The following is a 71,202-nucleotide window of genomic DNA, read 5'->3' on the forward strand; positions in this document are numbered from 1 at the left end:
GTGCCTTCGGTAAACCGGATTCAATGCTCGACCAATTTTTGTCCACCACATTTATGTCCGTCGGTCTCTTTAGTGGACCAGATCTGCTTGGTTGTCAACTCATGTTCGTCAATAGCTTAAAACATGTCCACCCCTGCACGCACATACAAAATTGTTCCACCGACCAACGGACGACCAGTGAAGTCCACTGATAGACAAATGCGGTAGAAGAGATCCGAATCTGGTCCATCAAGTAATAGCTAGTTTGACTTCCAATTATAGCTTCTTGGATTTCAACACTTTTGTTTAGGTCCAACAACTAATCTACATATCTGAGTAATAGACAGCAAAAAGATAAGCAGGTCTGAAAATTAATGTCCTCACAGAGAAAATCGACATGTCTCTTACCGTGACTAGTCTAAAGATGATGTCGTAGAAGAAACAGATGGGAAGATTTGCTTGGAATGTGAAAGGACGATGGGTTGCAGACAAGATGAAGGTTTCATGAAAAGATGAGAGATTGTGGAGAGAGACGAAGATCAATAAAAAGTGATTTTGGAGAGAAAAAAAGAAATATTTAAAAGAATAATAAACTTAGAAGGATAAACTCGTTTTTTTGTTTTGCTCTTGTGGTAGTGGGGAGAAGGAATAAACAAAAGTGACATTTCCCGAAAAAGTTGTGACTATACATGGCATACAAAATAAATTTCTCAAAAAAGAATATTTCTTGCTTAAAGTGAGTCAACTCGCGTTATATATTTCAAACATAAACAACTAAGTGCACTTATCATTGACATTAATAGTGACTAGGATTGGCTATGGAGTTTAATATTTGGTACACCAAACAAGAATATGATGAGATTGGTTCAATAGTCCAAAAAGTTTATTGTTATGGGTCGTGGGTCGTGGCATCCGTTGGATGGTATGATTTGATAGCGCCGAACAAATACAACATTTCAGCTGAATATAAATTTATTGTTTAGCTTCGGTGAAAAATGAAATATTCTATATATATAGTAGAATTGACTGCAGGAGAATTTAGAGAAATGGAAAATTCAGATGGCAGTTTAATACTGAAGAAGAAGAAGATGAAAAGTCGATAAAAAGAGAAAAAATCGAAAGTTATGAGGAGAGAGACCTTTGTTCCTTTATGTCTGAGAAACAAATAAGAAAATAATAATAATTTTGAATAAAACAAGATAAAAGGTATAATGGTCATTTGATAATAGCTTTGTGGCAGGCAAAAAAATAGGAAAGAGAAAATGACATTGGTGATAATGTTTGTCACTGTACATGGCAGACATGATAATAATCTCAAATAAAATATACTATTTATATTAAAAAAGTAAGGTAAGCAATTATGATTAGTTTTTTCTTTTTAGGAATGTTTTTAAAACCGGATGGGAATGTGAAATGGAAGGTGAACCGGAAATCTTTCGGGTCAATAGGTTGAAAAACATTGCTTTAGTCTTACGTTACATATTTAAACATTTATGACTCTTTCATACGTTAAAGTTTATTGGTAGGTAAATGAAGTAAAAAAATCGTATGTGGTAATTGTAACTCCAACCGGAAAATAAGAGAATTGTAATTAAGGAAGGATATATTGAAGAAAATACTAGTGGAGTTACAAATTTATGAAAAAAAAATTGAAGAAACTTAAATTTGACAGAAATCAGAGATATATTTAAATTGTCAATAATTAGCAAATTTTAACGTATGAGAATAAATAAGAGTAATCAAATTATGAAAAATGGATAAAACAACAAATAAATAGGGAAATTGGCATAAGTAACCTACAAAAAAATTATAATTCATTCACTAACTACTCTAACCAATGAAAGGTAATATACTCTATATTACCTATATTATATACCATTTTAACCTTCCCATAACCATCACCATTACCACCTTGCCACCGCAACTTTACCTCCTACCACCACCACCACCAGCACCTCTTTACCACCATCACCACTAGCGTTCTCAATGTACTAACCTCTAGGGTTTAGATTTCCTCCAGCCACCATCACCGGCCTCCACAACCTCCAGTCACCGGTCACCGCCACCTCCGACCTCCAGCCACCGCCACCTCCGGCGACCTTCTCCGGCCACCATCTCCGACAACATTCTCCGGCCACCATCTCCGGCGACCTTCTCCGACGACCAATTCCGGCGAACGTCTTCGGTGACTTTTTCCGGCCACCATCTCCGGCGATCTTCTCCGACGACCAACTCTGGCGACCAATTCCGACAAACTTCTCCGGTGACTTTTTCCAGCGACTATCGTCGGCGACCAACTCCGGTGACTATCGCCGACGACCAACTCCGGCAACTACCTCCGTCGGCCATCCCTGCCGGCCACCTCCACTGGCTACCTCCGTCAGCCACCTCCGCCGGCTACTTTCGCCGGCCGGCCACTATCACCACCATCAACTAACACTACATTGGTAATTTACTCTGCCCCTGATCCTAAATTCCTAATTTTTTCAAATAGTTGGTTATTTTCTTCTACACTTTTTTTGTTTTGGTCAATGGGCTAATTCACCCAAATAAATATCAAGAGTCAAATTATAAAAAAATTATGAAATATTTAGTATGTAAATTTGTTTGTAATATGTTCTTCAAGAATTAATGACAAAAACTTTTGTTCTTCTAGAATTAATGACAAAAACTTTTAATATATATTTTAGAAAAAACAAAGTTGAAGTAATCAAATAAAAGATGACAAGTGTAATGAAAAGAGGATGCCAAATTTAGAAATGTTAACAAAAGTTAAAGAAAAATCTTCTTTATTATATAAGATACTAGGATAAACCTGCCATATTCTGCGGGATATAATTAATACGAAAGAGTCATGTTAAACCCATGTTTCTTTAGAGTGATCTACTTCAGCTAATACGAAAAGGATAAAAAATATTCGCTAGAAACTAAATTATTTGCAGAAGAAGCAAATTTTCGAGAAACAACTGCATAACATTCCTTCTAGAATGCTATGAAATTTTTTTAAGCTATGATATTCTTCATTCACCAAGTCCCCTTGTCTCGAATGAATTTCTCCTAATCAAGAACACACATTTGCACAAAGTCTCAATGCTCATGAGAAGTTACTTAAGAATATCAATGCCACTAAGCACATTTCAAAATATGATTTGCTTTGTTCAGCATGTAAAAAGCTGCTCGTGTGACTCTTTTTCAAAATCATTTCTTTCATTCTACATCAATGAGAATGAAAGAAAACCATCAACCAACAATCTTTCTTAAAAGAGAGAGACTGAATATAAGAAAATCTTTCTTAGAAATTGTGCGTTTGCATGAGGAAGAACATGTATAGAACCTGGAGAACAAAGTAGCATCACTGGAGGAATGATGGTGACGACCAAATCCAGGGAGAATCCCCCGAGCTCCAGCCTCTGCTTCGTGTGGTATATCTATTCAGAAACTTCTTTCTTTTGTTCTGTGCTTTGCATGATTACAAGAGAACAAACCCATTAGCTCACATTTATAATATCCTATTCAAACTGACCCATATAGTTTAAAATCTTCACAAATCAGCATACTTTTAAAAAATCAAGACACAAGAGGGGACAACACATTGGAAATCTCAAATCATGTGTTAAAACTTTACATGCAAGCAAGAAAGATTGATCCACGGAAGAAGAAAAAAAAACCTTAAATCAACAGAAAAAAACTGGTCAATACAAGATTATGTAAACAATCCAAACTCTAAAAAGAAGTCAAAAGTTTGATCACACTTAAAACGTGAAGAAATTGAACAACTTTAAATCCGAAATCAATCTTTTTTTAGTCTTTGCTGTTGAAGAGAGAGGAGTAATTTGACAATCACAATACCAATACTAATACTAAAAGTCGCAAATTTGATGAAATCAGAAACAAAACTAATCCCAAATCATAATTTGGTCAATGGTGTATAATTTGGTCATGTTGTTTATCTAGCTTCTTAATTATAACAAACGTTCCCAAATCAAACTATAATTCAATCAGTGTATACACAAACATATGTAGTAATTAAAGGTTTCAGTTGTGAATCTAAGCTAAGATGCTCCTACGTCTCTTCTTTTTCTTTATTGGTTGGCGCTTTGGCTAAAACAGAAAGCATTTTTCCTATGACGTAGACACATAATGAAGCTCTTGTGGTGCATAAAATGCAGATAAAAAAAAAAACTACTTTTCTTGAGTTATTTGGAAGATAAAAGGGAAACCATTACAAATATCCCCAAAATCAGAAAATACGCACACAACACAAAGGAGAAACACATTGAATCACCTTCGCTGCTTCAAAAGTGACTTTTTAGAACAATTCATTAATATCATCTTTTTCGATTTCTCTAATACTTACTCGTATTTGATTTCTTAGTCTCCGACCTTTGGTATGGGTTAGTTTTGTCTAACAGAAGAGAACATTTGATTTAGAATTAAGAAATATTAAACAACCCAAAGCTAGCTCGTTTTCTCTTTTATCCATCGGTGAGAAGTTGAAAGCTAGAGAAAATATTGACAAACCTGATGGGTTAGCTTTTGTCTGCGCCACTTAATCTAGTCTTCGTTATCACGATTTGGTCCAAACGCCTATTCTTCTTCACGGATCGAGACGACACGACAAAACCTTCACTTACCAACAACGACAACAATGGCAAGCTCATAGAAGAGAAAATTTGATTTAGAAGCTCTGATGACGTGAAATATTAGAAAGAGATGGAGTGGAAGAGAGAAAACCAAATAAGTTTTGGCTTGTTTTTTGTGTCTGTCGAGAATCGAGAGATGTTAGCTGTATTTATTCAAAATTTTTGTTTGGATATATTAATTTTAATGATGCCTCAGGATGAGAAGAAACTGAAAACCCGGAGAGAACTGAAACTTACTGTACAAGTTTTATTGTATTGATCATTAAGCTGAAAATCTGATGTGTCATCTTCTGGGTAGATATTGCTATATATTACCCTTTCCGAAATTGTTTTGCATGCAAAATATTAGATGTGCGGTCGAAATAGTTTCTTATGAATCTGTGTGGTTGGTGTGTAATTTTAGAGCAAATCAATCCTTGAGGACCAAAAAAAAGCCATTCTTTCAGGAAAATAATGTAATCAAACACACGTCTACAGATTTTACAGTTTCTTGAAACGTATAGAGAGAGGTCTTCTGGCGATCCAAAAAAACCAAGGAACGAGAAAATCTTGGTCCATGAGCCTTACTTTTCATACAATATCTACATAACCAGCAAATCTTCAAAGCTTAGTGTTTGTGGTGCATAACCAACAAATCGTATACAAAACAAAACATAGAGGATTTGCATAATATATTTTATCAAAAACATCTTTAAAGTTTAGAGTTTGGTGCAATCACTGAACTCGAACTGGGACGAGCTTCAGAGGCACTTTCTTGACGACTGTAAGACTACCAGCTTCTTCCGTATCGATGTCTTCATGTGTCATCCCATCAGGTGCTCTCCAATCGAAGAAGTAAAGTAAGTTCAAGAGTCCCAATTCCACAGTAGCTATCGCCATTGCTATACCGGGACATATCCTTCTACCAGACCCAAACGGTAAGAGCTCGAAATGTTTCCCTTTATAATCAACAGGGCTATCGATAAACCTCTCCGGGTTAAACTCTTCCGGGTTTGTCCAGTATTTTGGATCTCTTCCTATCGCCCAAGCGTTCACCAAGATCCGTCTCTTTGGAGGAATATCATATCCCTGAATCTTGATGTGAGTCATTGTTTCCCTTGGGAGCAGAAGAGGTGCTGCTGGGTGTAATCTGAATGTTTCCTTGATAACCATGTTCAAGAAAGGAACTTTGTCGACATCTTCGTTGGTGATTCTCTCCTTATCGTTGCCAAGACGGTCTCGGATCTCGCCTTGAACTTTCTTCATCACTTCCGGGTTTCTAGCGAGCTCCGTCATTGCCCATATCATGGTAATAGCACCTGTGTCTATCCCTGCCATAAATATATTCTACCAACACCCGGAGACTAAGTTACTTCTTTCCAGATTCAGTTTCAATACCAATAAATAAGTTTTTTTTTTGTTTATTTCGTCTTACCGTGAGAATCCCCTTAATATGATCTATTGTGAGCTTCAAAGAATCATCTTCACCTTGTTTATGCATCACATCCAACATTAGATCGACGATATCTCTGTTATCTTTCGATCGGCCAGGTTTCAAATGATCATCAATCACATGTTGAAACAAGGCATCGATCTTGAAGAAGACATCTTTTAACCTCTTGTGTTGCCCCGAAATCCAATCACCAAGCCATCCAAGTCCGGCAATAGGAAACGAATCAGAGAAAGTGAAACTAGCCTGAGCTTCTTCCCCTTCGAAGATGAGCTCTTCGATCTTTTCTTGATCGATGAACTCGCTCTCGTGGAAGCTCTGTCCAAAAGCAACTCTAAACAGGATACTTGATGTTAGCCAGAAAAGGGCTTTACTCAAATCGACCGGAGATTGATCCACAGCTGATTCCGACACTTTCTTGACCAGAAAGTTACATTCTTCCTCTCTGATATACCCAAAAGACTGAACCTTTTTAAAACTGAAAAACTCGCTCACCGTAAACTTTCGCCGCTCTCTCCACTCTCGGCCGTATGGCGTAGAGCCGATATCTTTAAAACCACGAGAGATTAGCCTCCACCCGAAAAGCTTAGGCCTGCTGCAACAGTCTAGGTCATGAGTTCTAAGCACTTCTTCAGCTCCTTCTTTCGATGAGATAACAATTACAGGGACAAACCCTAAGTGGAGAAGCATAACATGTCCGGTTCTTTTGGCGAGACGTTGAAGTGATCTGTGAGGCTGTTCCCCAAGTTGATGTAAGTTTCCGATGACCGGTAACTTAGGAGGGCTTGGAGGAAGATTCCATTTAGAGCCTTTGATCTTCTTGCCGATAAGGAATAAAGAAACGAAGGTGATGAGAAAAAGACAGAGCAAAGAGATTGCCATTTTCTTCTTTTTTGGTTTAGTTTGATAATGCTCTGTTTTGGTAATATCTTTATTAATAATAACTCAAATCTTATCCCATGGTCGTCACTGAAGAAGGATAAGACATCACTCATAGTGCGTACATTTTAATCATGGTGAAAAGTCTACTAGTCCTACATCTAGAAGACAAATTTGACTTGTGCAAATATGAATGGTTAGAATAAGAGACTACAAAGCTGATAAAAACAAAAACAGAACGTCATATTTGGTAAGCGTTTAAACACTTTTCTATTTTTAACAAAAAAAAATCGTTTAGGTTTACTGGTTAACCTAATTTAAATCATATTTAATTTTTTAATTAAAATTCAAAAGGTGATCCACACTTTTACCACACAACTAATTATCACATATTTGTTGATGTCCTGATCGGTTCACAACTAAAGAGTTGTTTTGAATGAATAATATCGAAGATTCTCTTTATTAATACGAGTCGGAGCTTGGTCAAAGACTGGTGTACAGAGTGAGCTCGTCGAGCTTTCAAAATTATAAGCTAAATTTTAAAAAGGTTGGACGACCTCGAGTGGTTGGTCCATTTTCGAGTCAGCCGTCAATCTGTAGCTCAACTGTCTCTTATAACTGGTTTTTCTTTTTTTTTTGGATCAAAAGTCATTTTTTCCGAATGTCATACGTTCTTAGGGCATGTTTATAGGGAGATCAGTTTAGAGTGTTCTTAGAGTATAAATATTGTAAAAATAATGTAAGATCAGTTGTTAAGAACTTTTGTTGAGAAGTTAGTTATTGGGAGAACATGTGTAAGATCTTAAGATTTAATAATATAATATTCTTATAGAAATTTAAGAATGTTTAATAAATACATAGATTAATGTTTAATAAATAATTTAAGAATATTTAATACTATTTAATAATATAATGTTTATTTATATTCTTAAACATATTACAATTAGAAAAATTTATAAACATATCATTTTAATTGCAAACTTATAAAACTTTTACTAAAATTCATAAAAATATATGGATTAATAAATACATAGATTAATGTTTAATAAATAATTTAAGAATATTTAATACTATTTAATAATATAATGTTTATTAATATTCTTAAACATATTACAATTATAAAAATTTATAAAACTTTTACTAAAATTCATAAAAAACAAACATATTACTTAATTAATTAAATAAGAATTACATTTTATTTAATTAATTAGACAAGACAAATATTTCGAAAGAAAATTATGTTCGAAAGAAATGAATAATAAAACGCAAGTTTCTTTCCGAGAGTGACACGTGTCCTTTAGATCAGATGAAAAACTGATCTTATTTAAGATCAATTGGGCTGATCTTATGGGTATTGTTTAATTAATTTCAATTTAAAAAGACCCAAGATCACCCTAAGTGATCCACCGATAAATATGGCCTTATTTACGGAGAACTGTGGCGGTTCGTTTGCCAAAATAACTGAAATACCCTTATTTAATATTATCTTCTTTACTCAAGTGTCTGTTAGGCTTTGAATCAGTAATGGGCCGGACTTTATCTGGAGGTGCAAACCGACCCCCAACAAGATTGATTGTGGATATCGACTAACTCATTCACCAGTATAGACAAAATACGACTTCGTGCAAATTATCTTTGTTAGTTTTGGTTTCACGTGAATTTTAAGGGGAAGAAAATAGAAGACAATTTCTACTAAAACTCTCCATACCAAACAAAATCTGAATGGATTCCTAAAACCACAATAGCGATAATTTGATTAAATTAATAGAACCCGGTTTATGAGAGTCCGACCAGTTGAGTGGTCTTGGCATTTGGTATCAAATAAATTTTTCATTTTATAGTACGATACTATTTATTGCATGTTAAATTTTTGATTCTTTAGAAGGACTTGAAAATATTGAATGTCTTCTCATTCTGTTTTTTTTTCCCATTCTCTAAGAGTTAGGGTTTAGGTCCACAGAATTGAGAAGTCTCTCGTTTCCTCTTGAAAGACTCGGATGTATGGTAACCGTTGAATCAGCGGGTCAGGCAAATAGCTAAGGTCCTAAAGGATAACATATGTTAAACACACATCCCAATTAACATTCTACCGTTCTATCTATTCAGAACTAACAAATGGCATATGGAATTTTTAACATGGTATTTTACTGAAAAATATACTCTCATACATCAGAGAAGCTTACATTTAGTGCAATCACTGAACTCGAACTGGGACAAGCTTGAGCGGTACTTTTTTGACAATTGTAAGAGTACCAGCTTCTTCTATACTGATGTCTTTGTGTTTCATCCCGTCAGGCAACTTCCAATCGAAGAAGTAAAGTAAGTTCAAGAGTCCCAATTCAACAGTAGCAATCCCCATTGACATCCCGGGACATATCCTTCGACCAGACCCAAATGGCAAGAGCTCATAGTGTTGTCCCCTATAATCCACAGAACTATCCATAAACCTCACAGGGCTAAACTCTTCCGGGTTTTTCCAGAGTCTTGGGTCTCTTCCTATCGCCCCAACGTTAACCAAGATCCGCCTCTCGGGAGGAATATCATAGCCTTGAACTTTGATGTGAGCCATTGTTTCCCTTGGGAGTATAAGAGGAGCTGCTGGGTGTAATCTAAATGTTTCTTTGATTACCATCTTCAAGTAAGGAACCTTATCGATATCTTCTTCAGTGATTCTCTCCTTGTTGTTGCCAAGTTGGTCTCGGATATCGCCTTGAACTTTCTTTAACAGTCTCGGGTTTCTAACTAGCTCTGTCATTGCCCATATCATGGTGATGGCCCCAGTGTCTATCCCTGCAAGAAATATATTCTATTTACAAACAAGAAAGTTAAGTTAAAAACGTAGATCCATTTTTTATATGATGATGTGTTTTAAAAGAACTCTAGATTTACCGCGAGAAACCCCTTGATATGATCTATTGTGAGTTTTAAGGAATCATCTTTGCCTTGTTTATGAATCACATCCAACATTGAATCGATGATATCTTCATGATCCTTTGATCTTCCAGGATTCAGATGATCATCTATCACATGTTGGAACAGAGCATCGAGCTTGTAAAAAACATCGTTGAGTCTTTTGTGTTGTCCGGAAAACAAGTCCACGAGCCATCCAAGTCCGGCAACAGGGAAGAAATCAGAACAAGTGAAACTTGCTAGGGCAGTCTCAGCTTCGAACACAAGTTCTTCAATCTTGTCTTTATCGATAAACTCACTCTCGTGGAACCTTTGTCCAAAAGCAACTCTAAACAAGATACTTGCGGTTAGCCAGAAAAGGGATTTGCTCAAATCAACCGGAGATCGATCTACCGCGGATTCAGATAGTTGCTTGACCAGAAAGTTACATTCTTCCTCTCTGATGTGCCTATAGGACTGAACCTTTTTCAAACAGAAAAGCTCACGTACCGCAAACTTACGCCGCTCTTTCCACTCGTCACCGTATGGTGTAAAACCAATATCTTTAAAATCACGTGAGATTAACCTTGTCCCTACAAGCTTAGGCCTGCTGCAACAGTCTAGGTCATGAGTTCTAAGCACTTTTTCAGCTCCTTCTCTCGATGAGATCACAGTTACAGGGACAAAGCCAAAGTGAAGAAGCATCACAGGTCCGTATCTTTCGGCTAGATGTTGAAGTGACCTGTGAGGCAATTCTCCAATCTGGTGTAAGTTTCCGATGACCGGAAACTTGGGAGGGCTTGGAGGAAGATTCCATTTAAAGTGTTTAAGCTTTTTGACGAAAAAGATTAAAGAAACGAGGGTAATGAGGCAGAAACAGAGGAAAGAGATCGCCATTTTTTTTTTTTGGTAATCGAAGTGAAAAATGATATTGCTCTGTTTGTGTTCTATTAATAGTTCCACACGGCAACTTGACCTAGCAAACTATCCATTCAATTTTCTTCATTAAAATACTGCAATTATTAGATGGAGCCAATTGTCTAAAAGGATAATATTTTAGTGTGGATAAGAATAACTAGAAAATGTAAACATTTTAATTGTTTCTAGTGTATATATATATATATATATATATATATTTTTTTTTTGACAACATAGTGTATATATGTATCTTGAATAAATTAGAAAAAGTCATTTATGGTATTTGTGGATTTTGCTATTTTACTTCAAATCTTTTAGATTTTCCATTTTCAAAGATCTAAAAAGCTAATTATACACATTATGTTGGATCTGTGTTTGTTATTAAGTATGTATTTATAAAAACAAAATCACAAATATATAGTTTCTTGAGTGGTCAAAAATGGCAAACCTACAAAGCCATTAAGCAAATGGCAAATCCAATTTTTCTGGGGCCAAATGCCAAACATAAATGCAATTAGATGGTCTAATGGTGTGTGAGTGTTTTCAAAGCCACAAGTTTAACTCTATTTGGGAAGACCGTACGAATGATTTACGCTTAATTGATGTGGTCTAGCCACATAAACACTCAACTTTTGTTAACTTTCGAATATAATAACAAACTTTTTATTAACAGGAAATTTAAACGTCATTAGCAACACATTTATTGTTGGGGTTAAATACGATTTAAACTCGGGTTATTGGAATGCATAAGAGAGGATTTTACTACTGAACCAGTGGCAACTTTCAAACATTAATGTAATATACTAGCTTTTATTATAAAATCAAATAAAATATAGTATGATTTTTTTCTTTTTTTAATTCCATGCATGCATATAGTAAAACCAAGTATATTACACTAATGTTGTTATTGACGTTTAAATTTTCTGTTAACTTTATAAACGGTATGTTGATTTGGCAAGTTAATAAAAAATTTGTTATTATATTGGAAAATCAACAAAAATTGAGTGTTTATTTGGCTAGAGTGCTAAACTAATTAAACTGGCAAGAATGAGATTCAAACATTCCAAAAAAAGACTTTTTTTTTTGTCAAAAAGCCAAAAAAAAAGGCTTCATTTTTTTATTTTATCAATTCTTTAAGCAATTATGGACGTTCTGCCAACAATATTTTTAAATCCAGAAGCAACATCGACAAGATATGTGAAGACGTAAATTATATTCTTTTCCATGCACATCACACATTCAAACCATGATCCAAAATTTTGAATATATAGAAATTTGATTTTTTAGCTATGCATGCAGGGAGAATATTTTTGAATATTTTTCTTCGAGCCAAAGCCGAACATAAAAAGAAATAACCAATGATTGCTAATTGAGATACAAACTAAACCTCTATTTGCATGATCTTTATTTTCGATTGCTAATTGTGAATTGTGTCTTTGAAATCAGTGATTTAACGATCACACATATATTCCAAATCCTGAAAAAGAGTTTCTGACTCTTTTTGGTTGTTTAATATCATTATTGGCTTAGAATGCTTTATTTGGACTACGACAAAATCTTGAATTGACCATTCTGTACTCAGCAGACGACAAAGAGGGAAGAAGAAGCATGCATTGTGTTTAATGTTAACTTTTGTTTTAGCGAATGATTAAGTTTCTCTATTTCTACTTTTCTAGCAATAAATCTTCTTTTGTTGTGGAATATATTTTTACATTTCTTTTTGTTAAAAGATTTTTAATTTATAAACATATATGCCTAATAAACTATATTAGAATATACATTTTATATTTACTAAAAACATGATTCTATCACAATAGGCTATTTCTATGTGTATAAATACTTCTTCAACTCAATAAAAGAAACAATTTCGGCATTCTATTCTATTTTATTTCATGGTATCAGATCATAAAAATTCTATGACCTAATTTTTTTTTCTTCTCGCCGCCATTGTCTATCTTTGAGTCACGGTCGTGTTTCAACTTCTATTTTCCATATTTCTATACTTCTGTTTTTTTTGTTTTATCATCAATGTCAGACGGCACAACCTCCCTTCCTCCTACACCAGTAGTCACCAACGCTGGAAACCAACTCGTCGTCGGCACGTCAAACCCATACTCGCTTAGCTCCTCTGATAATCCTGGATCCTTGATTTCTTCAGTTCTGCTGAAAGAGACAATTATCCAGAGTGGACACGTAACTCCTTTCAAACCAAGCAAAAACTAGGGTTGACAACACGTCAACACCCAAACCCTCGGCTGATCCAGAGCTTGCTCAGTGGCTATCTGCGAACTCCATGATTATCGGTTGGATTCGTACCTCGATTGATCCTCAAATCAGATCTACTGTCTCATTTATCTCTGAAGCTTCCACGCTGTGGGAGAGTCTTCGTACTCGTTTTTCTGTGGGCAATGGTGTTAGGAAACAAGTCATTAAAGATGAGATTGCCTTATGCAAACAAGATGGTTAATCCGTTCTTCAATACTACAAGCGGTTATCTAAGTTATGGGAGGAACTTCGTAACTACATGTCTCGTTGTGTCTGTCGATGTGAAGCTGCTCCTTACATGGCCAAGGAGCGTGAAGACGACCAGATTCACCAGTTCCTCTTCGGTCTTGATTTGCCACGTTTCGCTAATATCCATTCTAAACTTACCGATGAAGATCCTTTGCCTTCTCTCAATCAAGTTTACTCTCGAGTCATTCGGGAAGAACAGAGTCTCGATAACATACGCTCCAAGGAAACAACCAAGTCCGACGCCATTGGATTCTCCTTTTATTCCGAATCATCTTCACAGGTTGCGGCTGTCTCTAATTCTAAACCTCGCGATCGTACTTTTACACACAGTCGTCGACAAGGTCATAACATGACCGAATGTTTCTTGCTCCATGGCTTTCCCGATTGGTACTATGAGCAAAAAGGAGGCAGTCAGGGTTCTTCTGATGAAAGGGACGACATGCCTTGGTTTGAGTCCAGACAAGTTCAAAGAGGAGGCAGGTCTAACAAAGGCATCGATCGTGGTCGTGGTAGAGTTCACAGTGCTCATGCTGCGTCTTCCTCATCTGTTCCTACTACTGATCAGATCTCTCATCTGATCTTTCTTCTTCAAGCACAACGTCCTAATACTTCGTCCGAGCGGTTATCGGTTAAAACTAATCTTACTGATGTCATTATTTATACTGGTGCGTCTCACCATATGACAGGAAATAGTTCTATTCTGCAAGACGTTTTTGATATTATACTATCACGGGTTACCAAGTCGGATGGAACGGCTTCCCGCGCTACTAAATGTGGCACCCTACAGCTGAATAACACATAAGCTTCGCTATGTGTTGTTTGTTCCTGATTTTGATTGCACATTGATCTCTGTCTCCAAGCTGCTTAAACAAACCGGATCCATTGTGTTTCTTACAGGACCGTTTTTCGAGGACTTTGATATGGGCGGGGGAAGAACGTGAGAGAGTCTACTATTTTACGGGTGTCTTGACTGCTCGTGCTCACATGGCTACAACAGCGTCTGCGTCTTCAAGAGCTTTGTGGCATCGTAGATTAGGACATCCTTCTCCTAGTGTGTTGTTATCTTTTCCTGAATGTCATCACTCTTCCCAAGACTTACACAAGATTGAGAGTTGTGATATTTGTTTTTGTTCTAAGCAAACAAGAGAGGTTTTTCCTATTAGCATTAATAAAACAATGGAATGTTTTTCTTTGATTCATTGCGATGTTTGGGGACCATATCGAACTTCTTCTACTACTGGTGCTGGTTATTTCTGTTAAGAAAGTGACACAAACTTAGGAAGGTTTGCGCTTTTGTTGTTTCAGACCTCTCTCTCTTTTGATTTGTATAACTCTCGTGTGAACGTTTAGAGAAAGAAAATAAATAAAAGAGACACAGAGAATTTAACGAGTTCGGATCCTTTGGGATAGGATCCTACGTCTCACCGGAGAAGGCTCCGAAAAATCAACTAAGAAACTTTGGCTCAAAACAGAGCTCTTAATCCTTTACAACTTTTTCTCTCTTTATCTTGTTTCTCACCACACGCTTACCCACAATATACAGGTTCACCTCTAATATATATAGAGAATTTGAGATAGCTATGAAGAACTAGACCAGAGTTGACTTATCTTTTATCTGACACTAGGCTTCGATTGAACTTGAAGTTCCAACATGTTCTGATGACGGCGGCGTAATTGCAGGCCTGCACACTTTGCCTTCAACAGAACAAACATCTCAATTGTGTGTGCTTCCCAAACAGTGTTACACGCCTCTGAACCTTGTACTACTCTGAACTTGTGTGATTTTGCAGAGAGAAGACTCGGGAGTCGAGAAGCTTCATCTTTATCCTTAAAACCTTCTGTCTCAGGATGAGACTTCTGATTTTTCCTTTTATGTTGAAACCCTCTTCTTGATAATAAGTCTTTCACTTTGTCATTTTGCTTTTGACTTTGTCTCGACTCCCTCCTCTGTATCGAAAGAATTTGGAATTCAAACTAAACTTCACAAAACTCCACCTTAGTTTGAATACCACCCCAACTTGATTCCTTTTTTTTCTTAGTATACTTGGATTCTCCCTTTCTCCGGATTCTTCACATCTTCTTTAGTGACTTGAAATTCTGAGCAGCTCCAAAGCCTTTTGAAGCTTGCTCACAAGAACTATCTTGGTGAAAATATCTGCAGGATTCCACAAAGTTAACACCTTACTTACTGTAATCTCTCCATCATCAATCTTGTCTCTGATGAAGTGTAGCCGCACGTCAATGTGCTTTGTCCTTTCGTGATGCACAGAGTTTTTGGACAATGAGATAACACTCTGTGAATCACATAAAACTTCAACTTGATCTTGAGTAAAACCCAGTTCTGCTGTTAAACCCTTCAGCCATATAGCTTCCTTTGTAGCATCAGCCAGTGCCATATATTCCGCTTCAGTGGTGGACAATGCTACTACCTTTTGAAATCCTGATTTCCAACTTATAGCATTTCCACCTGCTGTAAACACGAAACCAGTTATAGATCTTCTCCTGTCCAGATCAGCTGCATAGTCTGAATCACAGAATCCTTTGATTTCAACATTGTCTTGCTTCTTGTAGAACAACCTGAGGTTCTGTGTTGCCTTGATGTACCATAAGACCCACTTAACAGCCATCCAGTGGTCTTTTATTGGCTTGCTCATGAACCTGCTCACAACACATAATGGACATGCGAGGTCAGGCCTTGTCCCAATCATGGAGTACATGATGCTCCCCGCAGCATTTGCGTAAGGAACATTCTTCATATATGCAGCTTGAGCAGTCACTTCTTCTTCTTCTGCAGCTTTTAGTTTGAAATGAGCTCCCAGTGGTGTGAGTACACCTTTACACTGATCCATTTCGTACGTATGCAAGACCTTCTTGAGGTAATCATTTTGAGATAACTCAAGTGTTCCCTTTTCTCTATCTCTCTTAATCTCCATACCCAGAATCTTTTTAGCTTCTCCCAAATCCTTCATTTCAAATTCTTTACTCACTAGATCTTGCAGTTCTTGGATCTTGTCTTTGTTCTTTGCTGCAATCAACATATCATCGACATATAAAAGCAAATAGATGTATGAGTCATCATCAAGTTTTTGATAATAAACACAACTATCAAAACTACTTCTTTCATAACCTGATTCTTTCATGAAGGTGTTGAATCTCTGATTCCATTGTCTTGGTGCTTGTTTCAACCCATACAGAGATTTTCTTAGATGACATACTTTATCTCCTGTTTCGCTCTTGACTTCATAACCCTCTGGTTGCTCCATAAGAATGTACTCATCCAGATTTCCATGTAGAAATGCAGTCTTGACGTCTAGTTGCTCCAGCTCTAAATCAAGATTCACCACATATGAGAGGATAAGTCAAATAGACACATGCTTCACAACTGGTGAGAAAATCTCTTGGTAATCTATCCCTTCCTTCTGTAGATACCCTTTTGCAACAAGTCTGGCTTTAAACCTAGGTTTCTCAACCCCTGAGATCTCTGGTTTTCTCTTGAATATCTACTTACAACCGATTACTTTGCAATTTTTTGGTCTCTCAATCAAAGTTCAGGTTTGATTCTTGTGTAGTGAGTGCATTTCTTCATTCATGGCTTCCCTCCAAGATTTCCAGTCTTTGTCTCTCATTGCTTCATCAAAGCAGCATGGTTCAGGGTAATCTCCATCTTCTGTAACCATGAGTGCAAAACTGGCTAAATTTGATTCTTCATATCTGGTGGGTTTCTTTGTCACTCTCCTTTCTCTGTCCCTTGCTAGTTGATAATTTTTAAGAGGATCATTACCTTGATACTCCTCATCTCCTGAGGCTTCTGCTTCTTCTGTATTTTGATTCTCCTCTTGATCTCTTTCTAGATCATTATCAGCTTCACCTAAATCACTGAAACCACCATGATTGATTTCATAGATAAGAGGTGCCTCCATTCTTTGTTGTTGAAGTCCTTGTTCTTCTGGCTGATTTAAATGTTTGTACATTTTTTCTTCATGGAAGATTGCATCTCTGGTGGTGACACACTTCTTTTCTTCCACTAGCCAGAACTTGTATCCTTTGACACCCATAGGATATCCAATGAAGACTGCTTTCTTTGCTCTAGGATCCAACTTCCCTTGATCACTATGAATGTAAGCAACTGATCCAAACACTCTCAGCTCTTCATATTTAGGTCTTGTTCTTGTCCAAATCTCCTCAGGAATCTCAAAATCAATTGCAGAAGATGGCGATCTGTTTATTTGATAAACAGCAGTGGACGCAGCTTCTGCCCAGAAACTCTTCGGCAGACCAGATTCACTCAAAATACTTCTTACCTTGTCAAGAATTGTTCGATTCATTCTTTCTGCAACCCCATTCTGTTGATGAGTGTAAGCACAAGTTTTGTGTCTTACAATACCTTCTTCTCTGCATAAGTCATTGAATTCTTTGTTACAGAATTCAAGACCATTGTCTGTTCGAAGTATCTTGATTTTTCTTCCAAGTTGATTCTCAACCATCTTCTTCCAATCAACAAAGCTCCCATAAGCTTCATCTTTTCTTTTCAGAAAATAAACCCAAGTCTTCCTTGAATGATCATCTATGAAGGAGATGAAATACTGACATTTTCCAATTGAAAGAGGGACATTGGGCGATCCCCATAAGTCAGAGTGGATGTAGTCCAGTATGCCTTCTGTAACATGCTTCCCAACTCCAAAACTTACTCGATGTGCTTTTCCGTAAACACGGTCTACGCAGAAATCCAGATCTGTAACTTTTGATCCATCTAGATATCCTCTTTTAAGCAGAGCTTTCATTCCTTTCTGACTCATGTGCCCAAGTCTCCTATGCCACAATCTTGTTTCATCCTTCACACTTGTTGATGCATTTGCTTCTCCTGGTAAAACAGATCCTTTGAGAACATACAGTGTGTTAATCTTTTTCCCTTTTATAAGAGTTGTGCAGCCTTTGTTGATCTTCATAACTCCATCTCTAAACTGAAACCATCAGCCTTGATCCTCCATTGTACCCAGCGAGATTAGGTTCTTAGTCATCTCAGGAACATATCTCACATTCTTCAACAAAACAGTCGAGTTATCTTCATTCTTGATTCTTATGCTGCCAACTCCTTTGACTTTTGAGTAAGTGTCATTGGCCATTCTGACTTTCCCAGTACATGAATCGTTTAGACTAATGAACCACTCCTTCCTTGGTGTCATGTGGAATGAGCACCCTGTATCCATGATCCATACCTCATTAAAGTCTTCACCCAGAGACAATAGTGCTTCAGAAACCATTAGAGCAGCAGCATCTGCAACTTGTCCTGTCACATTTGAGGATTCTCCTTTGTCTGTAGAACTGCTATGTTGCTTGTTTCTTTCTTTCCATAAAAAACACTGCTTCTTGTAGTGGCCATCTTTACCACATATCCAACAAGTCTTTTTTCCTCTAGACTTAGACCTGTTTTTTTGTTTTCCTTTGTCACCTCCTTTGTCTCTCTTTTCAGGTCTCCCTCTTTCTTGGACAAATAGTGCATCAGAACTTTGCTTTGGCAGCCTTCCATTTGCTCCTAGCTCTAGTTCTTTAGACCTAATAGCACCTGTAATTTCATCTAGAGACAAAGACGTTTTCCCATACTTCAAGGTATCTTTGAGCTGATCAAACTGCTTTGGCAAAGCCATTAGCAGAATGATAGCTTGATCCTCATCAGAGACTACCACCTTAACATGCTCTAGATCTACTATCAGCCTCAGAAAATCATTTATATTCTCATTTATGCTCATGCTATCACTCATCCTATAGCTATAGAGCCTTTACTTGAGATAAATCCGGTTTGGTAACGACTTAGCCATAAACAGGTGGTCTAGAACATTGAGCATACCTGCAGCCGTTTTTTCTTTGATGATTTTTCGGAGAACATTATCTCCCACGCTGAGGATGATAGTAGATCTAGCTTTTCCCCTCTTTTCCTTTAGAGACTTGTCTGGAACTGTTGTTGTTTGTGCTGCAGCTTCTGGTATGGTATCTTCTCATGTTTCAGCCGTTGAATCTTCAATTTCAGGAGCTGGAACTTCTTCTAGTCCTTCCAGTAAACCCATCATCTCCATATGAGCTAACAACTTCTCCTTCCATAGCATGTAGTCACATTTTCCATCGAACTTTTCCATCTCAACCCTTGGGTATACATGGCTTCAGATTTTGAGATGAAAACACTCCGAACCTGGAGCTCTGATACCAATCTGTTAAGAAAGTGACACAAACTTAGGAAGGTTTGCGCTTTTGTTGTTTCAGACCTCTCTCTCTTTTGATTTGTATAACTCTTGTGTGAATGTTTAGAGAAAGAAAATAAATAAAAGAGACACAGAGAATTTAACGAGTTCAGCTCCCTTGGGATAGGATCCTACGTCTCGCCGGAGAAGGCTCCGGAAAATCCACTAAGAAACTTTAGCTCAAAACAGAGCTCTTAATCCTTTACAACTTTTTCTCTCTTTATCTTGTTTCTCACCACACGCTTACCCACAATATACAGGTTCACCTCTAATATATATATAGAGAATTTGAGATAGCTAAGAAGAACTAGGCCAAAGTTGACTTATCTTTTATCTGACACTAGGATTCGATTGAACTTGAAGTTCCAACATGTTCTGATGACGGCGGCGTAATTGCAGGCCTGCACACTTTGCCTTCAACAGAACAAGCATCTTAATTGCGGGTGCTTCCTAAACAGTGTTACACGCCTCTGAACCTTGTACTACTCTGAACTTGTTTGATTTTGCAGAGAGAAGACTCGGGAGTCGAGAAGCTTCATCTTTATCCTTAAAACCTTCTGTCTCAGGCTGAGACTTCTGATTTTTCCTTTTATGTTGAAACCCTCTTCTTGATAATAAGTCTTTCACTTTGTCATTTTTCTTTTGACTTTGTCTCGACTTCCTCCTCTGTATTGAACAAAATTTGGAATTCAAACTAAACTTCACAATTTCCTTACTATTGTTGACGATTTCTCTCGTTCTGTTTGGACATATCTCATGTCGGCCAAATCTGAAGTTTCTCATTTTCTCTGCAATTTTTGTGCCATGACCGAACGTCAATTCAGTTAACAGGTCAAGACGATCCGTAGTGATAATGGTACAGAATTTATGTGCCTTACTTCGTATTTTCAGGAACATGGTATTCTACATCAAACCTCATGCGTTGATACTCTGCAACAAAATGGAGGTGTCGAAAGAAAACATCGTCACATGCTTAATGTGGCTCGCGCATGCCTTTTCAAGGGAATCTTCCTGTAAAGTTTTGGGGTGGGAGTATTTTGACAGCTACATTTCTCATAAACCGCACTCCATCTACCGTGTTACTAGGTAAAACACCATACAAAGTTCTCTTTGGCCAGTGTCTTTCTTATGCTATGCTTCGCACATTTGGGTGTTTGTGTTATGCTCACATTCGTCCTCGCGTTAAAGACAAGTTTGCATCACGTAGTTGCAAATATGTGTTTCTTGGTTATCCATATGGCAAGAAGGCTTGACGCGTATATGATCTTTAATCAGGAAAGATCTTAATGAGTCAGGCTGTTGCTCCTACTCCAATTATTCCTCCTCTGGAACAGGTTCTCTCCACCGAACCTGCATCTCCGGGACTACCTAAATTGTTAGGAAAAGGTCATCGAAAGAAACTACCTTCTATTTTGCTCAAAGACTATGTTGTTCCTACACCATACCCCTCCTCTCACGTTCTTACCTCTGATCTCCCCTCAACAACTTCCTCGTCTTCAGTTTCTGGTAAGGTACTATATCCTATCTCTGATTATCTACCCGATGTGGGTTTTTCAGCCAACCACATTGCTTTTCCTACCGCCATACTTGATAGTTCAGAACCAACACACTTCAAAGATGCAGTTCGTATTAAAGAATGGTGTGAAGCCATGCAAAAATAAATTGCTGCTCTCGAAGCAAACCATACGTGGGACCTCACCGACTTGCCTCATGGTAAGAAGGCTATCAATAGTAAGTGGGTATACAAACTCAAATTTAACTCTGATGGTACTCTTGAACGTCACAAAGCTCGTCTGGTTGCTAAGATGACCACGACTCGTTCTCTCGTAGCGGTTGTTGCGGCCAAAGACTAGGACGTTCATCAAATGGATGTCCACAACGCTTTCCTCCATGGTGATCTCGAAGAAGAGGTTTACATGAAGTTGCCGCCTGGATTTAAATGTTCTGACCCCACAAAGGTATGTCGTCTTCGCAAGTCGTTGTATGGCCTTAAACATGCTCCTCACTATTAGTTTGCTAAGTTGTCTTCTGCGCTGTGACGGCTTGGTTTTACTCAAAGCTATGAAGATTATTCTTTGTTCTCTCTCAAGCGCGGCTCTTCCATTATTCATGTTCTCGTCTACATGGATGATTTAATTGTTGCCGGCAATGATCTCGCTGCCATCAACAGTTTCAAGAGTCAACTCCACACCATTTTTCATATGAAAGATCTTGGCAAATTGAAGTACTTTCTAGGCCTCGAAATTTCACGTGGACCCGATGGATTTTGTCTCTCTCAACGAAAATACGCATTAGATATTATTCGTGAAGCAGGTATGCTCGCCTGCAAACCATCATGAGTTCCCATGGAGTTTAATCAGCATCTCAGTTCACTGAAAAGTCTGGAATATGATAATCTGGTGCAATATCACAGGCTTGTTGATCGTTTCATTTATCTCACGAGTACACGTCCATATCTGTCTTATGTTGTTCACATCCTATCTTAGTTTATGCAGACTCCACTCATTTCTCACTGGGAAGCTGCTCTGATAGTAGGATTTTCACCCAGGGTATCAATTCCCTATGCAGTTGTAGTACAAAGGGTTATCGATCCAAATGGTTGTTATGCTTGAAGATAAGATATGATCAGAACTTTGCAAGTCAAGCCAAGCAATAATTGGGTTTGATCTAACAATCCTAAAATAAACAAAAGAAAGCAAAAGAACAAGAACCACACGACCTAAGCACTCGATGCAAGCATTCGAGTACAGGATCGGGTGGGGTGATCGAGTAAACAAGATAAACAAGAACAACTCGAAGGTATACTCGAAGCAGGTGATCGTGTACTTGTTCGGGTAAGAGATCGAGTGATGAATAAAAATGCAAACAATCTAAATACGAAAGCTCCTAAGGATGGGGTAATCGACTCCTAAGTGTTCTTGTCGATACGACTTTGGCCCTGAGATGTGAACGTGAGGACCTAGGCCGTTACGGTCAGACATACGGGCATCAGAGTAGGTTTTACTCTTTTGTTGTGCTTCTTCAGTGTCCCAATAATCCTCCATCGTAATCCAGAGAGTATTTCCAATCCAGTTTGGTAGAACTCGACTAGTCCTCACAGTGCTAACCATGTCTTTGATCCGCTTTTGACAGATTTGCTCAAAATAACCTTGAACAGTCCCGGTTATCAAAGGATCCCAGGTATGGGTTTTCTGGAAAAAAAAAAGAGCTATTGTGAGTGAAAAGAAGACATGTAAAGCTATGTATGAAAGCTATGTGACATACATCCTTACCGCGAACTCAAGGAAGCATCTCTCTTGTTTTTCCCGCGGCACACATGTCCAGCTGTAGAAGGGACCATCGAATTTGTTTAGAAGAATTTTAGTAATCTTCCGAACAAGTTTCGATCCTTTGTCTCGAGCAAACCTCCATACACATTAACCAATAACACAAGTAAGTAGGTTAAAAAGCAAATAATAGACAAACCAAAAGAAATGAGATCAATAGAAGAGGCATCAGTTTCTATTGGATTACAAAACACATTCATAAAACACCATTACAAAACCCACCAAACTCTCTTATAACAATCATAAAACACAATTGTTATTCGTATAAGCCAACACCACAATCATAAAACACCATTTCTATTCGTATAAGCCAACAACACAATCATAAAACACCATTACAAAACCCACCAAACTCTCTTATAACAATCAAAAAACACCATTACAAAACCCACCAAACTCTCTTATAACAATCGTAAAACACTATTACTATTCGTATAAGCCAACACCACAATCATAAACACCATTAAAAAACCCACCAAACTCTTTTGTAAAAATCACAAAACACCATTACAAAACATATGAAGAGGAAAAATCATACCATTGGGTGTTCGGTATGGGTGTGGGAGAGAGCACGGTGGTGAACTTATCCCTGTCTGGAACCATGAGCAGTGCATTTAGAGCACGCAACACGTCCTCCTGGAGTTCCGGCAACACCGGAGAAGAATCTTCATCAAAGTTGTTCCCTTGAGACGATGGATGCGATGGATGCGATTGAGTTGGAGAGGGTCGAACTGGAGAAGGCAGAGGGACATCCGGAAGATTGGCCTGAGTCTGTGGATTGAAGTGGACTTCTTCTGAAGGACTCTGGTGTAGTTCGGGTGGAGGTGGGTGTGTAAATAAGTTCTGAAAAAGTTGTTGCAGCGGAGGATAGCTCCGGATCTGGGCTGCTGATGACTGTCGTTGCGAACCGGCGACTTGTACTTCAGGCGTCTTTAGAGGAGGAGGATCTTGGACTGCCGGCGTGAATTTGTACTGACTGGGGAGAGTGTTAGGCCGTCGATTTGGTGTTGCCCCTCTCGGTCTCTGAGCAACGTTAGGAACAACCTTCCTCTTTTTTCCTCGATTCGGCATCTTGTTACTGATTGATAGAGTTACTGATTCGATTCGGCATCTACAACTCCACTACTTTATTACACAATGTTTTATAAATAGTTAAGGAATAAGAATGGAGAGAGTTTGGGTTTCGAGTTTGGATTGATCGAGAGAGTTTGAGAGAAACTGAGAGGAAGAATTAGGGTTTGTCTGTGAGAGAGGCGGAGAGGGTTTCGAGAATAGGGAAAATTTGGGTAGGAAATTTAATTTATAATTTTGGGCTTAGTGGGTTTCTAGATTAGGGTAGGAAATTTAATTTATTATTTTGGTAAAATTAAACTTAGTGAAAATTAATATAAATTACAAATTACAAATATAATTGATTTTGATGAAAATACTGAAACATACATAATATTATCTAACAACCTTAATATTATTTAACAAACTGAATATTATTTAACAAAGATTTTGGGTTAAGTTTTGATAAGATTATAAGATATGGAAAACTATAATTTTTTTATAAAAATATAAGATATGGAAAACTATAACCCAAGAACCATGCACTATCTCTCTCTCAAAGCCATACTTCATGCATTTCATCACATGAAAAACAGATTTTTTTTAATTCAATATTATTTAACAAAGATTTTGGGTTAAGTTTTGATAAAAATATAAGATATGGAAAACTATAATTTTTTATAAAAATAGAAGATATGGAAAACTATAACCCAATGTCCATGCACTATCTCTCTCTCTCAAAGCCATACATTTCATCACATGAAAAACATGTTTTTTTAAACTGAATATTATTACTAATTGGCGACTACGAGATGACTATTTAATCACTCTCCGTATGAGTCGCAGAGCAGTCGCCAAATATACGTCTATCAGCTTTGGTCGGTAACGTAGTTGCTATGTTACGACCACTTTATGACTATCTGATGACTCCTCTAATCAGTCACACAATAGTCGCTAATTTAACGACTATGTTACGACTATCAGCTGTGGTCGGTACCATAGTGACTCAGTAGCGACTAAATTACTGTAGTCGCAACGTAGTCGCAAAGTGGTCACTATGTGGTCGCTATTTTTGGGGACTACAAATGTAGTCGCTACTTATAGTCCATAATCTCATGTTTTCTTGTAGTGAACATGACCAAGCAGGCAATACAAACTGATTCATTATTGTCAATAACCCCCTTACTCATCTAATCTCTTAGGCTAAGTAAATAAATCTCTAGAATTGATTGATACAAGCATTTCATCTACACCTTTCGGTGGTAAAACGCCTTAGATCTAATCTCAACCTCTTGGTATGTTGATAGCATTAAGAACACCAATCTAGAAGGGAAATTATAAAACATAAACAACCAAGCTAAGACATCCTAACCGATCAAGAACACAAAATCGTCTATCCCATCCCTAGAAACTTTGTTTCACTATTCAGATCTCATTGCAGAAAGCACAAAAGCATAGATGAACGAAAATTGCATTGTATTAAAATATAAAGTAGAAGAGAAGAGTACAGATCATAAATCTAAAAGAATAGCAAAAAGAAGTAAAATAAATCCTAAAAAAGATAAAAAAATATTTTAGTCGCTCAAGATCTCTCTGAGAAGCTCTCGCTCTCTGGTTTGAGGGTTTGCGGTGTGCTAGGGCGAGTGGAAGAAGAGAGGAGTTTATATATGAAAACCCATTAACCCTAGCTTCCCAGTCCTGCCCGAGGGTCTGCTCGATGGGGTGCACGAGGATGTACTCGGGTTGCTCTTCGGGTAGGCTCTCGGATTATTTTTTCTGTTCTTAGCTCCTCCTCGATCGGGTTGGTGTTTGGGCTGTTCTTCCTGTTCCATAGCTCCTTCGGGTACATGCTCGGGTTCGACCTTGTTTCTCCCCATTTTCGGCTCTTAAGCACATTTTTCATCCAAAATATGCAAATGCAAGAATGCAACACCCTAAATGGCCTAAATGTGGATTCATACAGTAAATGACCTAAAAATGCTAAGGTTAGGGTGAAAACATGGACAAAAAGGGATGCTTAAAACATGTAAATTAGAGAGTTATCATGCTCTTCGTCTTGTATCTTATCTCAAAGGGTCGCCTGCTCAAGGTATTTTTCTTCGCTCCGACAGTTCCTTGTCTCTTACGGCGTATTGTGATTCGGATCATAGTGCATGTCCTCGCACGCGTCTCTCTCTCTCTTTGCTTATATAATGTATCTCGGTGACTCTCCGATTTCTTGGAAGACTAAGAAGCAAAAGACGGTGTCGTCCTCTTCTGCAGAGGCAGAGTACCGTGCTATGGCCTATACACTCAAGGAAATCAAGTGGTTGAAGGCACTTATGACAACTCTCGGCATTCCTCACAACCGTTCGATTCCACTCTTCTGTGATAGTCAAGCGGCGATTCATATTGCTGCTAATCCCGTCTTCCACGAACGTACTAAGCACATTGAGCGTGACTTGCATCAAGTTCGGGACGCGGTTCAGGAAAAATTGATTTCTAGTCAACACATTTCTACTCATGACCAAGTGGCTGATCTGCTTACCAAGTCACTTCCAAAACCGCAGTTTGATTTTCTTCTATCCACCTTGGGACTTCGAAATTACGACTTACCAACATGAGGGAGGGGGTATTAGGATATACATTATATATTTACTGAAGATACAATTTTATCACAATAGGCAACTTTTATGTGTATAAATACTTCTTCTACTCAATGACATAATCAACTTTGGCATTCTATTCTATTTTATATCAGGCTATTTCCGGAATAGGTCCATATTATCCCCTTAGGGTCTAGTCCAATTACACCAAACCAAACCAGATAACAAAGACCAAAATCGACCCGGATATAACCAATATAAACCAATAGATAACCAATATAAACCAAAAATTCTAATCTGCAATCAGAGAACCCGATCGCAGCCACCTTCCCACTAAGCTGCGAATATTCGCCGGACCTAGACCACCGGCGAGCCAGGAAAACGAGAGTCGAATAGAGAAGGTGACACATGACCATCACCATCCCGCAACCGTAGAGTTGTGAAGAGAAGGGAGAAGAAACCGATCTAACAATCCGGAAGCCATAGCTCAGTCGTGATAGAGACAAAGCAGTAGGGAGTAGATCTAAAAAGCCATCGACGGTGGCTTAGCCTTGCTTTTCTGGTGACCTCACCGGTAGGTGCAATCGACAGCGGATGAAGCGCCATGGACCAGTAGTTCCTCTTCGACGCCAGAATCGCAAGAACCCTTCTCTCGGTGCATGATGTTGTGATCAGAAGAAGAGAAAAGAGGAAATAGGAGAGAGCCATATATTTTGCTTTAATATATTTTTACATTCATACAAAAAATGTTAACTTTTGTTTTTGTTTTGTAATGTTAACATTTTATTCAATCAGACCACTAACTAAGGCGCTTAATTATTCTTCCAACTAAAGATCGACCCCTCGTTTATATCTTAGTTTCACCTATTACTGCTGTTGTTGTTGTTGCATGTTCTTCCATTCCATGTCATCGTCTGGCACATGACGATGATGTTGAAAGAACGGACTGGCCAACACGTTCTTGAGGTATTGTTTAAATTTGTTTGCTTGTTGGCGTCTCAGAAAACCTTACATTTGTCGGAATATTTTTAATATTTATTATATGCATAATTTGAAATGAAAAAGACGTTTATATATAATTTTTTTGTTTCGCAAAAAATGTTATTTTAGAATTTTATTTTTATTTCACAAAAATGTCATTTTACATTTTCAATGCATTTTTTATATTAGATTTCCTAATTTTACTTTTAATCTACAACTAAATTAATCCATTAATCAATTATTAAATAAGAATATATATATATATATATATATATATATTATTGTTTTTTAAAAAAAATTGTGTGAAATGTGACAAAATTACAATTTTTTGTGAAATAGAGGGAATATACATCTTCACAGTACAACTACAATAAAGTTAGATCATAATAGTAAACACTTATCTAATTTTATCATTTAGTTCTTGAGAGTGCTAAATAAAATCATTTCTAACTAAATATTTTGTTTAAATTGCTTTTTTCAATATTCTAACATTAAACTAAGGGTTCATCGACTACACAAACTTTTGCCTCTAGATCTTAATTAATCCACTTGAATTTTCTCTTTCATCAATTTTACTTTGCAAACTTCACGAAGTCCTGTTTTATAAAATTCATGAAGTTTTTATCCCAAATTTGTACTTGATCGATTGGGCTGGTATGATGAAAAAGAGATATCTTCGTAAAAATAAAAGTAAATTTAGTTGTCAATTACAAAAATAAATAAATAAAATATTATTGATATTATCAAATAACGGAATGAGTTGCTAACCTCTAATTTGAGTTTGGGAAGTGATGAGCTAAATTGTCACGTTATTAACTTTGTGCCGAGCAACAAGATACCACTTTTGAAAAGAACAAACAAATCAAGCTTTAACGATTAATTACAAGACATTTGGGAAATTTATGGGGGCAACTGCCATACCCATTACACATTTAGATAAGTCAGAAATCTAGACTTATCTAAATCTAAAGAGATCTAAAACTTGGATGTTTATGATAATTCTTCTAGAAGAAAAGTGATATACGCAATAATTTATGACCTGTCATCAAGTAGTCGGTACTCTGTATTATAGTTCTGCCCACATGTTTCATCGATCGATTAAGAGTTTGTGTTTAAAAAGGAACCAAATTCAACTTTAGAAACTCTGTATAGGCATAAATCATATCGAATACGCCACTGGTTTTAGTGGTGGTATCATTATTTCCATTGTTGTGAACTATGTATATTAGGTTAAAGGATTGACTTAGATCATTTCCCATAACAACCTACAATATTACATGCATTATTAATATATTATTAGTATGCAATATATTATATATATAACAACATCCGGGCCACAAAGCAAAATAAGATCTACAACTCCACTACTTTATTACACAATGAAACATGAGAAAATGAAAGTACATTAACTCTTATTTTAAGTTAATTATTATTTTTTGTTCAATGACGACGAGTAGGCACAAGTTGGAGGGAAACTTTCTTACCGACAATAGTCGCACCTTCTTCTTCCAAATCGATATCTTTCACAGTCCTTCCTTCAGGCAATCCCCAATCAAAGAAGTAAAGCAAATTCAACAAACCTAATTCGACTGTCGCGATCCCCATTGTCATACCGGGGCAAATCCTTCGACCAGAACCAAACGGCAAAAGCTCGAAGTTAAGTCCTCTGTAGTCAACAGAACTATCAACGAATCTTTCTGGTTTAAACTCATCTGGATTCTCCCAGAGGTTAGGATCGCGTCCTATCGCGTAAACATTGACCATGATCTGAGTCTTTTCTGGAATGTCGTAGTCTTGGATCTTGATTTGAGACATTACCTCTCTTGGTAATAAAAGTGGAGCTGCTGGGTGTAATCTGAATGTCTCTTTGATCACTAGCTTGAAGTAGTTAAGTTGGTTAAGATCTTGTTCTGTGACTCTCTCTCTTTTTTCACCAAGTACTGTCCTAACCTCATCCTGCACTTTCTTCATCACTCTTGGGCTTCTCATTAACTCTGTCATTGCCCAAAGAATTGTCGTTGCACTTGTGTTTACTCCGGCAAGAAATATGTCCTATATCCAATTGCAACAACAAAAGTTTATATGATATACATGAAACCTTAATGTCACATTCTAACTAGATCAAGACCATATCATAGGAAAAATGAATAATGTTTTATAAATAGTTAAGGAATATTTTAAAGAATTTTAATTCTCTTGATAATAAAAAAACATATGGGAGAAATGGAGAAGTTATAAATTTGATGTAAGTAAAATTCTGAAAATATTTATATTATAATTTCAGTGTTTGTAACTGACAACTGATTTGTTGTTACTATATTATGCAATTTGACCTTGTTTCAGGTTTATACACGTTACAGAAGATAAATTAAACAAAATTTCATAAATTACTTCATTTAAAATTCTGATTTGTCCGTATCTAAGTTTGTTCGATATAATAATAAGAATAATATGATTTGCTTACAATGATTTAAGCAGATAAAACACTAATTCATTCATTATTCCACCTAAATCCACAGTTAAAGTTGCTCTAACGTCAAAATTGAAGATTATTAAGAAATGCTTACAGAGATGACTCCTTTGATATGATCAGTAGTGAGCTGAAAAGAACCATCTTGGCTTTGTTTATTCATCATATCAATCATCACATCCACAACATCTGGAGCCTCTAATACTCTTCTTCCAGGCTTTAGATGATCATCGAGTACTTGGTTGAAAAATCCGTCAAGATCTGCGAAAATACCGTTTAAGCTCTTGCTTTGACCAGTGATTATATCAAGAATCCAACCTCCGGGGAAGAAATCAGAGAAAGCGAATTTCTCCTGAATCTTCTCTGACCTAGACGCTAAATCCTCCATGCTATCTTCGTCGATAAACTCGGATTCGTGAAGATTTTGACCGAAGGCGAGTCTACACACGATACTAGCGCTAAAAGTGAAAAGGGCTTTCTTCAAATTCACAGGAGATTGCTTCTGAGAAGCTTCAGAGAGTTTCTTGACCAACAAGTCATTCTCTTCTTCTCTTATATACCTAAAAGCGTTGAGTTTTTTCAAGCTGAATAGCTCGATCACAGCGAGCTTCCTCAACGCTCTCCATTCTTCTCCGTAAGGAGCGAATCCGATGTCTTTAAAGTTGTAAGAGATTGTCTTTGTCGCTATGGTTTCTGGTCGGCTGCAACAATCTAGGTCATGGGTTTTGAGAACTTCTTGTGCTGCATGGTTTGAAGAGATTACTACCAAAGGGACGAATCCGAACTGGAGCTGCATGACTGGACCGTGGATTTTCGAGAGGTCTAGGAGACATCTATGAGGTAATCCTTTGAAGTAGTGTAAGTTTCCGATGATCGGAAGTTTTGGTGGTCCCGGAGGAAGTTTCAGTTTTGAGGAATGGGATTTTCTTGTGAAGATTATTGTTACTAAGAGAAGTAACAAAAGCCAGAGGAAACAGAGGAAAATTGACATTTTTGTGTTCTTGTTTTTTTTTTTTGTTTTTTTTTTTGTTCTTGTCTATATGGTGAGTGTGAAAAGTTCGAATTTAAAGAAAATGAAAATCGTGTTTTCGATCTATGTCAAAACAAAAATGAAAAAGACTTGATCTCGGCATGGGCGACTCTTAGGGTTGTTTTCTATAATAGTCCAACAGGTCAATAATGAATTCTAAAGATTTATCTAAATGTTTATTTTTTTGACGCCATATCTAAATTCTTTCCTTAAATATATATTTTACAATGGTGGATGTGTGATAGAGAATGTATCTAAGTCAAATTATCCTCTACAAGCCACTTATTCCAAAACAAAACTAAAAATATTCTATCTAGAATATATTTTCTTTAATAAATGTAAGAAATATATTAAATCTAGTATTTTAAGTGATTTATGTATAAATTCTATATTATTCAATCATAGATTTTAAATTTTAAAAATTCTAATAAACCCATAGTTCATGTAAAACGGCTAGACCATCGAAAACATTACCTTTTAGATAGCAGATGATCCATCGATTGAGTACAACACCATATCATATAGCGAAGTTTAGATTAAACACGTTTGTTAAGTTATTTCTTTTTTGGTAAAAGACGTTTGGTTTAAGTTATGAAGACAAAATTGATAAACGATAATGTTTAAAAAGCTAATTTCTATCTTTTGGCTTTGAAACTGTAATATACAAAAGCCTTCTAATAATGATGATCATTATATATTTCAATCAGTACCATATTGTGTTTTTCTCCACGTGAAAACACGTACTCAGTATAAACCGGTCTTTTTAAAATTAAATATTCATCCATGACTGAAACCTCTATAAATTAATACTCTATAAATTAATAAACACTATAAATTAATAAATTTTGCTGGTTCCAAGTCGGGTCAGTGCAAAAATTAACAATATTCGATAAGATAATAAGATAATAATTTTTTCGAAATCTCCTTCTTATAAAATATGGTCCCAATAATATCATAAATTAATAATTATGTAAATTTATATATATATATATATATATATACTGATATAATAGTGTATGTTTCTCCTAAAGCTCAATTCTATAGAACAATTGTAATGTTGTATTTTCAACCTATAATGATATCTCTAAAATATTTTATAACATGTCATACAAATAATTAAATTTAAAGTTTTAATTTTTAGATATGCATCATTTACAATTTGATAATTTGACAGATTATTAAAATAGGAGAATTGATATTATTATTCATAGATTTGAATTTATGTGTCTCATGTGTATAAGTCAATTTGTCTATAATATTTGTAATTTATTGTAAATAGTGCTTTCTAAATATTACAAGTTCAATTCCTAAACCATAAAATTTATAACATCCGAAAATTTAGTCTTATTTTGCTATAGTTGTTCCAATTCATAATTTTTTAAAAAATAAACAATTAAAAATATATCTATAAATTAATAATTATTAATTTACACTATAAAATAATAATTATTAATTTATAGATAAATTAATATCACTATAAATTAATAAAATGTCTTAGTCCCAACATTATTAATTTATAGAGGTTTTACTGTAGGTCGTTTTCAACAAGTATATTTGAAAATGACTATAACCGAAGTCTAATTTTGTTTTCCTACCCCAATTCCACTATCGATCAAAACAGATCTAATTTTTTTTTGGAAATAGAAAATAAAAATAACGCTTAATTGTTTTCAGTTTCATCCACATGTAATCTATTTTGATTAATATATATGTAATAAAAACAGAATGCTTTTCATAAAAACATATAGATGTATTTCACGTATTTATCAATACAATAAAAATAGAATGCGTTTCTTTCGAGGCTTGACACCTAAGCATTTTCGGCTTGACAAATCAGATTATTTTTCTCCCAATAAAATCATTTTATTAATACAACTCAGCTTCGTTTTTTTACATCTAAGCAATTTTCTCCTTTACTTCTTAACACATCACAATAATTTGTCGTCATATGAAACGAATTCACAAAAAAAAAATGCTAATCCGAAAACAAAAAAAAAACTTTAAGACGGATCGAGCTTGAGAGAGATTAATCGGAGACGGAGCAGAAGACTAAGAAAAACCTGAAAACCCAGAGAGAGATGGATGTTGAGAGAGAAGATGGAGAAGAAGATTATCATACACAAAAAAAATATATATATATATATCATACACAAAGTAGAAGATTAAGAAACATGGCTTGAAGCAAAACGCATCCCTTGATTCTACTGTTCGATTCTCTGTGGCTATTTCATTTGTGTGAAATTGAGATTAAGGAGTTTTTAAACTTGTTTTGCACTTTTTGTATCATGAATGTGATGTATGGAATTGGTGGAGACCCCTAATTTTGATTATGGGGAAACCTTTGTTCTTTCTAGGTTATTAGGACTTGGGGCAGGTGCTGACTTTTTTTTGTTTATGTAGTTTGGGGAATTAGAGAACTAACACTCGGAATATTTGATTGATTAGTTTATTTTTAAGTGAGGGTTTTTGGGAGCACATGTTATGTATCATGGATCAAAAACGGGACTGTTCAAGACAACATCTTGTTTGGTCTTCCAATGATTAGATACAAAGTACGGAGAAGTTCTCAATGTTTGTTGCCTTGACAAAGACCTACAAATGATGGAGTTTGCCGATCAGACTGACATTAGGGAACGCGGTATCAACCTCAGCGGAGGGCAGAAGCAGCGTATACAGCTCGCACGTGCAGTCTATCAGGAATGCATTGTATACTTGCTGGACAATGTTTTTAGCGCAGTGGATGTTCATACCGGTTCAGATATATTCAAGGTAACAAGGGATAGAAAAATAAAAAACTCTTTCATGTATTAAAGGGTAAAAAAGGTTGTGTTGATTTTTGTTATTGTAAATTTGTGATGTTTTGGTATAGAATTGTGTAAGAGGAGCTCTGAAAGGCAAGACCATATTGCTCGTAATCCATCAAGTGGATTTCTTGCACAACGTCGACTGCATTTTGGTAGAACAATTATTCCTACTTTTATCTTATCGAAATCCAAAGACTCAAACTTGTTCTTATGAAATAAATGGACTTTCAGGTTATGCGGGAGGGGAGGATTGTTGAGTCAAGAAGATATGACGAATTAGTCAACTCCGGGTTGGATTTTGGGGAACTCGCGGCTGCACATGAGACATCAGCGGAGCTAGAAGAGCAAATTCTTCAGCCCAATAGCAACCTCTCCAAACGTTCCGTGTACGACCCAATCTTCCTACAAAGGAAGATGAACTTGATGCAACACAAGCTAAGACGGCTCTCTATAGTAACTTTCTCATGTGACAAAACAAACAAAACCTATTGAACGATTTCGATATTTTATCGGATTGTTAAAACGCTTTTGTTTATATTTCTATTCATGAAGTTAAAGCTATTTATTTGTAAACATTTATAAGCCAATCTTAGATTTGAGATTTCTCAATTTTTATTTTATTAGTGCATTTTTCTATTTTATCATTGTATAAACCATAACTTTTACAATTAATCCAATTCCAAAAAAGAAAGTTCATATTTTCAATAATTCAATATATCTAAAAATAGTTACAAAAAGTATTATGTGGCGTAGCGCGGATCTAACCTAGTATACATAAAATTTGGATATATAGAAATACTATCTACATGTTTCCGTGTGTAGATAATTCAATCTGCAAACCAACTGTTAACATGTTGACGGAGTTGTTGTTGGTTGGAACTTGAGATCAAACAACGTAAATGAGCTCATTATAAGTTAAGCTTTCAATAATTGTTAATTATATCATTGTTACCACCTAATTTCTTCTACTATTTTTTTGGTCATATATCATTTTTAATAGCAAGATAATTATGCAATAAATGTAAACCACTTAACTTATAATTATTATTGTTGCCACCTAATTCTAACAAGGGTTCAGTCATATATAAATTTTGACTGTAAGATAACTATTTGGCCACACAAGACAAGGGCCACAATGACAAAGCAGCCAGCACAATATTTTTGTTTCAAACTCAAAGAAGATAATGATTTAACAGAACTCTATATAAGGATAAACAAAATAAATAATTCTTAACTTGGCCTTTATTCAGTGATGAGTACTATTTTTTATTTTTTATTTTTTAATGATGAAGGACTGGGATAAGCTCAAGGGGAGTTTTTTTAATAATAGTGGCATCACCAGCTTCTTCCATGTCCATGTCTTGATTCTCCTCAGGTAATCTCCAATCAAAGAAGTAAAGCAATTTCAAGAGTCCCAATTCAACGGTTGAAATCCCAAAAGCTATCCCTGGACATATCCTCCGACCAGAACCAAATGGTAACATCTCAAAGTTATTACCTTTGTAGTCAATAGGAGAATTGATAAACCTCTCCGGATTAAACTCTTCAGGGTTTTCCCAGAGTTCTGGATCTCGCCCTATCGACCATGCGTTAACCAAAAGAATGGTTTTCCGAGGAATGTCATAGCCTTGAATCTTGATATCAATCTTGACATAATAATACTTCAAGAAGAAACAAGATGAAATACAGAAGAATCGACATTATGCGTTTTGCGTTCTGTTTTTTTTTTTTTTTTTTTTTTCTTGATAAAGAAACAGAGTATGAAGATAATAAAGGGAAGAGAGCTAAAGGCGTCTTTGACCATGTCAACTTAACTCCGTGACTCAAAGTGACATACTAGTATAAAGTTAACATTTCAATTATTGTCTTGTAAAGTTTAGATATGCTTTGAGAGGCTTTTAGATTTACGAACATCAAATCATTCAATGATGCATCAAACCCAACTTTTATAGTAAAATAAATAGTACTCCAATCTTAAATTATTGAAGTTAACAACCCAATTAGATCCATGATTTCAACGTCAAATTAACATATATTTTAACATTCCTTTGTTTTAGTTTTGCTTAGTGTTTAGAATTAAGAAAATGGTGTAAGCCACAACTCACAACACAAACTTCTCTGTTGTTTATGTACAGCAGCACCCAACATTACACAAACAACTATAGAGAAAATGGACTAAATTATTCTCTAACTAACCAACTTACACTAGTCTTACTTACTTGCTTTAATATTTGCTAGGTTCGAGAAAATAGACTAAATTATTCTCTAAAAATTTTCACCAATTTATTTTGTTTTTTTAAAGAATTGTTAGGTGCTAATCGGACGTCCGGTGTAGATCTAGACCCTAACGAGAAAATGACGAATTAAACGAGAATTAATTAGAAATTGATAAAAATAAAAATATATAATATTATATTATATATGTATAGTTTAACCCATGTTAAGAAAAAACACCAAATAACATACAAAACTATAATATTGTATTTAAAATTGCAATAAACACATGAAAACGTATTTTAAAGATAAAATTTTATGATTTTTATTAAAATTTAAACATAAGTGTAGAACGTAAAATCTTTCAATCTAAATATCTGAATAACAAAAAAACAGTTGTTTTATAATTCCAATCTAAAAATAACTGAGTCATGCAAAATTAGGCATTAGGCAAGGAGTTATCGGATAACTTATTTCTTCAAAGTATTAGTTATTAATTGAAACAAATAGGGTGAACCTAACGGGCGGATCTAGTAAGAGAGTATGGGGCTTAGCTAATTCCACTAATTTTTTTTTTTGTGTGTATTTTTAGTTATAAATTATTATATGACCCTTTAAATTTTGTAGTTTGACCTCTCTAAATTTTGTAATTTGACTCTTCTAATTTTTTTTATATTGATTTTGACCCTTACAAATTTTGCATTTTTACCATATTTTAGATTAAATTTCTATTTTGACCCTCCGAAAATTATATTTCTACCTCTATTTTTTTTTAAAAAAATTCATTTTAACCCACCAAATTTTACATTTTTATTCTTTTAAAAAAAATTATTTGAACCCCTCTAAAATTATTTGCATTGAATAATTGGAGTTAGGGGAAGATTTGTTTAAAACTAAGACATATATTAGTTTTTTCGGGAACCCAAAGGTAACTTAACAACTCCAACAACTTCATTAGACTAAAGTTGACTAATATTCTCGTAGTTTAGTTCGATAACCAAAATTGTACTATTAGACTATTAGTCAACAATTCCCCACAACAAAATAACCAAAATAACATTTATTCAGAAATTGGGACATCAATGAAAAACTGGGAGAAGTTTAAGAGGAACTTTCTTAATAATTGTGACATCACCAGCCTCTTCCATGCCAATATCTTTATCCTCTTCAGGCAGTCTCCAATCAAAGAAGTAAAGCAAGTTCAAGAGTCCCAATTCAACAGTCGCAATCGCAAAAGCTATCCCTGGACATATTCTCCGACCAGAACCAAATGGTAACATCTCAAAGTCATTTCCTTTGTAGTCGATAGGACAATCGATAAACCTGTCCGGGTTAAACTCCTCAGGGTTTTGCCAGAGATCAGGGCTTCGTCCTATCGACCATGCGTTAACCAAAAGAAGTGTTTTGCGAGGAATGTTGTAGCCTTGAATCTTGAATTCTGCCATTGTTTCTCGTGGAAGTAAAAGAGGAGATGCTGGGTGTAGTCTTAAGGTTTCTTTGATCACAAGCTTCAAGTACTGGAGCTTATCAACGTCTTCTTCCTTGATTCTTTCATTTTGTTTGATTCCAATGCATGTTCGGATCTCATCTTGAACTTTGTTCATCACCCGTGGGTTTTTAATAAGCTCTGCCATTGCCCAAATCATGGTGATGGCGCTTGTGTCTACTCCAGCAAGATATATATCCTAGGTCAACAACGTACGACACAAAATGGTTAATGACATATTTAAACTCGTAAAAAGTATACCATAGTATTAAAAAGTATTAAAGGTCTAATTTTATAGATGGATCATTATTTAATTTTGACATACTGTATAACAAAGTTTACGTTTGAGAAAGTGTTCAGAATCTTATATCGATTTACATAATAAGCCTTACTCTCTAATTTGTCAAAAAAAAAAAAAAAATGCTTACTTGGATGATTCCTTTGAGATTATCAATGGTGAGCTTGAAAGACTCATATGGTTCTTCTTTATTTATCATTTCTAAGAGTGAGTCAACGATATCAGGACGGTCACGAGTTGTTTCTTCTATAGGGTTTCTCAGGTGATCATCAATAATATGATTCAACAAAGTATCAACCTCGACGAAAACTTGGTGAAGTTTCCTATGACGTCCTGAAACAAAGTCCATAAACCATCCCACACCAGCAGGGAAAAGATCAGAGCTACTTAAAGATCCAACTTGTTGGACATCAAACATGAGTTCTTTGATCTTTTCCTTATTGACATGCTTGTTCTCGTCCAAATGCTGCCCGAAGGTAGATCTGAATATGATACTTCCAACTAGATAGAAAATGGTTTGGCTCAAATCAACTGTACTCTTCTTCTGACTTGATTCTTTAAGTTTCTTGACCATCAAATCATTCTCTTCTTCTCTTATGTACCTAAAAGATCGAACCTTTTTCGTGCTGAAAAAGTTAAGAACAGAAACTTTGCGCAGCTCTCTCGAAACCTCACCGTATGACGCAAAGGCGATGTCTTTACCATCACGCCAGAATTTTGATGAGGCGTTGGTCTTAGGTCTGGTACAACACTCAAGGTCATGTACTTTAAGTGCTTCTTCAGCCGCTTGGCTCGATGAGATCACAACCAAATCGAGAAAACCTAGACGGAGAAGCATCACGGGTCCGTGTTTCTTGGAGAGATCGTGAAGCCATCTGTGAAGCATCCCTTGTAGCTGATGTAAGTTTCCGATGATCGGAAGCTTCTGTGGGCCAGGAGGAAGATTCTGTTTGGAATCTTTGATTTTGTTCATTAATATTAACGTTAATAGAACGGGAGGAAGAAGAAACAAGATGAAATACAGAAAAATCGACATTGTTTTCGTTTTCCTCTGTTTTGTGTTCTACTTTTGGTGATGTTGAAACAGAGTATTCAGACTATAAACAAAACAACGACGGCAACATAAGTCAGAGTCAATAATACATATAAAGTCACTTGTCATGTAGTGTTTGTGAGGATAAGCTTTGAAATTTGTCTTCAAAATATGTGAACTTCTACTAGTCAAACACTTTTTAAGTTCGAAACTATTCAAATTGTTTTCAAAGAAGTGCAAAACAATAAAAATAAAAACAAATAATATCAACAACCCAATGGTCCTCATGATGTACCATTAAAACTACATTTATTTCAACAACATATACAATTAATTAGTGAAACAGATACTACTTCCGTTTCAAAATATAGGATGTTTTAGTTAAAACACACATATTAAGAAATAGTTACTTTTAAAAAGTCTAACCAATCATAAACAAGACTGCATCGTATAAGATATAATTTTAATCTAAAAGTTGCATAGAAAGTTGGAAACATCCTATATTATGAAACAAAAATACTTCTCTAAACATCCTATATTATGAACGGAGGGAGTAATATATAGTAAAAACTACGTACTTTCTTTTGGCTCAATGTTAAAATCTATTTCTACCATAATTTAATACTAAATTTGAAATGATAGTCTAACAGTGTAAATAAATTAAGAATAAAAATGTAAAAAAGAAATGTCTAAACCATAAAAAAATAATAATTTAGAATTCTTTTTAAAACACTAAAGATAAGATAATATAACTAAATACATAACCAGGGGGATGTAGTGAGGGAGTATAGCTGACCCACTAAATTTTGTTTTTTTGGTGTATTCTTAGTTATAAATTATAATATGTCCTTCTAAATTTTGTATTTTGACCCTTAAAAATTTTGTAGTTTGATTTTGATCCCTACTAATTCTGCATTTTTACCACATTTAAGACTAAATTTCTATTTTGACCCTCCAAAAATTACATTTTTACCTGCACTAAAAAATAAAATCTCATTTTAACCCTCTAAATTTTGTATCTTTGTCCTTTTATATAAAAAAATTATTTGGATCCCTCTAATTTTTTTTTCTGGCTCCACCACTGTACATAACCTAAGCATGGACAATTCCTAGAATATATCTTGTTACAGTTACAAATGAACATGAAAATGTCAGAATTAAAAGGATGATTGAGGTGGTGATACCCTATCTGCAACTAAGAGTCAGATGGAAGGAGAAGGACGTACAATGCGAACGGCCGGTCAATCCACATAATCAAGCCAAGGAAAGGCAAGATTAGCTCAGCCATCTGGTGGGCGAAGTCAATATAATTTGCTAAGAAAGCATAAATCAAGATCAAGTCAAAAATGCTATCACGAGAGTGATTTTCCATGAGACAGGAAAGATCAGCCCAAAGCAAGGCTATCATTAACTTCTATTAGTATGGTCGATAATCCATCAAGAACAAACTTAGAATTACTGAGAGAACTTGTTTCGGGACGACCCAATAAGGGTAAGTGTCGTGGGTAATTTTAGGAAGGTTATATTTAATTACTTAATTAGTTCCTTGATTAAGTTAGTTGAAAATGTTTATTAGTAATTATAGTGTATGTTAGAATTACTTAGAAATAGATGATTATTTCTAGCATTGTGCCATGTTAGTCAGGTAACTAGCAATAGTCGAATCAGGTTATCCCTCGTGTATGTTGTGCGTTGCGTGAAACTCCATAATATAATGGTATTCAAAGACTCGTGGCTGGTTCGCTGCCAACCAGGCGCTACATGACAATGTAGTTTACGAAATGACATATTTTTTATACATTTTGTGTCTAGGAGTGTAGGGCATTGTCCTGAGATATTGTGAATTCATAGAAGGCCTTATCTAAGTCGTTAGGAGAAGGCTATTGTTAGGACTCCTGTTGCACGTTTAAATATGAGTTTTCAAGCATTGTATATTGTTACATTGTACATTAGTTCATCATACAGTGTTGCTTGTTCTGTGAATCCACTTGATCCTTGCTGTTTGGGGGTGGGTATTTGGGTTATCATTTTATAGACCACACTCTCACTAATTAGATTACTAACGACGCTAATTTTTTTTTTGCAGAAAATCTTAGTGGAAAAACTCCAGAGAGAGTTATCATGACCTAGGAAGGAATTGATGTAAGTTTTACAGCTTTATACAAATTTTTACAATTCATAATTTTATATATGTACTAGAAGTAGACTCGCGCGATGCGCGAGATAAATTTATAATAATTTTAACATATATTAAATTTATTAAAATATTTAAACTTATATATTTTGTGTTTTGATAAATTATCTTATGTTTGTTATTTGTTTTGTTTTTAAATAAGTATTCTCGGTCACTTAAAATGAATGACTATTGATTAGTAAAGCATTAAACTAAATTTTTTTATTAATATGAAAGGTTACTTTAAATTATTTAGTATGTATCCCATAATATATAGAGCTCTTCATGTTTTGATGCAAAATGAAGACGTACAAACATTTTTTTACGTTAGAATAAAAATATTGATTAAGTATAAAATAGAATGCGGATGAGCATGTGTCCGCTTTTAACATAATCTATAAAACATCAATATCTTCTAAAACCAGACACCTCCAAGAAGGACGAGACAGTAGCTTGAATTTCTCGAATAACCTCTTCTTTAGCCGAAACTCATGCTCTTTCTTCATTCTCTGCGTAATTAATTTCATTAAATAAATAAATAAAGGTAGCATATATAATTTTGATATTTATATATTACCAGCATGCTTCACACATGCTTAAAAGTTTTATTATTATAATTTGAATGTTTTAGCAGTAAAATATTTTAATCTTAATAAATTATACAAATGACTTCAAATGCATTTGTGTTCTAAAAGTAGAATTCTTTCTGTTTCTTGATTAATTGAATTTGGAAAAGAAAGTTCTGTGTTAGATATTTCTATATTTTGATCACGTACTTTATATCTATTGAACATACTAAATGCAAACTGAATTTTAGTTGAGAATTGAGTAAAAAAAATGTTATTGATATATTATTATAACAAATAAAGGACTATGAAAATGGTTATCGGAAACAAAGTTAAGAAATACATACGAATAGAGTTGTAACGTTAAGGAACACATTTAAAATAATAGTATTCGAAACAGTTAATATTTGTTTATACTCATTTTCACTGTAATACATACAAACACACTTGTATAAAATATATCATGGGTAATAAGTAGCATAAATATTGTGACTAAGATATAAAATCTATTAGAGTTTATGAGTTATGATCTAAAACTAAAAATTTTATATTAAAAATTTATCAAATGGATAAAAAGAAAAACAAATTACAACATTGATATACAAAATAGGCATTTGAAACAACATTTACAAGTGAGAATGTGTTATGTGCCTAAGACCTTCTTCATCTAACTCTTTCTAATGAATAACCACATTTAACATGTTCACTTCTATATATGCTCCAAAATTTTGACTCAACTTATTTATTTCTAAACCTACAAATGTCACATATAGGAAAACATTAAATATTACAAAATTTAGAAAATTATGTGAGAGGTAGAATAAGATGTTTAATGAAGACTTTGTCTAGCTATTTATACATAAATTTTTAGTAGTATGAGAGGTTTTTCAGTTTTTTTTTGGTCAAACATCATGGGAGTTATGGTTACATTTCAAAGAATAAATATACCATAGGTTTTGTCTGTGTTTTTTTTTTTTTTTTGTAAAACACAAATTGTATTGCAATTAATACATTAAAGTGTATTCATATGATGAAAGATTTGTTTTTATTTTTTTTTCAAACATCATGGGAGTTACATTTTCAAGAATTAATATGCAATAAATTGTGTTAATGATTACTATTAAAGAAAAATTAAATATTATATTGTTTTAATATCTTGAAATTATTTTAGAATAAATTGATTTAATATTTTGGGACAAAAACTGTGAAACAAATATTATACTTTTTTATCAACAAATAATTATTATAATATTATAATATTTTTATAGCTTGAAATTAGTAAAGAATTTAATAACTATCACATTATATTTTTCCAAAATTATGATATTAATATTTAAATCTTTAATTATTAGAAATTTATTTTGTCTAAATTTATAATATTAATATTTAATTCTTTCTTATTTGCAAAATTATAATGTTATGGTAATCTTATATAAAATATTGAAAAATGATACCTATGCGAAATTATAATGTTATGTTAATTATATAAAATATTAATAAATGATATCTATATATAATTACTAAAAGGATATTGCATAAATGTCAATATATTTTTAGTACAGAAATCTCATTTATATTTAGTGAATATGAAAATAATGTATGTACTTTTAAGAAAATTAAATTTAAAGAATTTAATAATTCAAAAGTGAGGACATGTGTCGAAAAGATACGCTGCCAAATGTCATCGTGTTATGCAAAGTTAGGAGAAAACCTTCTCATATTATATAAGATGGTTTTGAAAACTATATATATTTTGGTAACAATTTATGCATACTATAAGTAAAGACCCAAATTTTTAAATGCTAAATAATTAAACCAAATGATATTAAGTGTTGTCTGGACTTCACAAAACTCTTATTCCCGGTATGGCCTAAAAAATTTGTGCTTGAAAAATTTAAGCCCCTTGAAACTCAAATTTCTGAAGAGGTAAAGCAGGCCCAGAGTACAATGATACATATCATTTTTCCCTCTAAAAAAAAAACGTTTACCCTGTTTAAGCCATCATTCGATGATAAGGAACCGGGATCAGCTCAAGAGGAACTTTCTTAACAATGGTGGTATCACCAGCTTCTTCCATGTCTATATCTTTACTTTCCTCAGGCAATCTCCAATCAAAGAAGTAGAGCAAGTTCAGTAGTGTCAATTCGACGGTCGCAATCCCGAAAGCCATCCCTGGACATATCTTCCGAACAGAACCAAATGGTAACATCTCAAAGTTATTACCTTTGTAGTCAATAGGACAATCGATAAACCTGTCCGGATTAAACTCCTCAGGGTTTCTCCAGAGTTTAGGGTTTCGTCCTATTGACCATGCGTTGATCAAAAGAAGGGTTTTGCAAGGAATGTCGTAGCCTTGAATCTTTATATCAGCCATTGTTTCTCTTGGAAGTAAAAGAGGAGCTGCTGGATGTAGTCTTAAGGTTTCTTTGATCACAAGTTTCAAGTAATGAAGCTTATGGGTATCTTCTTCCTCGATTCTCTCATTTTGATTGATTCCAATGCAAGTTCGGATCTCGTCTTGAGTTTTTTTCATCACTCGCGGGTTTTTAATAAGCTCTGCCATTGCCCAAATTGTTGTGATGGCGCTTGTGTCTACTCCAGCAAGATATATTTCCTAGATCAACAATCATAGAAAATGGTTAAGGGCATTTAATATTCAAAATTTGTCAAGATTTCTACATCGAAAATAAAATTTATATAATCTAACATATACATATGAACCAAATTCTTTTCATTTTTAATTGATTATAAAATAAAGGCCCATGAAATTTGACAGCTTTAAATACGAATAAGTGTTAGGAATTTCACATGCATCAATAAAAGTATGTGAAAAAATCTACGGTACGTAATACATAAAATAATTTTGAGATAAATAAAAAAAAAAAAAAAAAAACCCATGAATTTTGACACATCTTGTGAATATTATATGCTTACTTGGATGATTCCTTTGAGATGATCGATGGTGAGCTTGAATGATTCATCTTGCTTTTGTTTATGCATAGTATCCAGAATCGAGTCAACAATATCAGGGCAATCTTGATTTGTTTTCTCTTCAGGGTTCTTCAAGTGATCGTCAATTACATGATCCATTAATGTATCAACCTGAAAGAGAACTTTACGAAGTCTCTTCTGTTGTCCTGACACAAAGTCCATAAACCATCCCAAACCAAAAGGGAAAAGATCAGAACTACTGAGAGACCCAACTTTCTGGAACTCAAACATGAAATCTTTGATCCTGTCTTTATTGATATGCTTGCTTTCGTAGAAACTTTGTCCAAAGGCGGCTCTACATATGACACTTCCAACAAGACAGAAAAGTGTTTGGCTCAAATCTACCGTAGAGTTTTTCAGAGCCGATTCCTTCAGTTTCTTGACCATGAGATCATTCTCTTCCTCTCTGATGTACCTAAAACATCGGACCTTTTTCGTGCTGAAAAAGTTGAGAAAAGAAATCTTGCGCACCTCTCTCGAAACCTCACCATATGGCGCAAATGCTATGTCTTTACCGTCACGCGAGAATTTTGATGAGGCGTTCGTCAAAGGTCTGTTACAGCATTCAAGGTCATGAGTTTTTAGAGCTTCTTCAGCTCCTTCGCTCGATGAGATAACCACCATTTGGACAAAACCTAGACGGAGGTAAATCACAGGTCCGTGTTTCGTGGAGAGATCGTGAAGACATCTATGAAACAATCCTCGAAGCTGGTGTAGGTTTCCGATGATCGGAAGCTTCGGTGGGCTCGGAGGAAGATTTTGTTTCGAGTATTTGGTTTTCTTAATGAATATAAACGAGAAAAGAGCGGGAAGAAGTATAAACCAGAAGCAATACAGTGGAATCAACATTGTTTTCGTTTTTTCTCAAATTTTGTGTTATCTTTTTGATGATATAAAGCAACATCTCATTTCTTTATTTTTTGTGTCTTTGTGATAAGCTTTTGAGAGGTCAAAAACAATTATCTTGGATATGTGTATTGTGTGTAAGATATCTGAACATGGACCAATACATTAAAATAATAGCTTAAACATCAATTTCAACAACTCAAAGGGCCTCATGGTGTCTCCGTCAAAAACAACTCAATGGCCCTGTCGATGGCGAATAATAGGAAGAAGATCAAGATAAACTTTGTTCTCAACTGTGACATCACCAGCTTCTTCCATGTCCATATCTTTCTTCTCTTCAGGCATTATCCAGTCAAAGAATTAAAGCAAGTTTAAGATTCCCAATTCAACGGTCTTACGACCATAACCAAAGGTAACATCTCAAAGCTCTGTCCTTTGTAGTCCACAAGAAATATGAAATCTCAAAGCCCTAGGGTTCCTAACGAGTTCCACCGTTCAATGATCAATGGTGGAACTCGTTATGATTTATCATGCTCTTTTTATATGTATCATATCTAAGAGAGAGTTGATGATATCAGGACGATCTTGAAGCTGGTGTAGGTTTCCGATGATCGGAAGCTTCGATTGGCTCTGAGAAAGATTTTGTTTCGATTCTTTGATTTTATTTCCCAACATTAACGCTAAGAGAAACAACATGAAAATACAAAAGCATTGACATTGTTTTCGTTTTCCTCTATTTTGTTTTGTGCTATATTTTTTGGTGATGTTGAAACAGAGTGTTCACGCCAGACTATAAAACAGGAAAACGTCTTTACCACGGCAACATAAGTCAGAGTCAATACATAGAAAGTGATGTAGTGTTTGCGAGGATAAAGCTTTCAAAATTGTTTTCAAAATATGCTTGAACAATTATTGAATCTCAACAGCCCAATGGACATCAAAATTACATTTATTTCAGAACAACATGACACTTTTTATTTCAACAACAGATACATTACACAGTTATTATATATCATTCCTCAAGATTCAATGGCCACATCAATGGCGAAGGATAGGTAAAAGCTCAAGAGGAACTTTCTTAACAACAGTGACATCACCAGATTCTTCCATGTCCATATCTTTCTTCTCGTCAGGCAATTTCCAATCAAAGAAGTTAAGCAAATTCAAGAGTGCCAATTCAATGGTCGCAAGACCCGAAGCCATTCCAGGACAAATCCTACGACCAGAGCCAAAGGGAATAAACTCAAAGTTTTGTCCTTTGTAGTCCACAGGACAGTCGATAAACCTCTCCGGGTTAAACTCCTCAGGGTTTTTCCAGTATTTCGGATCTCGTCCTATCGACCATGCGTTAACCAAAAGAAGTGTTTTTCGAGGAATGTCGTAGCCTTGGATCTTGATATCAGCCATTGTTTCTCTTGGAAGTAAAAGAGGAGCTGCTGGATGTAGTCTTAAGGTTTCTTTGATCACAAGCTTCAAGTACTGAAGCTTATTGACATCTTCGTCCTCGATTCTCGCCTTAATACCAATGCAATTTCGGATCTCGTCTTGAGCTTTCTTCATCACTCTCGGATTTCTAACGAGCTCTGCCATCGCCCAAATCATGGTGATAGCACTTGTGTCTATCCCAGCCAGAAATATATCCTAGGCCAACAAAAAAACATATTAAATTATTAATTAGGATATATAGGTTAGATTGGAGAATGATGAAGTAAAGAGATTCTTTTGCTTACTTGGCTAATTCCTTTGAGATGATCAATGGTGAGCTTGAAAGATTTATCATGTTCTTGTTTATGTATCATTTGTAAGAGAGTGTCTACGATATCAGGATGATCTTGATTTGTTATCTGTAATTGATGATCATCAATTATATAATTAAGAAAAGTATCAACCTCAGTGAAGACATTGTTAAGCCTCTTATGTTGGCCTGACACAAAGCCTATAAACCATCCAAGACCAGGAATAGGAAAAAGATCAGAGACTTTGAAAGTTAAGCTTCTCTGCGCTTCAAACACCAGTTCTTCGATCTTATCTTCACTGAAATGCTTGTTCTCTAAGAAACTCTGTCCAAAGACAGGTCTGAACACGATACTTGCAGCTAGGCAAAAGAGGGTTTTGCTCAAATCGACGGGAGATTGCTTCAAAGCCAATTCTCTTAGTTTCTTGACCATCAATTCAGTCTCTTCCTCCCTAACATACCTGAAAGATTGAACCTTTTTCACGCTGAAATACTCACGAACTGAAAGCTTACGAAGCTCTCTCCATGCATCACCGTATGCCCCAAGGCCGATGTTTTTGTTGTTACGGGAGAAAACCCTTGTGGCGTTTGTGTTAGGGCGTGTGCAACACTCAAGGTCATGTGTTTTAAGAGCTTCTTCAGCTGCTTCACTCGATGAGAGCAAAACCATTGGGACAAACCCTAGACGGAGATGCATCACGGGTCCGTGTTTCTTGGAGAGATCGTAAAGACATCTGTGAAGCATCCCTTTTAGCTGGTGTAAGTTTCCGATGATCGGAAGTTTTGCTGGGCCGGGAGGCAGATTCTGTTTCGAATTCCTTATCTTTTTCATCATTAACGAGAAGAGAAAGGGAAGGAATAGAAGCAAGAGAAGAATCGCCATTGTTTTGGATCTTCTGTTCTTTAGAGACAGCGATAGAGATATAGAGTTTTAAGACACAACAACAACGTTTTTATTACGAATGACACTGGCCGAGTTTGTTGAAAAAAAAAAGGAAAAGAATACAAAAAGTACTAGCCGGTTTGGATGTAAATAAATATCTGTGAGAGCGTGAGGCTAATATTGTATGAAGAATATCATTACAAACTGTTCTTTTAGTGCAAGATATATTTAAGAAGTTGAAGGAAAAAAATAAAGAATATCCAGCAAATTAACAAAGGAAGAGGAATATATTTAACTTTAAAAAACATAAAATATAAAATAAGATAAAACCTTTTTAGTTAAAAAATCTTTAATTTACATAATATTAGAACTGAAAATAATATCATCATAAATTAGACATGGACATGTGTAAGTTCGTTTATTTTAGTAAAGAAAATATTCCTTTTTAGCATACATTAAATAATTTATATAAAATTTTCTATAAGTCTATAATTTTTTTTTACTTTATAACATTAATTCTGCAAAAAAAATTATGAGATTAGATAATTTCCTAATATTTATGGTCCTTAATTCATTGGTTCAATGTTGAAAAGAAGAGAAACTAAAAAAATGTTAGTAAAAACATTTTTTTTTTTTGAATATAATTTAACATTAGATTAAAAAAAAAAAGGAAGAGATATTGGTTTCTTGTGTTGGCTAAATAAACCACGAAATTCAAAACAAATATGAGGTAAAAACGATAAGCTATTAACCAGCGTGACCATTTTACCCAAACTCAAACCCAAGCCTACACATACGTAGACACAAACATCCTTCCTTATATACTAGAAGACTTTTCTCCACTTGTCTAATTTGGTTATTTAAATTTGAATATTTGAACATTCAGTTCTCATTCAAATGAACTTCAATTTGAAGAGTTACCAGAAAAAAGTAGTTCGATGCAACTTGTGAAAAAATAATTTCCAACATACATTTCCGATTATTGGAAGCTTTGGTGGGCTCGGAGGAAGATTATTTTTTGAAACTTTGATTCTTTTCACGAATAGAAACGAGAAAAGAGCCGGAAGAAGCAGAAATCAGAATCAATAATGTAGAATCAATAATGGTCAAGTAGGGACAGAAACAAAAAAGAAAAAAAAAACATGTTAGTATGTTACATGCATGTAGCTTTTACATTAATTTCAACAACCGAAAGGGCATCATGCTGTCTCCGTCAAAATTACATAATTTTCGCAACAACATGAGTCTTGGTAGTTCAAGTTCTCTAATTTCAAGAATCAATGGGATCATCAATGGCGAAGAATAGGAAGATGATTAAGAGGAACTTTCTTATCAACTGTGACATCACCAGCTTCTACCATGTCCATATCATTCTTCTCGTTAGACATTCTCCAGTTAAAGAAGTAAAGCAAATTCAAGAGCCCAATTCAAAGGTCGCAATCCCTGAAGCTATTCCTGGACAAATCCTACGACCAGAACCAAAGGGTAACATCTCAAAGCTTTGTCCTTTGTAGTCCACAGAACAATCCACAAACCTCTCTGGATTAAACTCTTCTGGATTTTGCCAGTGTTTAGGATCTCGTCCTATAGACCATGCGTTAACCACAAGAAGGGTTTCCGGGGGAATGTCGTAGCCTTGAATCTTGATATGACTCATTGTTTCTCTTGGGAGTAACAATGGAGCTGGTGGGTGTAATCTTAAGGTTTCTTTCACCACAAGCTTCAAGTATTGAAGTTTACCAAGATCATCTTCCACGATTCTTTCTTCCTGTTTGAATCCAATGCAAGTTTGGATCTCGTCTTGAGCTTTATTCATCACTCTAGGGTTTCTAACGAGCTCTGCCATCGCCCAAATCATAGTAACCGCACTTGTGTCTACTCCAGCGAGGTAAATATTCTATGTCAACCAAAAGACAATAGATTTAAGGACACATATACATAGGTTATATTCGAGAAATTATGAAGTAAAGACGTTTGTTTGCTTACTTGGATGATTCCTTTGAGATGATCAATGGTGAGCTTGAATGATTCATCATGATCTTGTTCACGTATCATATCTAAGAGCTAGTCGATGATATCAGGACGATCTTGAGTTGAGTTCTGTAAGTGATGATCATCAATTATATGATTAAGAAACGTATCAACCTCGGTGAAGACATTGTGAAGCCTCTTATGCTGGCCGGACACAAGTTTTATTAACCATCCAAGACCAGAAATAGGGAAAATATCAGGTAATGTAAAAGACATATTTTTGTGAGCCTCAAACATGAGTTCTTTGATATTTTCCTTATCGATATGCTTGTTCTCTAAGAAACTCTGTCCAAATGCTGTTCTGAATATGATACTTGCAGCTAGGAAAAAAAGGGTATTGCTCAAATCCACCGGAGATTGCTTTAAAGCCGATTCTCTAAGTTTCTTGACCATTAAGTCACTCTCTTCCTCTCTAGCATACCTGAAAGATTGAACCTTTTTCACGCTAAAAAACTCGTAAACTGAAAGCTTACGCAGCTCTCTCCATTCATCACCATATACACCAAAGCCGATGTCTTTACCGTTACGCGAGAAAACCTTTGAGGCGATAGTGGTAGGTCTTGTACAACACTCGAGGTCATGTGTTTTAAGAGCTTCTTCAGCTGCTTCACTCGATGAGATCACGACCATTGGGACAAACCCTAGACGAAGATGCATCACGGGTCCGTGTTTCGTGGAGAGATCGTGAAGACATCTGTGAACCAACCCTTGAAGCTGGTGTAAGTTCCCGATGATCGGAAGTTTTCTTGGGCCTGGAGGCATTTTGTTTCGATTCTTTGATGTTCTTCTTGGTCAATATTAAATAAAAGAAAATGGGAACGAATATAAGCAAGAAGTAAGACAGAACAGCTGTCATTGTTTTCGTTCCTCTGTTTTGTTCTCTGCTTTTTCAGATATAAGGGAAACAGAGTTTTTTTTTTTTGGACAAAAGGGAAACAGAGTATTATTAGACAAAATAACAATGGTTTTATACTGAGAGAGCGAGGCCAAAAAAATTCTCATACGTATCTGTAAATAAGTAGTAAAGTATTTTCTTATAAAAAATATATTATGATTTGATACGTTGGCATATTGAAAAAGTTATAAATAAGAAAATATACAAGTAAAATGGGATACTTTTTCAGAAAATGATGTATACTTTTGTAGCAAAATATATGATTTCAATCACATTTCAAATGATTTATGTTAAAATAACAAATCATGTACTATTCAATTATGCATTTTATAAAATCTAATAAAAGTCAATAATATTCAATTATAAAATCTCATGTTATTGAAAACATTTTCTGAAGATTGGATTTTTAAAAATTTAAATCAATCACCCTTTTGAGTTATAAAGAATTGATTTACTGCAATTACAACCAGGGGCAGATCTACATGAGGAAGGGGTGGGGCACGTGCCCCATACTCTTTTTTAAAATTTACCTGGTAGAGATCTCCATATGGTATCTTTGGTTCAGTTGGTAAATGGAAATATTATGTTATTTCAAGGCCACCAGTTCGAGTATCCTTTTTATACTTTTTCACTATTCCATGCATTTTTCTTCAATAAAATTATATATATACTTTCAGTTCTTTTTTTTTTCTTGTATTTTTTTCTAGTTTAACTTTAACAAATTTAATTCATATTTTAATTGTTTAGTATACATATAACTTAACTAAAAATGTTATAAAACTACTAAATTAATAACATCAAACAATATTATTTCTTTTGTTGTTCATTTGTTATTTTTAGAGTTTAAATTTTTTTGATATGGTTAGATAAGTGAATTTAAATGTAATACATATATTTATAGTTTATTGTGAATTTTAAGTTTGTAAATGTGTCTTTTTAATTATTAAATTTTATATATATAATATAATATAAGTAATTAAGTATAATTATAAACCAATAAAAGAAACACTTTCAAAAATTTGGGTTCATTTTATATTTCAAATTTTAAAATATGTTACATGGAAGATATACTTTGATGCTGTCAAATTAGTATATATAATTTCTGTAACATTTTTATAATAGAAATTTATTATTATAAATTATATGTGTTTGCCCCATGCAAAATAGTCTTCTGCATCCGGCACTGGTTACAACTTGACATGTTATAGCAGCTTCATCGTTAAGAAACAGTGAGAGTTTCTTTAAAAATACATAAAAATTATTTTTAGTTGAATTGCTGTTTAAATTACAACAAACAGAAAATTTATACTATTTTAAACGAGATACTTTCTTAGGCGACCAAACTATAATATCAAGGTAATTTTATACTATCTTATATAATAAAGTAAAGTTTCCACAAAATCAAATATCTGAAAAATGTCATTTATTTCATAATCTTTTGACATTGTCATTCTATTAAATTTTAATATATATTATCTATTATTTTTTTAAGTTAATAATTAAAAATTCATTAAGGATCTATTTTGGAGAAACATATGTGATTGTAGTTGCTTGTAAAGTGTTGTTTGATTGTATAGTGAGTTTCTCAGACTTGAGTTGTGATGGTCTCGGATGTTTGATTGGTTTTTTTGTTTGTATAACAATTTCAAAAGGACTACATGTGTAACAATTTAAACATTTTGGTTTTGGTAAAATCCTATATTGGATAATGATCCCTCTTTCCACACTCACTATATAGCTACTGCAATAATCTTAATAGTAATTGAACCAGTTTTGTTTTCTGATTTGAGTGGCTCTTGTTTTCAGTATAGTAGTCTATTATGGTTAGTCACATATTTGTTGTGATTTTAGTGTCACTTAGTTTTGCTTTTTATGTCTGAGTATCTAGATGATATGAATGCTTTAACAAAACTAGTTGAGTTGAATGCATTAACAAAACCAAACTTTTTGGTTTACATATAAAAAACACTCAATGACTTTTATTTACTTCTGATTTGACTGAAGTAGGTAATGGTTATTTAGAATTAAAAGTCTGTAACAACACCAAACTTTGAATTTAATGATCTTCGTAACTTCTCTATATTACACCCGAGCCAAATACTCAATCTCTCATATCGTTTACCTCTCTTCTATCATCTAGTGTATGACTGAATTCCGAGTGTTGTATGTTGTATTTGAAATCAACCTTAACACTGATGAACATTAATCGATTTTGCTTTGTTTCTAAGGCTTGTAGGTGAGGTTAACCAGGGCAAATTAAATCGGATAACCATCAACAAACCTGCATTTGCTCGAAACTAAAAGGTAAGTCACACTCACTATATGTAATGCAAGGTTGGTTTCCTGATTTGAGTGGTGTTGTGGTTTGTGTAGTAGTGTATAAGTGTTTTTTCACAGATTTTATTTGATTGTAGTGGCTTGTTAAGTGTTGTTTGATTGTGTAATGAGTTTCTCAGAATTGTTTTTTGATGGTCTCGGATGTTTGATTGGTTTATGTCTTGTATAATATAATTGAGTTGTTGTGAGTTTAGTGTCACTTAGTTTTGCTTTGTATGTCTCAGTATCTAACCTGTTATTTATCTGGTCATGTTCTCGTATAAGTGGTTATTCACGGATAAGTTTTGATTGTAGTTTTGCTTTTTATGTTTGAGTTGTCTTAAAACTTTAAAAACTGATTTCTATGAAAGCTTTGAAACTTTTAAAACTTTTAAAACTGAATAATATGAATGCTTTAACAAAACTAGTTGAGTAGGTAATGAATAATATGAATGTCTTGGTTTACATAACAAAACTTTTAAAACTGAATAATGTGAATGTCTTGGTTTACATATAAAAAACACTCAATGACCTTTATTTACTTCTGATTTGACTCAAGTAGGTAATGGTTATTTAGAATTAAAAGTCTGTAACAACACCAAACTTTGAATTTAATGATCTTCGTAACTTCTCTATATTACACCCGAGCCAAATACTCAATCTCTCATATCTTTTACCTCTCTTCTATCATCTATCTTATTTGCTTCTTTCAAAACCAATCTCTAAGAACTTTCCAATAATCTCTCTTCCTCAGCTTATTCCTTGTTTAAAGTTGATTGCTATGGAATCAAATAATACTCCTAATAGTCAGTCTCAATCCTACTTTATCCTTCTTAACTTCCCATATGACAGCTTTGCTCCCAATGTAAACATTGGTTCCTCTCAAATCCCTGCTTTTAGTTCACAAACTAGTTCACAGCCAAGTCAACCTCCTAGTCAACCAGAAGAGATAGCAGAACAGCGTAGGGAGAGAAGGATATGGTCCACACAAGATGACTTAGTCCTAATAAGCGGCTGGTTAAACACATCGAAGGATGCAATAGTTGGGAATGACCAAAGGGCAGGGTCCTTTTGGAAGCGTATAGGAGACTATTATGCATCAAGTACTCATGTACTTGGTGGTGCTGAGCCAAGACGCCCTGGCCATTGTAGACAAAGATGGCAAAAAATCAGTAAGGAAGTGAGCAGGTTCTGTGGAGCTTATGCAGAGTCAAAGGGTGAGAAAGCTAGTGGCATGAATGATTTGGATATTCTGCAAAATGCTCACCAAATCTTCACTAAGCTGTACAAGAAGAAGTTTGGTTTGGAGTATGCTTGAAATGTGCTGTGCTATGAACAGAAATGGGTAAACATGGAGGCTATGAACCCCACTCCAAAGACAACAAGCTCTAACAGAAGAAAAGCTGATGATGCTGCACTATCTTCAGGGTCTGTTGTTGGTGAGCACGAGAGCATGCCTCCTGGCATAAAGGCAATGAAAAAATTAAGGAACAAAGGTAAAGAGAAGGCTGCACCATCGACTGCACCATCTGCAGAGTTTAGTTACATGTGGGAGATCAAACAAAAGGATTTGGAGGGCATGAAAGAACTCCAAAAGATGTCCATTCTTGACACTCTCATTGCCAAGAAAGAAACTCCAGATGAAGATAAAAAAGCTCTGAAGAAGAAACTAATGGCTGAACTGTTTTAACTTAGAAGAAACACTAGATGATATGTCTGTTGTAGGTTATGTTTGTTTTAACTATGTTTGTCTTCTGTTTTTAATGTGTTTATGAATCAGATATGTAACATTGCTCAACTTGTGTTTAAAACACTGATTACTATGCAATCTGAGATTGTTCAAACTGCTATAACTTGTTGTTGTTTTCATTGTTATAAATTATTTGGAAACTTATCTATGTGTTTTTGGTTTCAGGTTGAAGAAGACATGAGACTTGACTCTATCTACGACTATGGAATGAACAACCCATTAGACTATAGTTCTGAAGAGGAGGCTGATAGCAATTACTATCCTCTGCAACCAGAGACTGAGATTGGATTCACCAGTCTGTGGAGCTGTGAAGCTGAACCAATTCCTGATTATGAGACACAACTGATCCAGCTCAAGGACCAACTAAACCATTCAGATCAGAGGTTGGTGAACCTGGAGAGGCTTGTTACTGAGTTAGGTGAGAAGAAACCATTGTTTCAAATGGCCCCTGAATTGGTAGTTGTTGTTTGCTTTAGTATGAGTGTTTTGGTAGTGGCACTTATCATGTTTACTAAGTAAATTAGATTAGGCTTTTGAGAAGGAAACTAGTAGTGGCAACTCGTTCAGCTAATGTATGATTGTAGGCACAGTTTGGTATTTGGATTGTAGTTTTAAAGACAGAGTCACATGAATTTGTTTGTTTGTTTTGGAAGACAAAAACTGACAGAGTCACAGGCTTTTGTTTGTAACAAAGACCAAAGTTCACATGTGTTTGTCCGTAAATTAACTTGACGTTTTGAACAAAGTTCACTTCATGTATCATAGGTCTTTGTTTGCACAAGAGTTTATTACCCTCTATATATATCAGAAGAGCACAAGAGTTTATTTCATCAAAATCAAACATACACTTCTCTCGTACAATTCCTCCTCTCACCAAAAACATACAATTCTCTTCTCTCTCTATCTACAAATTACAAGTTTATTCTCTTGTATTATTTTCTTTTGTTCATCTTATTAATACATAGCTTTTATGGCATCTTCATCCAACAATTTTCACTACCATTATGATCCGAATAATGATAGTTTTAACCAATATTTTCAAGAGAAGTTTAATAATCAATTTGAAGCTGCTGAAGAGGAAATTCCGGCCGAAAGGAATAAACGTACATATATCGATAGAAAACGGGAAGAAGGGCACAAATGTTTGTGGAACAATTATTTTAGTGATAATCCGACTTACACGAAGAGGCAATTTTGCAGACGGTTTCGAATGAACAAGTCATTGTTCTTGCGTGTTGTGAATCGTCTCAGTGAAGAAGTTCCATATTTTCAACCAAAAAAGGATGCAACCTTCCGGAATGGTTTATCACCGCTACAACAATGTACTGCAGCATTTCGACTATTAGCATATGGTACTGGGTCGGACTCGGTTGACGAATATATACGTCTTGCTGAATCGAATGCTCGTAAATGTTTGGAACATTTCGTCGTCGGAATAGTTGACTTGTTTGGCATTGAATACCTACGCCGACCCACACCAGAGGATCTTCAAAGGCTACTCTTTTATGGAGAACAGCGGGATTTTCCCGGGATGTTGGAAGCATCGACTGTATGCAGTGGAAGTGGAAAAATTGCCCAACCGCTTGGAAAGGAATGTATTCACGAGGCACCAGTAAACCACCAATTGTTTTGGAGGCGGTAGCTTCACAAGATCTCTGGATATGGCACGCATTTTTTTGGAGCTCCAAGTACTTGTAACGATTTAAATGTTCTTGATCAATCACCAGTATTTAATGACATTATTTACGGTCGGGCTCTCGAAGTTACGTACTATGTCAACGGAAGGGAGTATAATTTGGCTTACTATCTAACGGATGTTATTTACCCCGAATGGGCAGCATTTGTTAAATCCATCCCACAACCACAACACCCGAAACATCGTTTGTTTGCAGAACATCAAGAAGGTGCACGAAAAGATGTTGAACGTGCATTTGGAGTCCTGCAATCTAGATTCGCCATGATTAAAAATCCATCTCTTTAATGGGCGAAGGGTAAAATTGCATATATTATGAGAGCATGTCTCATACTCCATAATATGATTGTCGAAGATGAACGAGATTCATACACACTCTATGACGAACAAGAATTCCAACAAGAAGATGGAACCAGATCTACTTCGGATCTTACGTTTTCAGTAAATATGGATTCAAATCTTGAGGGTTTAGGTGATGGTCATACAAGAATTCATGATAGACAAGCACATCACAAATTAAAAGAGGATTTGATTGAGAATATATGGAATAAATTTGGACATTAACCTATGTATTAATTAAATAAAATGTTTGTGTGCTTTAATTAAGTAATATGTTTGTTTTTTTTTTTTTATATCTTTAATGTTTTTTTTGGTATTGTATTTTGAATTTAAGTATAAGTTTTTTAAGTTTGGAATTTAAATGTTATTTTTTAAAGTTTTTAAAATTGTAATATGTTTAGAATATTATATTATTAAATCTTATGATCTTAACATGTTCTCCCAATAACCAACTTCTTAAACAAAAGATCTAAACTAATGATCTTACAATATCTTAATAATAATTTTACTCTAAGAATACCCAAAACAGTTCTCTAAGAACACCCAAAACAGTTCTCCCAATGCAGATGCCCTTATGTTAAATTTCTTAGTGTAAATTCTTAGGTTTTTTATCTAATAAAATTAAATCAAAAATAAGAATATTGCTAAGAAGTACCTCTTAATTAAGGGGTTTAAAAGAACCCTTACGAGGCAGTGACGTGTTCAATATTGGTTGGGTGATGAACAAAATTGTCGTTTTGCTTCTCCTCCTGTCTTTCTCTTTCGCGACAAACTCTTTCTCTCCTTCTCAATTCTCTCTGTAGCGACTCTTTCTTATTGAAAATTTGAGTAGTATCAAGCCGTTTTAGCCACTCACATGTCATGGATTCTCCTCTTGCTCCCAGATTCTTACAAACCCTAACCCAATTCTCTAAATCTCCGTTTCTCTCTCCATGTTCTGTTTTCAGGTTTAAGCGCATCTTTACTGAAAATTTGAGAAAGGTTTGTTCTTTCTCCTCGTTTTCTTTTACTTGATGATGACCTTTATTAATCTTATTCTCTCATTAATTGGAAAAGAATGTACAAAAGGAGTATATATATAGACTCTGACTTGAGTAAACCAAAACTCTTAAACCAGTACAAAATCAATAAATTCGGTTTATACTATACCGAAACACCAAAACTGTAGAGACATCACAATATTTTCTACTTATGTTGGTCGAATTTAGGGTTTTGATTGCTTAGTTGATGATATTGAGCAAAAGGGTCATTGAGTAATCTCGAGAATTGGTAACATTAGATTGGATTTAATATGGATTTGAGGAGGTTTTTATAATCCGAATTGTTATGGTTGGTGTAGTTTAAAGACATGTATGGTAATGTTAGAGAAACAGCCCCATCTGCTTCTTGTTTGTATTTTAGGTTAATCAATCGAAGTTATTGTTTCTGTTGCAGGAGGCCAACCAATGCTGTTTAAAATAAACGCTAATTGATTACGTCTACAGGGCAGTACGTCTCTGTATGATCCTGATGAAGGTCCTTCAATCACAAGCTGGATAGTTTAATTGATTTTGATTCGTTTCTTTGTTTTTTTGTGAGGTTAATTGGAGAACTTGCTATATAAGTTTGTTTCATTGTCATAAGTTTGTGTATTTTGTTTCACTGTAATCATTGCTTGATCAATGTTTCTGTTTTTTTTTTCTTGTTAGTTCTGGATTAGTTTTGAATCGGTTGTTGCTGCAGCTTGGTTGTCATTCTGTTCTTGTTGTGATCAATGTGTGATTAGTGTTTCTGATTGGAGCATACATGATGAACTTAAATAAGCTATTGCGACATCAAGATATGCTAATAGAATTTGATGGAACATCTACTGATATTGCAGGGTGTGATAAGCTGTACTGAGTGGAATAACAAGCTGCAAATCAGGATCTCAGCTGAGTGATGTAAATTTACTACTTAGTAGGTGTTAAATATTTTTGCATAGAACTATCAATATAGAAATATCTAAACTGATGATATATTTGACATCCATTCTGCAATCTCCATGGAAAGCCTCTTTGTGGTTTTTGTTTCATTTTCAGGCTGCATTTGGAGAAAAGCATTTTTGGAGAGAAACTGCTACTGATGATCCAAGAGTTGGCGTTTCACCAGTGACATTGAAACTTTCTTTGTTGATAAATGCTTGTTAATCTGTGATCAAGCTGCATTTTTTTGTTTCATTTTCAGGCTGCATATGTTGGTGAAGCTGTGAGATGCAAGTTTAGACTGCATAAATGACAAGGTCTAAGAGTGTGTGTCAAGTTAACTTGAGAGTCAAAATATTTTGAACATAAGATTTTGATTTTCAAATTTTCAATTTTAAGAACCTCTACAATTGGAGCATGTTTTTTTAAAAAACATTCATGAGTTTCTTAGATTTTGATTTAGCTATATTTCTATCATAAATATGGTTAAAAACCCATGAGAGATTCTTAACCATTGGAGATGGTCTAAGGGACTAGTTGAAACAGAGCATGTGGTTCTTGGGAGAGGCAAATGAGATTTTTATAAGGACTCCTTCAACATAAAAGGAGTGTGGGAGGCAACTCGGGTGCATCACACAAGGCAAGATTGGTCCCAAGGCATATGGTTTACCCATGCCATGCCAAAATTTTGTTTTTATGCTTGGCTTACAACAATAAATAGATTAACAACGGGAGACCGGATGATGAGTTTGAATGTTGGGGCTCCCATATCTTGTGTCTTCTGTCAAGTGCCATTGGAAACCAGGAATCATTTGTTTTTTGAATGTCCATACTCAGAGAGAAGTGTGGTCGGGTCTTGCTTCCAAGCTCCTCGCTGGTAACTTCTCTACAAACTGGGCAGTTATTCTCAATCTACTCCCGAATGGGTCAATAGGAGGAGTTTGATTATTTCTGTTACGATATACTTTCCAGCTTCTCGTTTACTCAATAAGACGTGTCCACAAAAATTTTGTTACTATATATGACATTCATCCACAAAAAGATCAGAAACGTATCTGATAAATTATATGTTGTTAGCTCTCAAATAGATTTTTAGTTAAAAAAATGTTGGTGACAAAACTCAATTTTGCAATTTTAGTAGAAAACACACAGTTTTATAGTTTTGATGGGAGAACGCGGTTTTTTGTAGTTTTAATGGGAAAACGCGGTTTTGAAATTTGGGTAATATGCTACGAAGGCACATTGTAAAGAGGGAATTACATCACCAGCTTCTTCCATGTTCATATCATTATTCTCCTCAGGTAATCTCCAATCAAAGAAGTAAAGCAAGTTCAAGAGTCCCAGTTCAACTGTCGAAATCCCAAAAGCCATTCCCGGACATATCCTCCGGCCAGAACCAAACGGTAACATTTCAAAGCTCTGCCCTCTGTAATCCACAGGAAAATCAATAAACCTCTCCGGGATAAACTCCTCTGGACATTCCCAGCGGTAAGGGTTTTGGCCGATAGACCATGCGTTTACCAAAATAAGGGTTTTTGGGGGAATGTTGTAGCCTTGAATATTGATTTGACTCATTGTTTCTCTTGGAATTATCACAGGAGCTGGTGGGTGTAGTCTTAAGGTTTCTTTGATCACAAGCTTCAAGTATTGAAGCTTATCAACATCTTCTTCATCGATTCTTTCATTTTGTTTGATTCCAATGCAACTTCGGATCTCTTCTTGAGTTTTTTTCATCACTCTCGGGTTTCTAACAAGCTCTGTCATTGCCCAAATCATGGTGATAGCACTTGTGTCTGCCCCAGCAAGAAATATATTCTGATCAATTGGTCAAGAAATATGATTAGCTAGGTTAGGTCAAGATTAATCAAGAATCATGAACTAAATAAATATTCTATGCTTACTGAGATGACTCCATGGAGATGATCAATTGTGAGCTTGAAAGAATCATCTTGTTCGTGCTTGTGTAGCATTTCCAACATCACATCAACGATATCAGGACGATCTTGAGATGTTACTCCATGTCTAATCTTCGAATGATCATCAACTATTTTCTTGACAAAAGTATCAACTTCTACAAAAATGTTGTGAAGTCTCTTATGTTCTCCTAAAATGAAGTCCATAAACCATCCGATATCAGCAGTAGGGAAGAGATCGGAGAATTTGAAAGACATATTTGTTATAGCTTCAAACATCAATTCTTCAATCTTTTCCTTATTGATGTCTGGTTTCCGAGAAATTATGTCCAAAGGCAGATCTAAATACGATACTCGCAGATAGAGAGAAAAGTGTTTTGCCCAAATCCACCGGAGATTGCTTCAAAGCTGATTCTGTCAGTTTCTTGACCATCAAGTCATTTTCTTCCTCTCTGATATACCTAAAAGATCGGACCTTTTTCGTGCTGAACAACTCGAGAATAGCAATCTTGCGCAATTCTCTCCATCCCTCACCGTATGACGCAAAACCAATGTCTTTACCGTTACGCGAAAATGTTTGCATTCCAAGAGTCTTGGGTCGTGTACAACAATCTAGGTCATGGGTTTTAAGAACTTCTTCAGCTGCTTCACTTGATGAGATTACCACAACTGGGATAAACCCTAGACTGAGATGCATCACTGGTCCATATTTCTTGGAGAGATCGTGAAGACATATGTGAAGCAATCCTCGAAGCTGGTGTAGGTTTCCGATGAAAGGAAGCTTTGGTGGGCTCGGAGGAAGTTTCAGGTTTGAGTCTTTGATCTTCTTGGTGTAAATTACCAAGAAGATAACGGGAAGGGATAGAAGTAAGAAGAAAGACAGAAGAATCGCCATTGTTTTTGTTCCTTTGTTTTTTCGGAGATAGAGAAACAGAGTATTTAGTACAAAACAACAAGTTTCGATTTAATCTAGTCTGAGAAGACGTATTAATATACGGAAACACAGGTTGGTTTTGATATATACAAACTTAAATGTCGTTTTGTGCCGTCGGTCAGGATAAGGTTTGAGATGAAGACAGAGAGAGTGAGGTTAAGATATTATCGTACTCATACTATACGTGTAAGGACTAGAAATAAACCCTATTTTAAAGATTACAGTTTATAAGACGAGAAATATCATAATGCAAATTTACATAAACAAACTAGTACAACTGGAAATTCTTTTAAATGTAAATACGTTTTTATTTATGGTACAATCCAAGAAGAACTTACGTTATGTGATCAGTGGTCTAAGTACTTCAGAGGAACAAGTAAAAGTTCACTTTTTTTGCTCATAGTAAGTCCAGGAGCTTCTTCCATATCGATATCTTCAACTGTCATGCCTTCTGGTAACTTCCAATCAAAATGATACAACAGATTAGCTAGGCCAAACTCCACCATTGTTGTTCCCATGTACATTCCAGGACATATTCTCCTACCACTCCCAAACGACAACAGCTCAAAGTTCTGTCCTTTTGCATCAATGTTACTATCCATAAACCTTTCGGGGAGAAACGTTTCCGGATCTTTCCAGGTATCAGGATCACGACCAATAGCCCATACATTCACAAAAAGCCGTGTCTTGACTGGAATGGTGTAGCCATTGATCTTAAATTCCGTCATTACTTCTCTTGGGAGGAGAAGAGGTGTTGGTGGATGTAACCTCCATGTTTCTTTGATCACCATTTTCAGGTATTCGAGCTTATCAGTGTCGTCGAAGCTGATTCTTTCTTTGTTCTTGATATGGCTTCTGATTTCGGATTGAACTTTATTCATGACTCTAGGGTTTTTGGCAAGTTCTGCCATTGCCCATGTCATTGTTATTGCTGAAGTATCGATCCCTCCTAAAAGAATGTTCTGTATACAATAACATACAAAAACAAACATAATTTAGACTGGTAAAAAGTCTTTTAAATAAATTAATGAACACTATCATGATATAACTGTACCATCAATATTGCTTTGATATGGTTTCTTGTGAGCTTGTCATTTCCAACAACAGTTTCTTCTTTCTCAAACCTCAGAAGGAGATCCACGAAATCGTCACTCCCTTCTTGTTTTTCCTTATTATGCAGATCAAACATTTGCTCATAGAAGGCATCGAAATCTTGTACGCTTTTTACTCTCCGCCCTTGTAAACCTTTGAACATATCGATGATCCATCCGATATGCGGAAAAAAATCTGAGGCAGAGAAGCTTCCCAACATCTCGAAAGCATCTCGGACTAACTTGTTGAATCTGTCACTGTTGAGCACAGTGTCCTCAAAACTTACACCAAACGCTGCCTAGCAAACTACACTTGTAGTTAAAGCAAGAAACGTCTTGCTCAAGTTAACCGGATCTTTCAGAGAAGCTGACTCCGCGATTGTATCAATCACTTTCTTGTCCTCCTCGTCCTTTATGGGTTGAATGGATTGAATTTTGTGAGCACTCAGGAGTTCTTGTGCACAAAGCTTCCTTAGTTCTTTCCAGTATTCATTATAAGGAGAGGAAGACATATCCAGATAGTTGTACGAGAGCTCTCTTGTTCCTGAGGAGTTGAGAGAATAATGAAGTAAAAAGTCAGAACTTCAGTACTGTTAGTGTATGTTGTGAGATTTACAGTACCTGCTGAGGGAGGACGGCTACAACAATGGAGGTCATTGTCTTTGAGAGCTTGTTTTGCTGTTTCAGAGGAAGAAAGTACAACTGTTGGGACTTTTCCAAGCCTTAAAAGCATCACAGGACCATACTTTTTTGAGAGATTCCATAGAGACTGATGTTGTAATGCTCCGAGCTGGTGTAAGTTTCCGATGATGGGAAAACCAGGAGGAGATGGTATTTGTCGATGCTGCCCATGATTTGTGCGTTTGAAGGCCACGAGAAAAAGTAAGATGATTAGGAAGAGAAGTAATAGAATCCAAATATTAGCCATTTGTATATTATTTTGTTTTAGCTATTGGTGAAGAAAGCTCATGCCCTGCATATGCCTTAGTATATATACAACTTTGAGTAACGCACTAACGCTCACCTCACAGTTTAGTTGATTGAAGTCGACTTGACGGATAATAATGTTAAAAAAATTTCTGTTTTTTATTTTAATAACTGAAAGTAATTCGAACTCTAATACCGAAGATTTCTCAGAACGAGTATAACCATCGAGTAACTCAATCATATCACATCTTTCATGGATGCACAGTAACAGTATGATACAATTATGAATAATGGACGACATTATAAGGGATACAATATCCCACGTTACAAGTTAAATAGGATGTTAAGTAGTATATATATAAGATATGAGTCTTTTCAAATGGTTTTAAGTTGGAAGCCCACAATTTAATAAGGTATCAAAGTCCGATCCGCACATGCTGAACCCAATTTACAATCTATCCGCCTTAATAGTTGGCCCACCGATTCATGCCCGATACAATATCCCACATTGGAATCTATCCGCCTTAATAGTTGGTCCACCAATTCATGCCCGATACAATATCCCACATTGGAAGTTGAGTAGGATTTGTAAGTATTATACTATAGACGTAAACATCAACCAAACGATAACCTAACAGTAAAAGTTTTGGACATTTTCACTGCTTTGCCATCATGAATAATATATTTTGAATAATTCAAATAGGGATCTGAATGAATGGAAGTGGCCCAGGTTGGGTTTTACGAAAGATAGAGATAATTAAGCATATATACAGTCCTTTTACTTTACTTTTACGACAACTATATAGAAGCAAAATCCATGGATATTTAGTAGGAAAAAAGAACCTAATTACGGTTATTATCCAGTGGTTTTATGTAAAAAGTACTACAATATCTTTTAAATATTTTTTAATACAGATTTGTAAAAGCAATAACATACATAACCGTCAATACCTTTGTCTTCTCTCTAGTAATTTATGTATAACAAATTAAATAAAACTTAATTCAAATATGTAGGTAATAACTACAAAATTTAATTATTTACAAATAATAATTTTAGTTGTGCATAAAATAATTACATAAGAAGTTAAACTTTTTGTTTAAATAATTTGGATATTTAAGTTTCAAAAAAAAAAATGTAATAACACAAAGCAGATAATAATTTACAATTATATTGATTATCTATATTTTTACTAATTTATTCATACAATTATTTTTACTAATTTATTCATACTTATATAAATAAATTTTCTACAAAAAATGTATTTACAAAATCTGTGAAAATATATGACAATTATACTTTTTGTTAAATATATACAAAAATAAAATATTTATTTATTAATACAAAACAAATTAAAATATATAATTATACTAGTTATTAATAAAATAATATGAAATATGTAGTGCAAAAAGTTTTTCACCAATGATCAAACATTGTTTTGTACCGCTTATTTTGTAAATAAAATAAATAAAAAACATAAATAATTTTTTTGCAAAACATATAAGAAAAAACAATTTTTAGTCCAATTTACTTATGTTTAAAACAGAAATTTTTGATTTCAAAGAAAAACATATGTTTAAAAAATTTCTGAAAGTTTCTTAAAAAAAAAATTCTGAAAATTTCCGAAAGAAAAAATTTCGTATTAACAATACTGCTAAAAGTTTTTTCACTAATCAAACATTATTGTGTACCGCTTATTTTGCAAAAACCACATTCGGTATGTTAAACCTTATCGCACAATCAAATCATTAGTTCTGCACTATAAAATCCGCCATTACCATTCAGACCCTAAAAACTCGTAGCGTACTCGTTTTGGTTTTATATGTATACACATTGCACGTAGACTCAAGTGGTTCAAACGTGTTTTCAAAAAAACTGTTCAACACCCAAATTAAGCGAATTTAAAATAAATAAATAAGTTATCAAAATTTAGTATTGTACAATAGCATAGCTATAGTCTTTTTGTTTTTTGTTTTTTTTTTGTCAATGATGAGATGAGACTGAAAAATATCTCGACTCATGGTTCACATATTTACTTAGTGTAGTGGAGTAATATGTTTTGCACATAACACGTGTTCATATAGTCGTCACAAATTTAGGATGGGATTGCGATCTCAGCGTTTCGTCGCACCTTTCACTAAAATTTCATAACCAAACTTCAACTATAGTTGAAATGATGCAATTTCGTAGTGGTTTTATTGGTGATACTACTTATGATGGGATTACAATAGTCAACCTACAATGGATTATTAAAGCTGATTGATTATGAAGTGAAACCGTAAAACCCATACCAAAAATAATTCTATAGAGCAACTAATTTACTTGATATATCATATTACTTTAATTACAGCAAGCATCTTTCCATTATTACCTTTATTTAGGGAATTTAGTTGGCTCATCAGTTCTCTAAAAATATCATGCCTAAAACTACCACAGTATTCAGTTTATGTAAAATTCTTATCGAAAACGTAATGATCGAGAGCGTGATTGGGGAAAAGACATGAGAAAGCCACAAATCCAACAGGACGAGAAATCTGGCTTATGTCGAAGGGAAGCCGGACATTGAGTGAGTTTTATTCAGAGCATTCAAATAAAAGAGGAAACGTGGACCATATTGAAAAGACTAAATAAATATGAGTTGAAAAATCTGCACATGGGGACATTGTTTTTATAGACGGTGGAAAATAATATTAGAAAGTGGAGGACAATAATTTGTGAAAGTGAAAGGAGGACACAACTCAACCAACGATAGTAGATGTGGTGGACAAGGTAAATGAGGACAAATGGACAATACGACCGATTCGTATAAATTATGAAGAAAGAGTTTTGGAGAGCAATTAATTACAATCGATGATGTATAAAATTCCGGAGGAAGAAAAAAAAAAGAAAAGAAACATTAAATTTTATTTTAATGTAAAAAAAAAAGAATTTGTGTTGATGTGCTTAAGCTGTTGTTATGAACTTTACGTCATATCGGTGTTAGGATTACATTACTGATGTAACGTCACAAATACTCAATAACTAGCAGATATCTCGTGCTTTAATCACGGATCAACATTTAAAAAAAAATTATAATATAATAATAAAAATTATTGGTATATTTTTTTAAAAAAATTATTTGTTTGAGATAATATATATTTTAATTGTTCTGTAAATCTATTAATTTTTTTGAATACTACTATTTTATTTTATTTTTTGACGTATATTACAGTTTTATATTGTTTGTTTGTTGTATTTGCATCATTATTTTATGAAATATGAAATAATAGTTTTAATATTATAATTATGAACAAATAAAAATGATTAATTTATCATCTATATAAATTTAGTTTTACCAACCCGCCAATGTGGAAATTAAAACACACATTTTTTAGATTGCGTAATATATCTTCGTTTTATAAAATTCAAATCACACAACACCATAACACCCGAGATCGAGTCCAGCTCCCTACGAATTTTGGCTAACAGGCCGGCCAGTTGTGGCCCAATGATTGACAAAAAAAAAATTTAAATCACCTGCAGAAAAAATTATGCATTTTACTAATCATAAGTATTATATGAAAATTCTAAACAATTTGTAAATAAAAGAAAATAAAGATGATAGAAGAATCATAATTTGAAATGTTAACAAAATCTTCGAAATTTAGTTATTAAAAATAATTATATTGTGTACTTGGATATAAAGTCTTAGTTTTTGAAATTTAGATTGGTTTATATTTTAAAAAAATATATTTAGTAATTTTCGTTCATAATTTATTAGAGAGAGAAAATATATTTTTTATTTTTTTAGATTTTTTATATTTGGTCTGTCAACGTTTTTTATTTTTTAATTAATTATCTTTATTTAATTAATTAAAGCTTAATTAAGTTTTTCTAATAGCAATTGAAAATATTTTTTTATACATTTTAAAGTTAGTTTCATATTTGTACTTCCCAATTAATATAGTAGCATATTTCTTTTTCAAAATACAAAATACTCAATAATATTTATTCCCTACCACTATTTCTTTGTCAAAATGATGCTAAAAAAGTGTGACATTGTCTGTTATCGCAGAAAAAACTTCGCAAGTGTTTTGAAATGCAATATTGCTATTTATTTACTGATATACAAAACATCTTTATACTTTTTCTTCCAAATAAAGTTATTTAAGTTTGGGTATAACCTTTGTGTGCACCCAAAAAATAAAATGATAAACGAAAAATGTATTTGTATACTTATTAAAATGAGAATTTGTTATAAATACAAAAATATCTCTTTTCAAAAATACTTTTTTTAATATTTTCATTTTTACCCTCTTTTACACAATTACAATGTGTTAAATTAATTCTTAAAATTATGTTATTTTAGGTTTGAGTTCTTAATTTTATGTTTAGGGTATAGTTTTTAAGAGGTAGAGTTTAGTATTTATAGTTTACGTTTAGAATTTAATCATTTTATATATTAAAAAGAGTTATTTTTGAAAATGCACACTATGAAAGGACATTTTTGAAAAGTGACATACAAAAAGGGGTATTTTTGAAAATCCCCCTATTAAAATACAAAAATGAAGCGATCTATCTTAACATTTTTGAAATACATTTTTGTGCCCTCCTCTCTTATCTTTGTATTCAAACAAGTCTCAACTAAATTATCTACAATCCTTACAACAAAACACAATCATTTCCTTATTTGATAATATTAATTTCCTAAAAACTATATACCTAATTTAAATCAATATGTTAGACTAAAATATAATTCTCCTTGCAGTTTTATTTAATCTTATATTTAATTATTTTAATTACTATTTAATACATAAAGTTAATAAAATTTTAGATTTTTTTCAGCATATGATGTGATTTGAATTTTTATAAACGGATATATATTTTAAAAGTTTTCTTAGGATATTTGTAACCAAACAAGTATATCCACATATAGAGCTCGAAATACATTTTTAAAGTACAATAGGGTGCCATCACTTTTTGGCTTTTTGCCAACTTCGGGTCAGATTTTTAACTAAAATTATAACCAATTCAATTATCCGGATCCTCCTTAAGATTACCGAATATTTTGGGCCGGTTTTTAATATATAGCGTACTTATTTACATTTAATTAATGTCAATTAATGCCCATTGTATCTTAGGAAAGATCTAATTTATATGCCGAATTTTTTGGGCTGAGTTTGACAAAAAGAATTGATAACACAAATTTTGTAATCACATCCCTATAATATAACAACTAATTCAAGATGAACACATCTTAGGAAATATTTAATTTGCTTTTAATAAACGATTACATATTTGCTAAGTTCTTATTAGCTTTAAATGTACACTATTAATCCAATAATATAAATTGAGAATCAAAATAAGAATATGACATATCATTCATTCCTAAATCATAACTAACCAAATCATAAAATGTATATTCTCAACTTGCGAATCAAGAGTTTATACAAAACCTATCTACAACCGTTAACAGTATATATATAGATGTAATTCACCATCGACTACAAACACCACAAAACTATTACAGTATCATATCAACAAAGTAATAGACCTGTGGTGTACCACGAGGTAAAACCTAGTGAAGCTTATATACAGTTTTCTTGAACCGGAGAAAACATAAATTTTTATCTTCTTGGGTTTAGACGAAAAATGACTAAGAATTCTCTATTCCAATATACTTTACGAAAAAAATGAACTGATCAAAATGTATGTTTGAATATTTAATCTGTTTTAGGAATGGACAATACTTGGGTTCACCCCTAGGAGTGAACCTCTTCATTCACTCTCTTATAAAATAAGGAAATAAAATCTGGATACATTATGGACAATTCTTGGGGGTGGGGGTGAACCTCTCTTATTCACCCCCTCTCAATTATGGAAACAAATTTTTAATTAAAGAAACATATTTTGTATATCAATTAATTTTAAAATTATTATTTCTAAACATTATTTGGGTTGCAAAATATCTGAACCCAAAAATTTAACCCGAACCCGATTAAAAATACCCGATCCGAACCCGAATCTGAACTTTAAAAATATCCAATTGGATGCTTTTAGTAAATGAAATGGGTACCTGAACCCGATTAGGTATATCCGAACAACCGAACAAAAACCCGAAACTATCCAAAGTTATATATATTTAACAATAGATTGAATTATTTTACAGGTTTAAGAAGTAATTTTATAATCACTACTAACTTACAAGATAAATTAGTTTTCATTTTTAAATATGTCAATTTCATATGTTAATTTAGATAGATTATATAGTTCTAACTATGAATTTGATGTTTTAAGAAATAAAATATTATCGGCTTATAAACTTGGTATTTTGTTATTTAGAATTGTCATTTTCTTTTCATGAATTCAATTTGGTTTGATAACTTTGGTTTTTTATATTTATGATTATAATCATTTTTAATGAATTTGGATTAATTTCATATTTTGTTTTATATTCGGTTTTAATTTCGGGCTCTTTTACTTTGGTTTGGATTAAAAAATTTGAGGCTTTACTTAAGTTTGGATTAAATCCGATCCGAACCCGAAATATAATTTGAGGCTTTGGGTGAAACCCGAAAATACCTAAACCCGATGGGTGTTTACCCAAACCCGATCCAAAATCTAAATATATCCGAATGGGTCTTATGTTTCTAAACCTGAAAACCCGAAACCCAAAATACCCGACCCAAAACCCGAATGGGTACCCGAACGCCCACCCCTAAACATTATATTGTAGTTTTTAATTATAACATCTAAACCGACTTCACTTTTTTATAAACACAAATTGAAATACAATTTTATTTAATTATAAAATTTAAAACCTAACCATTCTTTTGTGAACCCAAACCGACATATAATTTCGTTTGATTATAAAATCTAAACTCTAACCACTCTTTTGTAAACCCAAACCGACATATAATTTTGTTTAATTATAAAATCTAAACCCTAGCCACTCTTCTGTAAATCCAAACTGACATATAATTTCGTTTAATTATAAAATCTAAACCCTAACCACTCTTTTGTAAACCCAACCCGACATAATTTTTTTTTAATTATAAAATCTAAACCCTTATCACTATTTTGTAAACCCAAACCGACATATAATTTCGTATAATTATAAAATCTAAACCCTAACCACTCTTTTGTAAATCCAAACTGACTTATAATTTTGTTTAGTTGTAAAATTTAACCTTAATTCTATTTTATAAACCTAAACCGATATATTTTCCATAATAAAAACCTCTACAGAATTTGTTTCCTTAATTTTATTTGTCTTTTTATTTTAATTTTGATTTAGTTTATAAATATGATATGACATGGCGTTTTGTTGTATTTTGATAGGTGAATTTTGAAAGTTTATCTCAACTTTTGCTAAGGAGATGACACTTGACTTGCTATCTATCTTACAACCTTTAGTTATTTGTTGTTTGGATCTAAT

At 34.3% G+C, this 71,202-nt stretch overlaps 7 protein-coding genes, 2 long non-coding RNA genes and 4 pseudogenes across 14 annotated transcripts; 4 read left to right on the forward strand and 9 right to left on the reverse strand.

Annotated features, from left to right (window-relative positions):
- Positions 1-5,158: 5,158 nt before the first annotated feature.
- Positions 5,159-7,114, reverse strand: LOC104790248 (cytochrome P450 71B17). The gene is made up of 2 exons (XM_087455758.1): positions 6,037-7,114; positions 5,159-5,948 (listed from the first exon to the last, which is right to left on the reverse strand). The coding sequence occupies exons 1-2, from the start codon at positions 6,931-6,933 to the stop codon at positions 5,337-5,339; spliced, it is 1,509 nt and encodes a 502-aa protein (XP_087311884.1). The 5' UTR covers positions 6,934-7,114; the 3' UTR covers positions 5,159-5,336.
- Positions 7,115-9,053: 1,939 nt separating this feature from the next.
- On the reverse strand, positions 9,054-10,838 carry LOC104790249 (cytochrome P450 71B19). 2 transcript variants are annotated; one of them, XM_010515962.3, is made up of 2 exons: positions 9,820-10,838; positions 9,054-9,736 (listed from the first exon to the last, which is right to left on the reverse strand). In XM_010515962.3, the coding sequence occupies exons 1-2, from the start codon at positions 10,714-10,716 to the stop codon at positions 9,125-9,127; spliced, it is 1,509 nt and encodes a 502-aa protein (XP_010514264.1). In that variant the 5' UTR covers positions 10,717-10,838; the 3' UTR covers positions 9,054-9,124. The 2 variants fall into 2 exon arrangements, with proteins under 2 accessions (XP_010514264.1, XP_087311885.1); XM_087455759.1 differs by having other exon boundaries at positions 9,054-9,720; positions 9,820-10,795.
- Positions 10,839-28,722: 17,884 nt separating this feature from the next.
- LOC104790250 (cytochrome P450 71B23) lies at positions 28,723-31,019 on the reverse strand. Its single transcript, XM_010515963.3, has 2 exons — positions 29,994-31,019; positions 28,723-29,478 (listed from the first exon to the last, which is right to left on the reverse strand). Exons 1-2 carry the CDS (start codon positions 30,885-30,887, stop codon positions 28,867-28,869), a joined length of 1,506 nt encoding a protein of 501 aa, XP_010514265.2. The 5' UTR covers positions 30,888-31,019; the 3' UTR covers positions 28,723-28,866.
- A 3,943-nt stretch (positions 31,020-34,962) lies between these two features.
- LOC147942188 (uncharacterized) lies at positions 34,963-35,651 on the forward strand. Its single transcript, XR_015560335.1, has 2 exons — positions 34,963-35,207; positions 35,280-35,651. It is a non-coding gene; the product is annotated as an uncharacterized LOC147942188 (long non-coding RNA).
- A 1,222-nt stretch (positions 35,652-36,873) lies between these two features.
- On the reverse strand, positions 36,874-38,844 carry LOC104790251 (cytochrome P450 71B3). Its single transcript, XM_010515964.3, has 2 exons — positions 37,859-38,844; positions 36,874-37,629 (listed from the first exon to the last, which is right to left on the reverse strand). The coding sequence occupies exons 1-2, from the start codon at positions 38,762-38,764 to the stop codon at positions 37,024-37,026; spliced, it is 1,512 nt and encodes a 503-aa protein (XP_010514266.1). The 5' UTR covers positions 38,765-38,844; the 3' UTR covers positions 36,874-37,023.
- Positions 38,845-43,292: 4,448 nt separating this feature from the next.
- Positions 43,293-45,474, reverse strand: LOC104790252 (cytochrome P450 71B3-like). The gene is made up of 2 exons (XM_010515965.3): positions 44,435-45,474; positions 43,293-44,114 (listed from the first exon to the last, which is right to left on the reverse strand). Exons 1-2 carry the CDS (start codon positions 45,338-45,340, stop codon positions 43,494-43,496), a joined length of 1,527 nt encoding a protein of 508 aa, XP_010514267.1. The 5' UTR covers positions 45,341-45,474; the 3' UTR covers positions 43,293-43,493.
- An 811-nt stretch (positions 45,475-46,285) lies between these two features.
- On the reverse strand, positions 46,286-48,041 carry LOC104790254 (cytochrome P450 71B25-like; annotated as a pseudogene). The gene is made up of 2 exons (XR_015560483.1): positions 47,068-48,041; positions 46,286-46,978 (listed from the first exon to the last, which is right to left on the reverse strand). The product of XR_015560483.1 is annotated as a cytochrome P450 71B25-like (transcript).
- A 1,029-nt stretch (positions 48,042-49,070) lies between these two features.
- LOC104793904 (cytochrome P450 71B4-like) lies at positions 49,071-50,875 on the reverse strand (annotated as a pseudogene).
- Positions 50,876-53,978: 3,103 nt separating this feature from the next.
- LOC104793906 (glutathione S-transferase T3-like) lies at positions 53,979-54,515 on the forward strand. The gene has a single exon (XM_010520327.2). The coding sequence runs from the start codon at positions 53,979-53,981 to the stop codon at positions 54,513-54,515; it is 537 nt and encodes a 178-aa protein (XP_010518629.2).
- Positions 54,516-54,542: 27 nt separating this feature from the next.
- On the forward strand, positions 54,543-54,906 carry LOC147942189 (uncharacterized). The gene has a single exon (XM_087453100.1). It carries the CDS (start codon positions 54,549-54,551, stop codon positions 54,885-54,887), a length of 339 nt encoding a protein of 112 aa, XP_087309226.1. The 5' UTR covers positions 54,543-54,548; the 3' UTR covers positions 54,888-54,906.
- Positions 54,907-57,672: 2,766 nt separating this feature from the next.
- On the forward strand, positions 57,673-60,043 carry LOC104790257 (uncharacterized). 2 transcript variants are annotated; one of them, XR_015560338.1, is made up of 4 exons: positions 57,716-57,960; positions 58,414-58,494; positions 58,841-58,917; positions 59,040-59,374. It is a non-coding gene; the product is annotated as an uncharacterized LOC104790257 (long non-coding RNA). The 2 variants fall into 2 exon arrangements; XR_768661.3 differs by having other exon boundaries at positions 57,673-57,960; positions 58,841-60,043.
- LOC104790256 (cytochrome P450 71B3-like) lies at positions 59,909-61,803 on the reverse strand (annotated as a pseudogene). The gene is made up of 2 exons (XR_015560337.1): positions 60,824-61,803; positions 59,909-60,737 (listed from the first exon to the last, which is right to left on the reverse strand). The product of XR_015560337.1 is annotated as a cytochrome P450 71B3-like (transcript).
- A 175-nt stretch (positions 61,804-61,978) lies between these two features.
- LOC104790258 (cytochrome P450 71B26-like) lies at positions 61,979-63,833 on the reverse strand (annotated as a pseudogene). Its single transcript, XR_015560339.1, has 3 exons — positions 63,482-63,833; positions 62,824-63,404; positions 61,979-62,731 (listed from the first exon to the last, which is right to left on the reverse strand). The product of XR_015560339.1 is annotated as a cytochrome P450 71B26-like (transcript).
- Positions 63,834-71,202: the final 7,369 nt, after the last annotated feature.

Source organism: Camelina sativa, chromosome 6, assembly GCF_030686135.1.
Source record: "Camelina sativa cultivar CO46 ecotype springtype chromosome 6, ASM3068613v1".
NCBI lineage: Eukaryota > Viridiplantae > Streptophyta > Magnoliopsida > Brassicales > Brassicaceae > Camelina > Camelina sativa.

Bases quoted from the DNA above. Each gene is read 5' to 3' on its own strand.
- LOC104790248 (XM_087455758.1), bottom strand. From the start codon at position 6,933: ATGGCAATCTCTTTGCTCTGTCTTTTTCTCATCACCTTCGTTTCTTTA. The intron at 5,949-6,036 runs GTAAGACGAAAT...GGGTGTTGGTAG, and splicing joins ATATTAAGGGGATTCTCACG to AATATATTTATGGCAGGGAT.
- LOC104790249 (XM_010515962.3), bottom strand. From the start codon at position 10,716: ATGGCGATCTCTTTCCTCTGTTTCTGCCTCATTACCCTCGTTTCTTTA. The intron at 9,737-9,819 runs GTAAATCTAGAG...GTTTGTAAATAG, and splicing joins ATATCAAGGGGTTTCTCGCG to AATATATTTCTTGCAGGGAT.
- LOC104790250 (XM_010515963.3), bottom strand. From the start codon at position 30,887: ATGTCAATTTTCCTCTGTTTCCTCTGGCTTTTGTTACTTCTCTTAGTA. The intron at 29,479-29,993 runs GTAAGCATTTCT...AATTGGATATAG, and splicing joins ATATCAAAGGAGTCATCTCT to GACATATTTCTTGCCGGAGT.
- LOC104790251 (XM_010515964.3), bottom strand. From the start codon at position 38,764: ATGTCGATTTTTCTGTATTTCATCTTGTTTCTTCTTCCTCCCGTTCTA. The intron at 37,630-37,858 runs GTAAGCATTTTT...TTGTTGACCTAG, and splicing joins ATCTCAAAGGAATCATCCAA to GATATATATCTTGCTGGAGT.
- LOC104790252 (XM_010515965.3), bottom strand. From the start codon at position 45,340: ATGTTGATTCCACTGTATTGCTTCTGGTTTATACTTCTTCCCGCTCTT. The intron at 44,115-44,434 runs GTAAGCATATAA...TTGTTGATCTAG, and splicing joins ATCTCAAAGGAATCATCCAA to GAAATATATCTTGCTGGAGT.
- LOC104793906 (XM_010520327.2), top strand. From the start codon at position 53,979: ATGGAATCAAATAATACTCCTAATAGTCAGTCTCAATCCTACTTTATC.
- LOC147942189 (XM_087453100.1), top strand. From the start codon at position 54,549: ATGGAGGCTATGAACCCCACTCCAAAGACAACAAGCTCTAACAGAAGA.